Source organism: Chionomys nivalis, chromosome 7 (assembly GCF_950005125.1).
Source record: "Chionomys nivalis chromosome 7, mChiNiv1.1, whole genome shotgun sequence".
NCBI classification, from domain to species: domain Eukaryota; kingdom Metazoa; phylum Chordata; class Mammalia; order Rodentia; family Cricetidae; genus Chionomys; species Chionomys nivalis.
This window is the reverse complement of record NC_080092.1, coordinates 64513477-64584551: the sequence shown is the minus strand read 5'-3', so window position 1 is coordinate 64584551 and position 71075 is coordinate 64513477. Positions and strand designations below refer to the sequence as shown.

Here is a 71075-nt window from a genome sequence, read left to right as displayed (position 1 = left end):
ATGTTTCCTCTGCATATGTGTGCTGGGGCCCATGGAGACCAGTGGAAGGTGCTGGGTCCCCTAGAACTGGAGTTATAGACAATTCGTGAACCACCATGTGGATGCTGGGTCCTCTGCAAGGGCAGCAAGTCCTCTTAACTACTGAGCCAACTCTCCAGCCTTCTTTTTACTTTTTAAACAATATTAGCTTTTATTAATTCTTTGAGAATTTCATACAGTGTATTTTCATCATATTCGCCCTCCACTTTTCCCTCTAGCTCCTATAGTCACCCCTTCACCTCTCCATCTCCTCCCAATTTCCATATCCTCCTTTGTCTAATCACTCTCTGAGTCCAATTTATGCTGTCTCTGTACTTGTGTTTTTAGGGCTGTATACACTGAGTGTGACTGACCTCATCTTTATGGGCTACACCCTTAAAGAAAAGTGATTCTGCCTCCTTCAGAAGCCATCAATTGTCACTAATTCCTCAGGAGTAGTGGCTGGTGAGCTCTTCCCCCTTCCATACTAGGATGTTGACTGGCTTTATGGGTTTTTTTTCTTGTATTTTATTTCTGTGTGTCTGTGTATGCTCATGTGCATGCATGTAAATGCATGCTTGTACCATAGTCCACATGTGGAGAGGTCAATTCTTTTGAGTTGATTCTCTCCTGACACCGTGTGGGATCTAGAGATTGAACTCATGTCATCAGGCAAGATCAGCAAGTGCTCTTAGCCCCTGAACCATCTCTCCAGCCCCTGTGTTTTAGGTAATATTACTCTTATCATATGTTTTCATATCATAAAGGCAATGTCATCTCCCTCCTTTCCAAAAATTGTCTTTGTAATTCTTTTGGTGTTGTTCAAGACAGAGTCTCACTATGTAACTGGTTGGCCTGAAACTCGTTATGTAGACCAGGCTAGCCTCAAACTCAGAGATCAGACTGCCTCTGCCTCTCTACCTCCCAAATGCTGGGATTAAAGGAAGGGGCCACCTGCCTGGCTTGTCTTTAAAATTCTTGTTCCTTTTTCTATTTCACGTTTTCAGATTAACTTGGAAGTTTCCTATATAATGAAATCTCCAAGCTGAGATCTCTTTAGAACTACATTGAATTTATAAATTAATTTGTTTTTATAATAATGGATTGCTCCTCTTTTAAAGAACTTCTTATTAAATATCCTTCAGTCAAGTTTTATAATTTTCTCAATTTCAGTGACTTCTCTCAGTAGACCCAGTGCTAATAACTTTCAGTCTGTGCATACGGTGACAGAAACTTATAAAGACCACATTTTCTGTTTGTTTTGATTAAGACTCTTAAACCTTGGACAACCATTTTAGTGGCTTTGATAGTCTGCCTCTAACTTTTGGATTCTGAACAGAATCTACAGCATCTAGACCCCAGAGGCTGCCAGTAACTAGGGGTTCCTAGGAAGCACCTGCTTGGCCAGGGGTGCATGAGGCTGGGATTGCTGCCCTGGGGCTGAGTAAACCTCCGTTCTCAGAGCACCGATTCTCTGGGAATTTTTACTGTGGAGTTGAAATTCAATTTCTTCCATGAAGTAATACCAAGTCTCACAATCTTTTCAAACCTTAATTAATGATGGACGAGCCCTAAGAAGAGACCGTAGAAGTCAGAGGGCTATGTTTCCCTCAGCTCAGCTTAAACATTCCTACTTTAGTGGGGTGGCCTTCTACCCTTCTGCTGGGCTAGCACAAATCAACTTCCAGATGCCTTTGTCACCAATTCTAGCTACCCCTATCCTAACGACCCCTGCCCTTCTCACAAGCCACCCTGCAGATCCAGGAACATTCCCCAACTCTGACACCCGTTCTCAACATTAGCCCAATGCAGGTAATTCTGCCTGTGCCCTGCAGTGTTTCTATAGTGGCCTGGGACTCTCTTAGTGCTGTCTTTAGGCACACTGAGGTGAAGGTACAGAGCACAAGGGTCCTTCTTTAGGGAAAGATTACATCATGATAGTCATGTAGCTGAATGCTAAGTCTAGAACTGTTTTACTTCTTTCGTTTTCTTGTGTGTGTGTGTGTGTGTGTGTGAGGGCGCGCATGTGTGTGTGTGTGTGTGTGAGGGCGCGCATGTGTGTGTGTGTGTGAATGTGTGTGTGTGTCTCATGTGCATAAATCCCCTGACCTCATAGGCAGTTGTGAATCATCCAGTGTGGGAGCTGGGAACCAAACAGGTCCTATGGAAGAGAAACAAGAGCTCTTAACTGCTGAGCCATCTCTCCAGCCCCTAGGGCTGCTTTTCAGTCCTTAAAATAAGAGTTCCCGAAAGGGTGTGCTGTTTCATCAGCTGCCCAGAAGTAGCTGGAGGGTAAGTATGGCGCCTGCTTGCCCTAAAACACATTTCTCCATCTCAAACACTGACAGGCATGCCTCTCTCTCTCTCTCTCTCTCTCTCTCTCTCTCTCTCTCTCTCTCTCTCTCTCTCTCTGTCTCTGTCTCTCTCTCTCTCTCTGTCTCTCTGTCTCTCTGTCTCTCTCTGTCTCTCTCTCTCTCTGTCTCTCTGTCTCTCTGTCTTTCTCTCTCCCTGCCCCTTTGAAAGATTTATTGCATGTATAATATGTACTATATGAGTTTATATGTGCCATATGAGCTCAGGGACTGGAGGTACAGGCAGTCGTAAGCCACCTGATGTGGGTGCTGGCAATTGAACCCAGGTGTCCTCTGGAAGAGCAGTAAGTGCCCTTAACCACGGAGCCATCTCTCCAGGACCTATTGTGCCACACCTTTCTCTGGCCTTTGCTTTTTGATCAAGCATTAAGACTTACTTTCAGAACAGAAGAGCCCACTGTTGGCTTCTGGGATGACTGGAATGTTCAGGTTCTCATGCATGCTCACTGATAGAACTCACAGACACCTGGCACACACATTGCCACGTCCTGGGGAGTCCCTGCAAGCGAGGGATCAGCACGTGCATGTTGTGGTCACCATGTCTGGTGTACTGGCAAGATCAGACACACCTTGCTTTGGAGGTAGGAGCAGCCTGTCCTCTCTGTCCTCAGCCCTGACTAGAGCTGTCTTCACTAAGATGTGGAGTCCCATTTCCCGTCAGGCCTGTCTCACACATTCCCCTGTCCTTGGATCAGCAGTGCAGCCTACAGGGAATGTCTACCTCAGAGCAGGATTCCACGCTCAGGTCTGGCCTCCTGGCCAGCACTCCTCCAGCCATGATGCCAGGGATGCTTTCTCGGGTCAAAAGGGAAAGCATTGTGGCCAGGCAAACACATGGCTGGCTTTGAAGTCTCAGGGGGGATTTGCTCAGGCTGGAGTTGGGAATCTGAAGGAGAGGCCTTGCTGTGTTTGTTAACTCCAACAACACGTGAGGCCTAGTGTGTTTGATGTCTCCAAAGAGCAGGAGGAGGGAGGCACACCCTGGGGGTCCTCTTAGAGGACTCTCCCCTTGTGCTGAGCCTGCAGTCGCACCTAGGCCTGGGACACAGAGGAGGCCCAAGTCCAGAAGAGCTAATGGCAGGCCTTTACTAGAAGAAATAATGGTTCTTTTCCTTCAAGTTGGTCCGTGGGAGTGTGGCTCAAGGCAAATGGCTGCTTTCCTTGGACTCTGGAGACATGAAGTGAGGATGAGAACGAAGGAAAGATGGCCTCAGGCAGCTGCTGGGGCGGTCAGGGGACAGACAGGTATCTGCTCTGCCTGGAGCCGCCACGTTCAACCTCCTCTCCCTTCCCACCCTCTACCATTAGCCTCTCTGGCTGCAGTCAGGGTCCTGCTCCCTCTCTGTCATCATGGTTGCAGCATGAGTGGGGAGTTCATTTTCCAGGATCTGTCAGCTGTATTCCTGCCTCAGAAGTCCTAGGTAGCGACCAGAAGCACAGCCAACAGCATTTAAATCAACTGAGCAGGAGCCAGGTCAGGACAATGCTCCCACGCTGGCTCTCAGGGCTTCTCCTAGGATTTCACCAGGTGCCCAAGCCTGTTTACCACCTTTGCTGGTGGGAATGGGGTGAGAAGGAAAGCATTGTTATTAACGAGTTCAATGTCCCATGGAACAATTGAGCCAGGAATATCTCCACCCCACCTCCAGCTCTCCCACCTGTGCATCCTAACAGTACACACACCGCTACCAGAGTCTCCCCCCTTCCCACCCCCATTTCCAGGCTGCTCCGGCCTGCCTACCCCTTTACCCAGATGCTGCAATTGAGAAAGGCTTGTTTACGATAAGGCCTTGAAATCAGGAGTTATAAATCCTGCCCAGGACAGCAGCTGCCCTATCTCTGTACTAAGTTGTACCAAAAGGAGGCTCACCTGCTTGTGACCCATTCCCTGTTACCGTCCCCATCCAACACCCCCAGCTCCCTGCAGCTCCTCTGCAAACACAGGACAATGGGCAAATGGGAGTTACCTGTCTTAACAGGTGTCATCTGAGCCTCACTTTCCTACAGGGTGATGGGAGGGTCATCCTCAGCCCACCCACCGTGGGCATTCCTGTAATTGTGAAGATCTATCTTTGAGCATGACCTTTCTTTATGCTCGGTATCTTTAACTGCAGGAGACTGAGCCCACCTCAAGAGAGTTAAGGACTCTCACTTTGGCTACTTAATCTGAATGAGCAGACAGCTACTGTGCTGTTTGTTTCAGAAGCGCCTCTGCTGTGGCACGTTCACAGGGGGCACTGTGTAGTGCCCACTATGGTGCCCGTGTGTGTGTGTGTGTGTGTGCATGTGTGTGTGTGTTGCTGGGGTCAGTCTTGAGCATGCTAAATAAGTTCTCTACCCCTGAGCCATACCCCCCTCCAGCCTTAGACTATTTCTTATTCATCACTGACTCCCTCTGCCCAGTGGACTGCATAGAATATAATTATATCAATATTTAGGGCCAGGAGAATGCTATTGTCTCGTTACCTGCAAATGCTTGCCAAGGACGTCTTCTGTGTAGTGAGTGATTCCACTGGGCAGTAGGGGCACACAGGTTAAGGAGACCCAGTGGCGCTTTACCTGCCTGAAGAGGAGGGAGCAGCCTGTGGCTGGGGAACCCAGGGAATCTGCTGTGATGGTCAGACCTGGAGACTTGAGAACATTTGCCTTAGAGAGAACTAACTTAGTGATGCCCCCGATCCAGAGACGACATGTCTACTCATCCCCAACCTCAGAACATTCCAGAGTAGAGCTGATTTCAATACCATCGTTCAAAAGTGTGCATAAAAGCCATTTCTAGGGAAAGAAAAATGGCTCAGTGGTAAGAGCACTTTCTCTGCACAGGGAAGCAGAGAGACACAGATCTTGGAGCTCCCCCTAGTTAGTCTGGATGAGCCCCAGGTTTAGTGAGATAGGGTGTTTCAAGGGAATACAGTGGAGGGTGATAGAAGAAGACACTCAACACCCTCCTCTGGCCTCTGCACACACACACACACACACACAAACACACACACAGTCATTTCTAATGTCACTGCTTGGGAAGAAATTGTCCAGTCTTTCCATCTAGGAACCAAAATAAGTGGCAACCTGGTCTATATAGTGAGTTCCAGGCCAGCCAGGCCTATATAGTGGGACCTTGTCTCAAAGATGAGCAGTAACAACAAAAATAACTGGACACTGCCCCCTGCCCCCCCAGATACATACACACAAACAAAAAACCCTAAATAAGTTAAATTTGCTTCCCTGGGCCATGGTTGCCACTGTCCCTGTTATCTGTGTCCATGTTGCTTTGTTTGGCTTTCCTGCCACTTGGAGACCTCAGGAAGAAGGAAGGGGGCAGTGTTTGCCTGGAGCTCAGGCCAAGGCGCACTTACCTGGTATGTCATCCATGTGGAGAATCTCTGTGTCCACTGAGCACAGGGACTAACATAACGGTGTATGTGACGTTGCACCCAAGAAACTGGGAAGAAAAGGAAAGCAACGGTCAGCTCAGATGACGGATGACTGTTGGTGGACCAACGCCCTCACTGCCCTGAGGGGACCTTTACAGTGGGAGGTGAGGCCTAGTGGTAGGTCATGTTCTCTGTGCGACTCCTTTGAGCCAGAGCCTACTTTGAGGATGCCTACTTCTTCATAGACCCAGACTCTAGTCCCTCGAGCTTTGGAAAAACCACAAACGAAATTCCTTTGAAGCTTCGTGATTCATTGTAAAGTGAATTTAAACTTTGTGAAACTTTGTGTCTTCTATCATAATCTATCAGCTTGTTTTACTTAAAAATACAGTAAGTGGTTACTTCACTCTGGATCAAATGGATGCCCCAAGAAGAAAAGCTGCTTTCCCTGTGGCTTCTCTTTTGTTTGTTTAGTTTTTGTTTTATTTTTGAGACAGGGTTTCTCTGTGTTGCCCTGGCTGTCCTGAAACTTGCTCTGTAGACCAGGCTGTCCTCGAACTCAGAGATCCTCCTGCCTCTGCCTCCCTCCTGAGGGATGGGATCAATTCCTGTGGCTTCTTGGGGCCCTTGGCTCACTGCCCTGCACCCTAGCTTGAGAAGCTTGCCGTCAGTGACATTAGGCCAAGCCACATGTACTACATACAGGAGTGGCGCTCTCGCTTGGGCCACTAACAACCTGCACGGTCTGCACCTTTGCCCTCAGACCACTCTGTGGCTTGGCCTGTGCCGTCATGGTCACACACATCCCCAGCTGAAATAGACACGATTGCTTCTCTACCTATGGGCTTATCTTGGTACGTTTAGCAGGGTATAGGAATCACGTGGTCTGGAACTCTATTCTCCAAGTGCCTGGGACAGTCGCTCTAATCCTTTTGGCTGGCTGGGTATGGTGGCACATGCTCATAATCCCATCTATGCAGAAAGCTAAGACAGGAGGATCTCTTGAGCTCAAGAGTTCAGCACCATCTTAGGCAGCATATGAGACCTACCTCAGTACAGAATGAATGAATGAATGAACGAATGAATGAACCTTTTCATGGGGTCCTTTACAGGGAATGAGCAGAGCAGATCAACAACAAGTATGAGATCCAGAGGCGAGTTGCAACAACTAAAGTGGATTCTGAATGAGATAATCATCAAAAATTATCCTTGGGCTAGGGATGGCTGTTGTTGCTGTGTCTTGTGTTGTTCTGAGTTTTGAGAGAGGTTTCTCCGTGTAGCCTCTGCCCCTCCAGTGCCGGGATCAAAGGCACATTGCCACCTTGCCTGGCTCCTCAGTAGGCTTCTTAATGCACCAGTTTGTTTTCCTTGACATGACAGCTTTATATATAGAAGAAAATTAGGAATCCAAGCAGCCTGCTTAAAGTTTGCTATACATTTAGTGTATCAGTGCTTTCAAATATTAAATATACATTCCTTTATTCATTCATACTTTAATGAATATGCCTATCCACTCGACAAGTCTTTGCAGAGAACCTACTTTGCAGCAGGCAGCATGAGGTTGAAGAGATAGTAAAAATAGCATACTGTGGGGCTGGAGAGATGGCTCAGCACTTGTTCCTCTTGCAGAGGACCCAGGTTCAATACCCAGTACCCACATGGTGGCGCACAGCTATCCCTAATTCCAGTTTCAGGGGATCTAATGGCTTCATCTGACTGCAGTAGATACCAGGCGCACATGTGGTACATATCTGTGGGCAAAACACTCATACACATAAAATAAGTAATTCTGAAAAAAGGGTATGGTCTATATTCCTTTATAACTTGCAAGGGAGAGGCAGAATGAAAAGGGGGGTCTCCAGGGAAACAGACAAAGCTTCAGTTGGGACCAGCTCGAGGCCTTCTTCAAGCAACTGCTCCTGCCCCTGGGTATTCAGCTCAATGACAGGAGTGTGCAGAGTGTAGTTCCCAGGCTAAGTCAGCGGCAGTGATAAGTTGTCCATGATTAAGCGTGCAAAGATTTTAAAAAAGGAAAATCTTCCTCCAAGTTGCTCTGCCTCTCCAGCCGTCCCAAAGACCCTCAGTGTGTGTACACCCTTACAAATGAGACTTGTCTTTCCATTTTATTCTCTGTTAGAGCTGGGAAGCACTGCAGTAGTGTGTGTTGTGCCCCCTCCCCCCCCCGTCCCCCCGCCTGCATCGTACATACAGAGAACAGAGCCCGAGAGACCAGAGGCACGGGAGGCACACTGCTGTAGCTCAGAGCCCGGATAGGACAGAGCCAGGGTCTGCAAACAAGGAGAGGACGTGAGTCTTGATTCTCCAGAAGGGTGCTGGGCTTCAGATTGCCGAGGACTTGCCAGACAGACCCCCGTGGTTCTGGAGACTCCAGCCACTGTCCCTTATCTCTCCTTCCTAGAGCGTGTGCAGATTAGACATCTTCAGGTGGTGAAATCTCTGGACTCCAGAACTCAGCTATGGGCTTGCAAGGCCAATGGGACAATGGAAACGGGCTTTGAACCATTTCCAAACAATCCGCACCCCGTCCCCCTTTTCCCGCAACTACCAAGCTGACCAGTGACCTCCAAACCTGGGACTGGTCCGGCTTTTGTATCTGTCTGATGAAGGATTGCCCACTCTGGCAGAGTTTACTCTCCTCTAAGCCCCCGCTGCACTAAAGGGAAATGTGGCTGAATTTGGATTGAGTTTGGTTGTGTGGTTACTTAGGTGGAGAATCACCTTCCTATGACATTAAGGCCTCCAGGAGGGTCACTGCAGTCTGTGCGGTCTGCTAATTCTACTGCAAGCAAGGAATGTGTTTATTCTTCCAAGGGGCAAAGATTCCCCCACTCAAAATGACGCTGCCACATTGTGCAACCAGGAACACTGGCTGTTGCTGATGTAAACAAGTGACCAGGGCAGGCTCACCCGGGGTTGGGTTCTACTTTTCCCAGAGGTGTTTCTTATGAATGGCTGTGCCCAGTGAAGCAATTTCCTGCCTTGTAAACTTCTGCCCAGCAAACCACATCTCCTATCTATCACTGCCTGGCTCAGGGTCATAAAACAATTCCCCTCAAACCAATCAGAGCTTGATCAAGAGTCCTTGAGCAGCAGGAAAATTACCTCTCCCTCTGGACATGCAACGGCACTTTGCAACCAAGTGGCTCTGCAGTTTCTGAATGTAAACATCATGCACCTTACCGTGCGCCCTGCCTCTGCTCATTTGAGATGTGGGGCCCCTGGGCCTGATTCTCAGCCCTTGGGTTCACTCCGCCAAGGCACCGGCTGGCTAGTGACCCATTCGTTACCTTGACCTGAGGACCCCACAGCTGGGACAACACATTTCACTGTGTCAGATCATGATTTACAAGAGAAGTTCATGCAGGGCTACCAGGTCCATGGGGGAAGGTGTCAATATGGACATAAGAAAACAGGTCAAAACAATTTCAGGAGTCCTTTGGTTTGGACATGCACTTTGTAGGCTGTGATTTCTCAACCTGGAATGTCCCTTGTCTTCCTGGGTGGACTGTCACTCATTCCTCATGACCAAGGCGCATTTTCTGCTCCCACCTAGGCAGGGCGTCCTCCACTATGCTGCCACTATACTTTCTGAAGCCGACACCTTTTCTCACTCGTCTGCATCTCCAGCCAGGCTGGGATCTCCTTCAGAGCATCTTGGACTCTGCGGCTTCTACCGCAGTGCCTATCCGGCTCAAAGTGAGTGGGCACCAGAGGGTCACTGAACGAGTGGGTGAATGAGCACTGACTGCACACCTACCTCCCCTCCACACCTAGATCATCTGAGTACTGAAATGGTATAGAGAATATGCTGTAGTCAGGGAATTAAGACCTGGGTTAGGCTCGTCAACAAGGCGTAACAGGGTCTCTGTCTTCAGGAAATCTGAGATCTAGGTGTTGAAGAAGTAGCTCAGTAGTTAGGAGTACTTGTTACTCTCCCAGAGGACCCGAGTTTGGTGGCTCACTTTCTGACGCACATTTAAACAGGCAGGCAAAACACTCATATATACATAAGATAAAATAAATATTTTCAAAAAATATTTTTAAAAGATCCAGTCATCTTTCTGTAAATGACAGTAATATGGGAAGGTGGAACTCAGAGAGTGGATCTGAGAGTAGGTGGGGTCTTCCTCCCCCTCCTCCCACTCCTTCCCCCTTTCCCTTCCTCCTCTGAATTGCTGAACCTCAGGCTTAGAAGCTGATGCGGATCTGAAAGAGCCCATTTTTCGCTTTGGTTCTCTGTGGTTTTGACGTTCACTTTGGGAATGCTCTGAGTGAGTCACAGTTGTTACCATACTACAGTCACCAGCAAGCATCACCCAGAGCCCCCATTCTCCTCTCTCCTGTCTCCTCATCCGCATCTACAGAGGTAACCAGTGACTGGCTCCTCGCTTTGACTCTCAGAAGCCTTCAGAGATTAGGGATGAGGATGGCGGCACATGCGTATTTGAGTCAAACGCCACCACACACACACACACACACAAAAGGTTATTCCTGAGTGTCTACTATGTTCCAGGTGCCAGGTGCGGGTGACAAAACTGAACAAAACACCCCGTCTCTGCCTCACTGAGCTTGTCTTCTAGCAAGGAAAGATACTGGCAGAGGTGGGGGAGGGGCAAGTAGGGCCTTGCTATCACAGTACCTCCCTTGGTCTTCCAACTGCAGCAAGATGCAAGAGCATATTGCAGGGCACTTTGTCCTGTGAGCCTGGAAATGAGTTTTATGCACTTGTATCTCATTTAATCTGCAGCCAACTCCGTTTCCAGATGTTCGGCTGCCATCCAACGAGCCCTCGGCTAAGGAAGGGTAGAGCCCAGATTGAGAAACTCCCTAGTCTAAGATTATATATTTATATCTTTAGAAGTGTTGAAGATCAGACCCAGGGTCTAATGCGCATTGGACCAGCACCAACCACTGGGCTACTCCTGAACGAGACTCAGCTTTATGTGGCGGCGGGAAGTGTTTACTAGAGGAACAAATGAGATGAATGGTTAACCCTAACTCCTGCAGCTGCCTGTTGCTCTGTCTCCATGATGCAAACATGAGCGATGTCCTCTAGTTTCTCATTGACTTACTGATTTGAGCCACTCGAGTATTTTGACTCCTGAAAGTGTTTTATAAAGATTAAGAGACGAGCATTTTTCTTGTTATCAACCATATTTTCTGAGAGAGAGAGAGAGAGAGAGAGAGAGAGAGAGAGAGAGAGAGAGAGAGAGAGAGAAAGGACGAATCCTAAAATGTTGTGCTAAAGAAATGAGCACCTTAGATCCTATTTCTGAGTTTGGAATTAAACTCTTCAAATGTGGCTGAATGGTGACCCCAAATGGTCTTTGCAAATGTGGTCAAGGAAGCTTATCGCAAATAATACTATGGACCCCAAATATACTCAGATAAATGTATTTAAAACATGGAAGGAGGGAGACGACACAGAGAAGAAGGCAAGGCAATCATAGTGGGGTACTGGAGTTTGTGACCACAAGTCAAGGAATGCCAACAAGTCACTATGCAGGCCCTGGAAGAGGGTGGAATGCCAGCTTGCTTCGAGAGCCTCTGGAGGGAGGGGTGCAGTCCCACTGACATCAGCACTGATGGTGGACTTTCTGCCTCCACACGGCTCGCTCATTGAGAGATGTGGGCACCTGGGGCAAGTTTGTAATCCCAGCTGTTCAGGAGGCGGAGGCAGTAAGACCACTAATTCAGGAGACACAGGGAGACTTCATCTCAGCAACAATAACAAAACCCCCAAACTGCAGGGCCTGGGTATATAATTCAGCACAGAGTGCTTGCCTGGAGTGCACAGGGCCCTAGGTTGGAGTCCCCACACAGCATCTCTTCTGCCTAAAATGATCTTCCCCAAAATGTGCAAGCAAAATTCTCTCTCTCTTTCTCCCTCTGTATGTGTGTGTCTATCTTTTCCCCCTCTCCCCCCCCTCTTTTTACTTCCTCCTTTTCTTTTAGTTTTTTCAAGCCATCATTTCACCTTTTGTCTGAAGTCATCATTCTAGCTGCTCAGAGGAGAAAGTGGCAGGGGACACATCTTCAGCTGCCCCTTCAGGTGATCCTTTATTATTATTTAATTTATTAATTATTGCATGGGTATGCATAATGGCCAGAGGAAAACTTTCAAGAGTTGGTTCTATCCTTCAACCACATGGGTTCCAGGGGACTGAACTAAGGTCATCAGACTTGGCGGCAAGCACCCTTACTGGCTAGACCATCTCTCCAGCTATGCAAGTGATTTTGAAATACACCCAGAAATCTCAGTCTGGTTGGATGGCCACTGAAGCCTATGTTGGAAGACAGAGGTAAAGAGAGCCACCTTCAGAAATGGATTACTCTCTTTTCTTTCTCAGCCTCCTTTCTTCTTTCAAGTTGCATTGCTGCTTGGCATGTTCACGTATTTCATATGTATTTATTATGCTGATTATCCAGTTATTGTTGGCTCCATCCCAGTCAGATGGAAGCTCCAGGGAGAAGTGGCCTATGAGTGTGTTTGCACGGACATATGTGCAGGTAACATTCAGTGCTTTCCCCACTCCCACCCCCTTTTTTTGAGTCAGGGTCTCTTTTATAGCCTCGACTCATAGTAACTCACTATGTAGACCAGGGTGGCTTCAAACTCAGAGATCTACCTACCTCTGCCTCCCACATGTTTGGATTAAAGGTGTGCGCCACCAGCTGGGCGGTGGTGGCTCAGGCCTTTAATCCTAGCATTTGGAAAGCAGAGGCAGGCGGATCTCTGAGTTTGCAGCCTGGTTTACAAGAGCTAGTTCCAGGACAGGCTCTAAAGATACAGAGAAACCCTGTCTCGAAAAACCAAACCAAACCAAACCAAAATCCAAAAAACCTGCCCCCCCCCCCAAAAAAAGGTGTGCACCATCACGCTGGGCTCCATTTTTTTTTTTTTAAAGATTATTTCTGGGGCTGGAGAGATGGCTCAGCGGTTAAGAGCATTGTCTGCTCTTCCAAAGGTCCTGAGTTCAATTCCCAGCAACCACATGGTGGCTCACAACCATCTGTAATGAGGTCTGGTGCCCTCTTCTGGCTTGCAGTCATACATGTAGACAGAATAGTGTATACATAATAAATAAATAAATAAAAGATTATTTCTGTTTTATGTATGTGTTTTGCCTGCATATACACTGTGTATTGTGCCATGCCAGCATGGGCCAGAAGAGGGCGTTGTATCCCCTGGAATTGGAGCTACAGAGGGTTGTGAACTGCCACGTGGGCACTGTGAATTGAACTTGGGTCCTCTGGAAGAACAGCTGGTGCTCTTAACTGCAGAGCCATCTCTTTGGCTCCCATTTAGTTTTGAGAAAGAGTCAATCACTGAACCTGGAGCTCATTGATTGGCTAGATTGAGCAAGCTCCAGGAATCCTCTTGTCTCTGTCTCCTTAGAACCTTCATGGCTTTTTACATGGGTGCTGGGAATCCAAATTCAGGGCTTCATGCTTATGTGGCAAGAACTTTACCAGCTGAGCATCTCCCCAGCCCAGGAAATTCCTTTTGAATAAATGAAGGGGGCATTTTAGACAATATGGTTTCAAAAGCAAAGCTTTTGCAGAGTCTTATGCTGACTCAAGAGTCACCCCTGCTTTCCCTGGGTTGGTTTGGTATTTTAAAAAAAATAAATGTAAACTGGGCGTTGGTGGCACATGCCTTTAATCCCAGCACTTGGGAGGCAGAGGCAGGCAGGTCTCTGAGTTTGAGGCCAGCCTAGTCTACAGAGCAAGTTGCATGACACAGAGAAATCTTGCCTCAAAAACCAAAAACAACTACAAAAAGCAAACCAACAACAAAAGACCAACCAACAAACAAAAAACAAAACAAAAACCCCTCTAACTTTGTATCCTTTCATAATAAATCCAGAACAACTTGTATTGTTTTATTACTGCTGTCAAGACAATAGGACACAGGAAAATATATTATATTGGGAATTTAATATATATACACTGAGAAAAGAAAATACAAAAGAAACATCTTCAATTTTCTTCTGTGGTGTGTTGGCATAAATACACACATATAAGCCTTAGTCACCCAGAGTCACTTGGGTGACTCTGCTTTTGACAAAGTCCCCTCTGTCTTTGCTATGCTTGTTTTCCCTTAGAAAGTTCCCTTAGAAAGTGTTTTTGTTTGTTTCTTTTTTTCTTTCTTTCTTTCTTTCTTTCTTTCTTTCTTTCTTTCTTTTTCTTTTCTTTTCTTTTTTTTTTTGCTTTTTCGAGACAGAGTTTCTCTGTGGTTTTACTAGCTCTTGTAGACCAGGCTGGTCTCGAACTCACAGAGATCCGCCTGCCTCTGCCTCCCAAGTGCTGGGATTAAAGGTGTGCGCCACCACCGCCCGGCCTTCTTTCTTTCTTTCTTTCTTTCTTTCTTTCTTTCTTTCTTTCTTTCTTTCTTTCTTTTTTTTTTTTTAAATCTCTCTCTCCACCCAGGGAAGAGTTCATCCAGGTGTGTGTGAAGTCCTGCACACGCCAAGGATCCAGCTATAAAGCAGTTCTTCTGTAAGTCTCAGCAGACAATTCAGTATTTGCACAGTAGAACGACCCCTGCACGGAGGAGGAAGAGGAGGGAAAGAGAGAGGGAGAGACAGAGAGGGGGAGGGAGGAGACAGAGAGGTAGTTAGTTCAGCTGATTGCTATTTGTTCTGAATGGTGGCCTGTGATGGGTTGGGAGAAACTGTGTCTCTGCTGTACTCCCTGCTAGTCTGCTGTTGACAATTTTCCAGAGGTTTTGATGAACTTAATCCCTGATTCAAAGGGCGCTATCAGCCAGCTTTACCTCCAGCACAGCTGGCTCCTGTCTCCTCCTGACTTTGCCCTTTCCTGGCTCCCAGAGTCTTCCTGGGACCCCTGTTCCCTGCCCCCAACCCCCTGGGGCTCTCCATAGCCTCCCTCAGGTCCCATTTTATCTTCTTTCCCTGTGGGAGATGAAGCCTCCCCAGTCAAGCCCTCCCTCCTTAGATTTGCTCTTTCTAAGCCTCAGTTTACCACTCCATTTGCCTTATACCATAGGAACAAAAGCATTCTAGCCAAATACCCAGCACCACACAGGTGATAAGGAAATCTTAATTGACATGCGGAAGCATCAGCCCAGCCCAGGAAACTCTATGAAGAAAGAACGCATACCAACACAGTGGGCGCAGGTTTCAGAGTTTCAAGCCCTTGACGTTAACCTCAAAGGACCTTGGAAATCAGGTACGATTACTACCATAGCAGTTTTATATATCACTGCGGTGCTGATCCTAATCAAGTTATCCGGACTCCAAGAAGTCTACCAAAGGCTTGCCCCCAACCGTGAGTGGAGGGCTCAGACTCTCAACTACATTGTATTCTTATCCATCCGAATTCCGCAGCAAACAGGACAAGCTATCTGTACCTTGGGAGGGGAGACGCCACCACCGCTGGGCTCAGAACAGTTTAGTGCACTTTGAGGCAGGTTTCACTAAGGATTTCATTTTCTGCCCATGGATGTTAAAATGAAGAGGGTCTAACCCAGCATGCTCCCTAGAACATGAGTGGGTCCTGGGAGAAAAAGAACCATCTGTTAGTTTGTGCTTGGAGAATGTTGGTACGTAAGGGAGGAACGGGTGAGGCTTCTTCAAATCTTCAGAATGAACAGTTTCCACCTGGAGTCCCATACAGTGGGTGCCTTTCTCCCTTCTTCAGTTGGTGAAGGGATGTTAGGAAGGGCCTGCTAGTGTTGGGGGAACTGTCAGTTTCCTGCCTATATATCTTGGTTCAAACAGGCTTTTGTTAAGAAAAGTTTAAGACTGTACCTAACTAAACTCCCTCCCTCTCCTTGTACAGATGACCTCCTGAGTCACTAGGACTCAAGGTTCTCAGGGTTACTGCAACCATGCCAAACAATCTAAACTGCCAAATGCAGACATTTGCTGGCCCCTAAACAGTGTGATCTGGCTATAGGGCTCTATCCAAGGTTGAGGCTTCATGCCTTTACTCCCTGGCTCTTTCTGGAACTGGGCATGCCCTCTAAAAACTTTTTAACAAGCTTTTATCTATGTGTGCATGCCTGCTTGTCTGTATGTACATAACCACGCCTCTGAGACAAGAAGAAGGTGTGGGGGCCCCTGGAGTTGTAGTTACAGATGGTTATGAGCAGCTTGATGTGGGTGCTAGGAACTAAAGCTGGGCCCTCTGCATGAGCAACAAGTGCTCTTAACAGCTGAGCCATCTCTTCGGACCCTGGACATGTCCTTTTAGGTTACCTCGAGTAGTGCAAGGGGATCGATCATTGCTATCTGTGTGTGTATAGGGCTTGCCCTTGTCCTGGCTTCATCTCAACATAACTATGAACTTCCTCTTAACTTCATCAACCCCAAATCACAGTCCTGGCAACCCGGAAACCAGTAAGGGGCCAGTATTTTATATCTGCCCCTGCTACGAGCACACAGTAGGTCCTCAGCAAGTTGTCCCAGTTCTCTGAGAATGGCCATCTCCCACTATATTGGGGTATATGAAAACCCTGCCACCCAGGGACTTGTTTTCTTGCCTATACTTTTTCTGGGAAATACTTCGTTGGAAAGTAGAAAAAGCACAGGCCAGCAGGACTTGCTATAGAAGAGATGGCAGAACCGAGGCCAGGCCAGGGTCCTTCCTCCCATGTCAGCATTGAGTTCATTAGCATCCTCAACAAGCAAGTGTTGGCATCCACAGAAGCCCCTTCTCTGAGCCCAGACAGTCCTATGAGAGGCCAAGAAGGCAGGAAGAAGCCTGGAATTAATGCTTAAAATGAGATTTTAGAAATTTTCCTACCACATTTTTCTCCCTTATACTTTTTGTCTTTAGGACCACGGGTGACCCAGACTTGGCTCTATGACCTTGTCCCTGTGATGTCTGATGGTGCAATAACTGTTTCCCACATGGATGTATGAGAAAGCTAACACTAACACTTGAGGAAGACGACCCGAGTGCAGGCCAGTCCAGCGGACCCACAGTGTATTCAGTGGGCTCACTGGGGAATCTCAGAGACCAGGCCGGGGGGTTTTGGTGAAACCATAGCAGGGGAAGAGGTATGAGAAACATGAGACTCTGCACAGTGACAAAATAAATTGCTTTAATGGGAGGCTTCCTGAGATGGCTGTCAGCCAGACGGCGTCCCTGTCCTGGGATTTCTTGGAGGATCCACTGGCCGAGCCCCAGGCCCGCAGGAAGCTAGGGCATCAGGCTGCCACTAATGTCTCACTCCCTAGAGATCCAGAGGTGTGTCTTAACATCAGCAGAAGCAGAGCAAGCTGGCAGTCTATCCACAGTATGCCATCCCGTGGCCAGAGGGGTGGTGAAGAGATTCATTTCCCACTGCGGGTGTTTTTCCATGGGGAGGGGGAAGGGAACAAGTTACTCTTGGAATTCCAATTCTGACCTTTACAAAGAAAAGTGATAGACACTTTAGTATTATATACAGGGTGGGGGAGATACCTGGAAGGGAAATTGCACTTAATTACAATAGTTTATAGTTTACACGCATTGGACAAATTTACTTCTTTAGAAGAAATCTCGAGATCATCTGGGATGGGGGAGGGAATCTGTCAGTATTTACAGGGTCTGGCTCAGTTCAATAGCACACATCCTCCTCGGTCCTCCTCGTCATTTCAGTAACAGATTCAAGTTTTTGCATCAGTTTGTTCGACGGACTGCAGCGTAGACTCCACGGCTTTCTCGCTTCCTGTTGCACCGTGGTGCACCAGCTGACTCTGGGAGAAACGAGCACTCGGGAGGTGGCAAGACAATACTGCGGAGAAGGGAAGCAGGGCTTCAGGCTGCACCCCGAGAGAGCAGGTTGTTCAAGGTGTCTGTAGGGTGTCAGGTAAGCGGGAACCTCTCCTGGGCTCCCGGGTGCTTGTCGGGTCACTGAGCTTTTCTATGACAGCTGCCCAGCGAGACTTGATGGTGTGGAAAATGGCATCCTTGCCGCTGCACACGAAGTGGGTGGTTACATAGACATCACCAGGCTTGCAGTGGACACTGCAGAGGGAGAGAGAGGGGAGAAAGGGTTTAGCCGTGTGCACGCAGGCCATCGGTTTAGCTTCTCCAAGGGAGCAGACACGCAACTCAGCCAGCAAAGGACCTGGAGGTGGGGGGCTGGAATGGGGTTGCTGAAACACACTCCCTGTGGGAAAGCTTTTCCCTGGCACTTCTGAGGAAAGAAGCGCATTGCTGGAGACCCTGAAATAGTCCTGATTTGCTGACCTTACCCCTGAAGTGGGGTTTTCTGACAATGACATTTACACAGTGCTCAGGGAGATCACACAACAGCAGGGTTGGGAGTTCTAGGCCTCTTGTGAAAGTGCAAACTCTCAGGCCTAATCCAGGCCTAAGAATTGGAAGTGGATCAATGTTTTCACAGGATCCTTGTCCTGGTTGTTCCATCCAGCGCCCTAAACCACTGTTTCCCAAACTTGGATGGAACAACCAGGAAAATCCTAAGAACTTTCAAGGATGGGGCTAGAGAGAGGGTTGAGCAGTTAAGAGCACTGGCTGTTCTTCCAGAGAACTTGGGTTCAACTCCCAGCACCCACGTGGCAGCTCATAACTGCCTGTAGCTCCAGGTTCAGGTGATCTGAAACTTCACACAGACATACAGGCAGGCAAATGAGGCCATGTGAAATAAAAATAAATTAATTAAAATAGAAAGAACTTTTAAGGGCTGTTACCATTAGGAAAAGAAGTCGAGGGCTGATGGTGTTTGATGCCACACATCTGGAAGGGCCAGGGAAGGAGACCTCAGAGTGTCTGGAACCACCCTCTGGGAGGGGCCACAGGACCCATGTGAGGCAGCCTCCCCTTCCGGAGCCAGGGCTCCCCTGTGATTATTTCAGAAAGGCAGGGCTCCTCTTTCAGACTCATGTTCCCCTCCCTTTCCTTCCCACCCTTTTACTTTTGTTAGCATTGAAGGTTTCCTTTCAGCCTAGTGGCTTGTTCTTGCGAGATGCTCCCTTCAAATATATATGCATAACACCCGTGAACCCATATAAATACAGCCCTATTATTCCTTTATTTTCTTACTATCAGGGCTCTCAACTACAACCCCATGAGGTCATCGCAACGTCATGACAGATTTAGAAAAATCAAGGTTCAGTGTAAGCTGGACTGGCCCGATGGTTCAGAACCGGGAAGACTGGAACCGAGCCTCAGGTTGGTTTTGGGTGACCTCCAGCATGTGTCAGGGGCTAAGAGCATTCTTTCTGCTTAGTCTTTGTTCTCAGTCACATTAGTCTTTGTGCTTCAGTTTCTTCCTCTATAGGAGGGAAGCTACAGTGGGCTTGACGCACTAGGATAGGTGATGTTGCCTCCATGGTGTTTGTGTGATCATTATTAATAACGTCCAGGATGGGCCCCTTCCTCTGTTCTTGCTGCTCTTGATGGCCCCTAAGAGTGGGCCTGAGCTATGTATTTGCGTCAGGAGCCGGGTTTCTGCTCCTCTTACATTCTTGGGGCCTCGGTCAGGATCCCCCGATACCCTTCGCCTCCTCTGCTTGCCTCTGCCCACCCCCACTCTCGAGTCTCTTTACTTCCCAATATCAGCCCCTCCCCTTTTCATTCTAATTTTCAGATTTCAGGTGGAAGAGAGAGAAAATGGCTTGTGACCTCGCAGGTTTCAGCAGAAGCGCAAACAAGAAGGGCAGATAAGGAGACGCCAGGGAGACCCTATGGCCTGTCATTAGGGGTGGACTTCCCAGCTATCAGATGTTTGCTCACATAATAAAATGGTGGCAGAGCCCTAAATGTTGTCAAGGGAACTGGAATTATTTGCTCCCCTCGGAGTCTAAACATAAACATCTGATAAGGTGTGTGCTGGGGTCCTAGCACACCCAGTTCCATGGGGGGCCCAGCTCTGAGGAGCACCCTGTGACCTGTCTGAAAGGTATGGTGGCTGAGGCCTTCATCCCCCGAGGATTTGTTACATAATGGTGGTAGCTAAAGCGTGCTGCGGTTCCACGGCGTGCAGTCACTGCTCAGGCTTTGCTTACACAGCCTTCTATCTTGCATCAGTTTTTAGCATTCATTTACGGCAAGGGCACAGGCTTGCACATGCCACCGCTTGTGTGTGGAGGTCAGAGGATGCCTTGCAAAAGTCAGTTCTCCTTGTCCACTGCACGGGTGCTGGGGATCTACTCAGGTCACTTGTCTTTACCTGCTGAGCCATCCTGCTGGCCTCTGTCTACGCTCTGAGGTGGGCGGCTGTTATTTATCCATTCAGGCCATTGCTGACTGCCTGCTGTGTGTCCAGAGCATGCAACTGCGAACAGGACTGGCCTGGCATCTCATACAGGTTACATTCTAGTGAGTTTGAACAATATGCCACTAAACATCACATCTTAAGTCACCAGCTCTTAGGTGGAGAGGAATACTCTTCCGAAAACAAGCCTGGTAAGTTAGGCTGACTTGAGGAAAAGGGGGACTCATTGAGGGAGGCGGTGACACGTGAATTGAATTAAATGAAGGAACAAGCATGTCAAGTCCCACAAACTGTGTTCCAGGCAGACGAGGCCAAATGCACAATACTGAGTGTGATCACTTGTCGGCTGTTGTTGAGTCCCTTGTTCCAGTGAACAAAGGAGGAGCAGAAAGAAGTACGGAGATGATAGCAGCAACAGCAGGAGAAGTAGCAGCAGCAGCAACAGCAGCAGCAGCAGCAGTAACAGTAGCAGAAGTAGTAGCAGCAGCAACAGTAGCAGAAGTAGCAGCAGCAGCAACAGTAGCAGAAGTAGTAGCAGCAGCAACAGTAGTAGCAGCAGCAGCAGCCTGATCACCCAGAGCTTGCACCTCTCCTCTTCATTTGGTTGCTATGGAAAGCTATTGGGGAGCTTTGACAGGGGAGGCACAGGCTTGATTTTTCTCTTGAAGAGACCACTCTGGCTGCTGCAATCGGACCACAGTGTTGTGTGGAAGAACAGAAGTGGGAGTCAAGGGTCGTTGAAAGAGATCAGCTAGAGACAAGAGAAGCCTGAGCTTGGGCTAAGTTGGTACCCACGGGAGTGGGGCAGAGCATCAGCTTCAGAGGTTAGGAGCACTTGCTGCTCTTACAAAGGACTGGAGTTCAGTTCCCAGCACCCATATGGCACCTAGGGCTCCAGTCCCAGGGAACTCAACACCTGTTTCTGGCGTCCTTGGGCACTACATGTACATGGTGCAGAGATACACATAGGCAAAACACTAACACATAAAACAAAAATGATACAGCTTTATAAAGAGATCTGAGTGAGACTATAGGGGTAAATAATTCTTGGTCATTTGTAAACCTCTTTCTGATGCTCTGGATCAGAAAGATTCCATGGACTGGATGTTCCCTTGGGTCAAACACAGAGGGATATATTCTACTGGGGACTTCTTGCAATCAGTCCTTGCAATGATCCCATGAAAGAGATTTCATTGTATATAGAAGGAAACTGAGGCTTGACATATTCCCCAAGGGCATATGGAGTAGAATTTTGAGTCTTGATCTGGCCAACTCCCAGGCTTAGCACTGCTAGTCATCATCCATCTTGCTTTCCTCACCCCAATGATGAAAATGACTGACAAGAAGGGCCGGCTTTAGAGGACCCAACAGGAAGCAGCCCACCTTCTCTTGTCAGCACCTCCGGGGCTTCTCTTGACTTCTCTGTAAACTAGGAAGTGAAAGGATGGGTGGAGAGAGCTATGGGAGCAGGAGTCAGCTCACAGCCTGCACACTCTGGTTGTGACTAAAGTCATTTCTTGTGTAGTCTCTGCTATACAGGAGCCCAGACACAAACCTCTCAGTCAGGAAGATTCTAGCCTACGTCCATCCTGGGTCAGAGCTTCATCGCGTCTGCCCTGGAGAGCAGCGGCATGGCGTCTGAGCTCACTTCCTCTTCCTCCCAGCATTCTGTTCTGTTTTCTCCACCCACCTATGTTCTAACCTATCAGGCCAAGCAGTTTCTTTATTAATTAACCAATGACCTTCCTCCATCAGTAGAGTGTCCTCCATTTATAAAGCAAGCAACAGTTTTAGTAGTCTTAATGGGGAAAAGCTGCCCAAGTTCACACAGCAGGGGCTGGTGGAGTCTGAATTAACTCAGGTATCCTGGCTTTTCCAGCCACCGTACAATGCCTATAAAATAGCACGGTCCAGGGTGCATCTCCATGGCCCAGCAACGACAGGCACTAGTTGCTGGTTCCACACACACACACCAGCACATGGACTGTTCTGAGAAGCAGGCTCTGTTTAAACTAGCGTACCTGGAACATCCTTGACCCAGGACCCATTTTCTCCCATATATCTCACGTGCTCTAAGACTTAGGAGTGGTTTTGAAACCATCTCTCTCTTTCTACATTCCTTCTTTCTGTCTGCGCTCCCTTATGAGAACGCTGTCTGCTCATGGAGAAGGATACTTTAAAACGAAGAAAGAACAAAAGCTGCTCATGTCCCAGGTGCCTCAGGAAGAGGGGTGTGGCTTCAGTCTACCCTCTTCTGATCTTCCTGCTGTTTTGGTTCCAAGGAAGTTTTCTGTTTGGAACTGAGCACACATGCTTCGTTTCCCCCCTGGTTCTAAGCCACTTACAACAACAAAAGCATTGGCGATTGCTATGGGCCCTTCAGGAGGGAGTGTAGGTGTTTAAATGGAAAGAGTCCAGGATTTGGGATCAAAACCTGAAGTCTGGGGCCTAAGTGACCTTGGGTAGGTCACTTTCCACTCTGGGTTTCAGCATATGTCTTTGAACTTAGAAGACCACAATTGGATGAAAATGATGATATTCACCAGAGAGGGGTATAAACTATAAAGCATTACATTTTTCTTGTGAGACAATGCTCTTCTTGCCTCAGTCTTCTGTGTCCTACTATTACAAGCATGTACCATCATGGCCACCTGAGAATTTTTAAATAATTCTTATTAGTATTATAAGAATCTTCAGTGTTGCAGAGCTGAGGGTGTGGCCCCTTGTGAGACATTCTGGACTACAGAGACAACTTCATAACAGATCAAGGAAGCTGCTCAGGCAGCTTCAAGGTTGACTAGCCACGCTGCCCAGTGGAGGGCAGAAGTCACGTGGGGGTGATGGCAGCATCTCTGGGAGCTTCTTGAGGCAGGTTAAGAGACTATTTCCTGAATCCAGAGGACTCGTTTCAACAAGCAAGCATCAAAGTCAATGTGGGAAAGACAGGGATAATTAATTACCACCCTGTCTGGGGCTGCCCAAGCGGTAGATGGATGGATAACCCTTTAAAAGAGGAAGGCATTCCCAAGGAGGGCTGCTGCGCCTGGCTGCCCCCCGATGGGATTGGTGAGCACAGATAAATGTTCTCCCTGATGGCTACAAAGAGTGGGAAATGGCACGGGAGTCAAGAGTCGAAGGGCAAAGGGCAACCGAGGGTTGTCTTTTAATCGTCTATTGGGTGAGAGAAGAGTGGTAGAGGGGGTCCCACACACCTCTCCTTCTAATTCCAGTTTTGGAGCCCAGCAACCCAAACCATGTGTTTGGCATCCAAGATATGCCAGGCACTTAATATACACGACCTCTCCAAATCCTCGAAACAAGTAGAAGGTACAATTGTCATTTTCAAGACGAAGAAATAAAAGCTCAAATAAAGGAGTAGAGCCCTCCCTACTTCACTCCAGGGCAGTGGTTCCCAACTTTCCTAATGCCGTGACCCTTTATACAGCTCCTCATATTATAGTGACCCCAACCATAAAACTATTTCATTACTACTTCGTAACTAACTTTGCTACTGTTAGGAACCGTCATGTAAATATATGAGGTGTGGGATATCTGATAAGCATTCCCTGCGTAAAGGATCCTTAGCCTCCAGAGGGGTCGTGACCCACAGGTTGAGAACCATTGCTCTAGGGCCAGAAGATGAGTCAAGGCTCATGAAAGAATCTGATTGGAAGCTTGTAGCAGTGGGTGAGGTGTGACTTACGGGGCTCAGGAGTGGGGGGAGCCGGGCAACAAGATCAAACCTCGATGGGTGCTTCTGACATGAAGTTCAAGGTTGTCGCCTCCTTATCTAGCAATCGATAGAGGTCACACAGTTCCCACAGTACAGAGATCCCGGCTGCTAAAAGGTCTTATTGTGTTACTCTGGAATCCACCACTGTGTTCAGACATCTTGTCCTGTTTTCTGGTTCTCAGTGTCCTGTCCAGTTGTCTGAGCGACAGCCCTCCCTGTTGGCTCGTTGTTTGTATGACTCCGTCCCCTCTTTGGGAGGTGGGGATTACTCATCCCCTGAGGCAGTGACTAAGCTGCCAGATCCCCCCCACACTCTGTGCACCAGGAAGTTGAATTTGAGTTTCTTAATAAACCATGGAATGGACACAGACCTCTGAAAAAGTCATACTGTCTAATGAGGAGTCCTCAAAGGGTTAGCACAATTAGGTTAGTCCTGGAGCTTAAAGCCTAGGGGTAGTATGGGTCCTAGACCAAGAGAATCAGCCCCAAGGCCCCATCCACCTTTCTCTTTCCCCACTGACCACCTCTGCAAAGCTGGCAACTCAACAGACATCCTGACCTTCCCATCCCCTCCTGGAAAAACCCTTTCTATGGATCATCAACCATCCCAGTCAGGAATGCTCAATTCCAGTGTCTAACAGCGCTGTGTCATCCGGGTTCCACGGACTCCTCCCACTCCAGTCTTCCTTTAATACTCTTGCTGGGGAGCAATGAGTCTTTTTGGCCTGGAGCCCATCTGTTTTGCCCTCTGACCTCAGGGGTTCTCTTTAGCAGGTGACTGAAGAAGAGTTTCACAAGAATGAAACCGTGGCTGAGTATATACTTACTCCGTTGGTACCTCAACAGTCGTAGTCATCATATGAACACACACACACACACACACACACACACACACACACACACACACCCTGGCGCCATTCTGTTGGCATTACCTGTTTACTGGAAGACATGCTGGTGAGGGTATTGATGCTACTCGTATCTGTGACCACCATTGCAGATGGAAACCGTGAGGTGTGGGAATACTGAGGGGGTTCCTGTTTATGGGCGTACACTGGAGAGACAGAGAGAAGACAAGTTCAATGTATCCACAGTTACAATACCACCATAAGCCATACGGTACCTCCTGTTTCTCCTACGGAGAAATCCTGGTTCTTTACTCAAGGTACTTAATCTCGGCTTGGTCTCCTCCCTTATAAGATAAGGATGACATCTATTGTAGGAAAACAATCATATTTAAGCTGCTTTGAGCTAAATACATACCTTATGCACACTTCTGTTTCCCTGACTTTGGGTAAACTATTCGGCACCTAAGCATCAACAGGCGACCTTGGGCATATGGAGTACACCTCCTGGATAACATGAAGCAACTGCCCAGGTATGCACTTACTGTTTCTGCCCGAGTCGAAGACTGATTAACAACAGTAATTAGATGCACGCGTGGTTAACGGTCTCCTTCTGAGCTATTCCTGTTTCATTGCAAGGATATCAAAGCCTTATGACATCACAGAAATATGAAGGGTAAATAAAAGGAGACTTGACTCAAATAAGACCTCCAGGAGCATGTGATTCAACATTTAGTTGTTTTAGTACTGACCTACCACATGTGGAACCTTGTGATGCATGCTAGCTATCCATAAGAATCATGTAGCTCCTAGGTCACCTGATTAACTAATGAAAGCATGTGGGTGCTTGGGCACGAGGGAGGGACTAGCATGTTCCCAAAACACAAACCCTACCAAGGAGGCCTCCAGAGTGAAACGGAGGTGAAGGTCACTGTCTTCTGGTTATTTCCTGCTCTAGCCCCCCTGAGCTCGTCTGATGGCTAGTCAGGTCTGCTGGTTCTGAGCGACCCCATGGGTCACGGTGACCACCGGGATACCGTGGTGCCACCCAGGCCTATGTGGGGAGTCGGGAACATAGTGCCAGACTCTAGAGGAAGGCAAGTGAGGCACACCTGAGTCCCAGACTCCACTGCAGGCTGCGGCAGAGTTCTAAAAGTCAAAGATACGTGATTGGAATGTGAGGTGCTGTTTAAAAACCAGCTCTGCAGGCCTGAGTCAGGACTAAGCCCCAAGGAGAGAAGGCTGAACCACGTCGTTCATTCAACTTCAGACCTGCCGTGTGATCACAGCAGCTGGAGGAACGACTCTGATCCCCTTTGCCCTCCTTGCCTCTTAAGAGTGACTTAGTAAACACGTGTTTCCGCAACACTTTATGCTTATGAAAGGTGGGTCACCCACATTTTTATTTCATGTTCATAATTACTCCCTAACCACTCTATTCCTTTATTTTTTATTTATTTATTTTGTTTTTCGAGACAGGCTTTTTCTGTAGCTTTGGATCCTGTCCTGGAACTAGGTCTTGTAGACCAGGCTGGCCTCAAATTCACAGAGACTGCCTGCCTCTGCCTCCTGAGTGCTGGGATTAAAAGCATGGGCCACCACTGACCGGCCACTATTCCTGTTTTATGCACAAAGAAAATGAGACTCAGAGTAGCCGGTGGCTACACAGCTGTTTAAGACTAGTCTAGTCTAGATACTTCTTGAAACAGGCAAGATGTCCACCCCTTCTTTAATGCCCTCCTTAACTTAAAATTGGTGCTATAGCCATACTTGGCCAGAATAGTGGAAGGCCTGGGGTCAGGATGGAAGGCAGGGATAGGTAAATATAGGAAGGTATAAAAGCTGAATGTGGGGACCCCCACGCAAAGGACAGAAACTCTGGTGCTCCTTGATTTGGTAAAGGACAGGTGATATTTTCTATGTCGGTTGATGGCAATTTATTTGGTTTTTATGTTCATGTATGTGTGGGTGCACATGAATGTATGGGTGTGTGTGCCTGCATGCATGCATGTATATGTAGGTCAGAGGTGATCTTAGTTGTTGCTCCTGTGGTGTGATCTGTGTTGTTTTTTTGGGACAGGATCTTCCACTGGCCTGGATTCACCAAGTATGCTAAACTGTTGGCCCGTGAGCCCCAGAGATCTACCTGTCCCCACTCCCTGGAGCTAGGATTGTAGGCCCATGTCAACACGTGCAGATTTTTGATGTGGGTCCCAGAGATCCAAGCTCAGATTCTCATGCTCGTTCAACAAGCACTTTACTGACTGCACTATCTCTCTAGCCCTTGTCTGTTTTGTCCTCAGTGCCAGGGATTGAACTGAGGGCTCCGTGCCTGTTAGGTGCATGTTCTGGCACTGAACTGCATCTCCACTCCAAGCTTCATGGCTTTCCATTAGAGATTTCCAGAGTTTGTAGGCTATGGGCACTTAAGACTCCAGAAAATGCATCTGTTTCAGAGACGCAAATAGATCACAAGTTGCAGGCCGACTGTGACTATCAGGGGCTGGGAGGGGAAACTGTTCTGTGTGTTCCATGCACTTTGCCAACGCCCCTTTGATGATTTCCCTCTGCAAACTTCCCTACTTGGAGTCTTGGGGCCAGGAAAGAGGACAGAAAAGCAAGAATGACACCCCAAGAGCTGAGCCAGTAATCTTCCAAGAAACTTCCAACCCCGGCACACTTGTGTCCTTACTGTGTGAGTTCTGTAGCTGAGTCACTGCAGCCATGAAGGGCTGCTGGGCCATGTGGCTGCCTGGGCTCTGCTGCATGAGGGGCTGCTGGTGAGGGCTGTGCAGCTGTTGGGAGAACTGAACAGGTTGGAGGGCTGCCAGGCTGCTGGCCACACTGTTGATGACGGGAACACTCTGGGCTTGGGAGGTGTTGAGGCCTGTAGGAGCAAGGGAGAAGAGTCAGAATGGTACACCAGGGATGAACAGATGTGACGGGCAGCATCAGTCATAGATGGGGCCTCGCCCCGCTCGGTGTGCATGTCACTAGGCGGAGCCTGCGATAGAAGAGATTGCACGGAAAATGACTTTACAAACAAGGGAACCGAGACCCGAAAGATAAAAGTTTTGAAAACCTGAAGGTCTCTTCAAATCATCCGATGACCTCCCAAATTCAGCTCCTTTGAGGTCACCAGAATCCTGGGAAAACTGACTTTGTTTGCCGGCTCCACCCATGCTGGACTATGAGAAGTCTGCCCTGGTGTCCTCTGACACAGTTAAAGATGTCCACTTTTGGGTTATGGCTTATCACCCAGACCTGTCTTTCCAATAGGGGGCATCAGTATGCAGCAGCCCCTTCTACCTCCACGGATCCCCCCTTCCCATTCCCCTCCTCCACTCCCGCAACCTCAGGTTTCTACAGGCCCAGAAGGACTGAGTCTGAGGGTGCACAACAGAGCCCGCAAGGCCCCTGGAAGAGGTTGAACTGGCTCTGTTGACAGTCGCAGAGAGAGGAAGAACACATGAGAACTCAGCCTGTCTGTGAAGTAGACATATGCTAGAGCTTTTGGTACCCAAAGAACTAGGCTGGAGAAGGAAGCAGTAAGTCAAAGATGTGACAGTAGGGCGGGCCTTCTTTCTGTTCTGGGGATATGGGGACCACCTCTGTGTTCTGGTATCAGGCCTGCATCCCGAGACTTCCTTTGAACCCCAGCCACCACTGCAAGGCCTGGGTCTCCTGTCTCCATGCTCTAGTTGCTACCTGGTATGACCCTGGGGAAGAGGAGATAAGATCAGAGTAGAGGCCAGAGGATGAGCAGAGAGGATCCCCCAGTCTCTGTCCCTGAGCTGCCAATGCCCCTTAGTCCTTGCTTTCTGGGAAGTCAGGGGTGGGGGATGTGATGAAGAGGGCCGGTTGTAGGTAAGTGCGGAGGGGAGATCTGGAGAGCCTTCCTGCAAGGGAGAACACTTTGAGAGCTGTAAGCAGTATTGTGGGAAGCCTTCCAGGGAGACAGCACAAAGTCTTCAACAATTGCCCACTTGGAGCTCTAGCAGATACTGTTATCAGAAAGTTAAAAGGCGAGACCCTTGAGCAGAAAGGAAGAACAGATAATCTTCTTCCTGGCCCCCCTGGGTGGGACTTGATGGGTGTGAGGGGGGGGGGGCTTCTGATCACCCTCAGACTATCATTAGAATATTACCTTCTTGGGGGACTCAGCTTCTCCCCAAGTGTGCATCTTGCCTGACATCCCAATACTCTATTTCAATTTTCCTCCTCTTATTGTTGGCCTATGGCTCCCAGGAAATCCTATGAATTCTCTGTTTATCCAGGATCCCGTGCCCACTACTCTCGTAGGGAAATCTCTGCCCAGAAAAGAATATTAACCCATCTAGACTGAATGAGATTGGAGAGCAAAGTTCAGAAACAAGCCTGAGCCTTAGACCCACCCAGGAGACCTCTTTAAGAAACATACATTCTTGAGCCCCACCCAAGACTCAATGAGTCAAAACCTGCAGAGGTGGGGCCCAAGTATCTCATTTTCGACAGTCTGAGATCCCAGTGTGCTTCTGGTCCAGGTCCGAGAACCTCTGTGTCATCCTAGCTCCCCCATTGTGCATGACGCGTGGCTTCTTTCATCCGGAAGGAGCAAAGATAATGAGGATTTGTCAATGACAAGCCACTTGTCCAGAGTCCCGAAGTGCTAAGAGAGCCTCCGCCACTACCCGTACACACGAGAAAACAAGAAACTTCTTTTCTAACTGACTGGGTCTCAGCCAAACTTCCTGGCAATCCTCACCCTTCTTTATGCTCTGTCTACCCCAGTGCACATGCGCACCTGTACCTGAGGTCAGTGTGCACCCTGTCCGCATGCTGCAGGAGACACTGTGAGGAGGTTGAGATGCATGGGTGCACAGGACGGGGAGAACAAATGTGGAAAATTCAGCATGGCCCTAGGCAAAGCTGTAGTTCAGACAGCACCTACGTTAATACAGTAGAGGGTGTGTCTTAGTCAGTGCTTGGTATGGGAAGAAAGAAAGAGGGGCAATTTGTGTGTTATTTTGTTTGAAGAAATACGGAAAAGGGTAGCTCACCCACAAGCCTTTTTCTTTTTGTTGTGTGTGTGTGTGTGTGTGTGTGTGCACGCGCACGTGAGGACAACTTGCAGGAGTCGGTTCTCTCTTTCCACCTTTAGGTGGGTTCTGGGGATTAAACTCAGGTCATCAGACTTGGTGGCATACAAGCACTCTTAGCTGCTGAGTTATCTCCCCCAACCCCACGAACTCTTTAGGAAGGTAAGCAAGCTGGTTTTAGGCATCTCATTCCCACCCCAACCCTCCCCACCCCACCCCCAACCCCCGCTGAGACAGGGTTTCTCTGTGTAGCTTTGGTGCCTGTCCTGGAACTAGCTCTTGTAGACCAGGCTGACCTGGAACTCACAGAGATCCACCTGCCTGCCTCTGCCTCCGAGTGCTGGGATTAAAGACATGCGCCATCACCGCCCGGCCAGCATCTCATTCTTCATCCCAGTCCTGGTGTTTGTTAGTCTGGTTGCTGCAGGAGCCCGTGTACCAGAGGGTCAGCGAAATGGAAGTGATTCTGAAGTGACTTTTAACTTCGTAAATCTCCTAAAGATCTCTTTATTTCCATTTCCCTTCTGCAAAAGGAAATGCTGAGTGTGGTTCCATCCCAGCAGCTAAGGACAGGGCGAGAGCCCCACAAAGTCATTCAATAAATTCCCATGCTTTTAACGGTCCCTGCCGTCTCTGCCCTCAGAGGAGGCCTAAGCCATTCTTCTATACGATTCCAGTTCTTAGGAGACAGGAAGGGAGGGAAGCAAAAAGCAGGAACAAGACAAGGAAGCAATTCGCATGGGGCCCTGGACCATGGGGCAGTGCAAAGTTGAAGAATTAACCAACATGCCACCTTTAGGAATCTCTGGATCCATCTGAGAAAGATCTCAGGTCACAAAGATGATTCTGAGAAACAATGGCTTTGTCTGAGTGGTTACAACGAAGCAGAAAAATGTTTAAACCTTCAGCTATTCAGTGACAGTGAAGGTAAAAAACGTCCAAAACCTCTAAGACGCCTGCCTTCCCACAGCCGGCAATGGTGCACCTCTGAGGAAGCAAGGCTGGCTGCAGAACAGAGCCTCCTGGGGCTAAAGGGACCTCACCCACCACCAACCTTCAGGCGTGTGTTAAACAATCTACTTCTCTTTAAAATTTAGAAAGCTCAGTCAGTGACCCTTTTTGGGTCCTCTGTATTTATACAGGACTTGTCTATGACATGATAAGACTTCTTCAGAAACCCATCAAAGCCTTGCTCCATCTTCACCAACCCCACATGACAATACACAGGGTTAGGAATGAACAGGAAACAAACGTACAAGCCAAAGTCATGAGAGGCCTTGCTTTCTAGATTTACAAGTGTGTCTATATTCCTTATCACTGCATAGCGCTAACAACTCATTTTATAGATGAGGAACTCCAACCCCAGAAAGTATAGCAATTTGAACTAACTGCACAACTAGTAAAATGTGACCTGGATTCAAAGCCATTAGGAAAATATCTCTTGTAGGATAAATGTACGATAGATAAGGTAGAGGAGAGAAAAAGGAATCAAAAAGTAAAATCCAATCTACAAGTGTGCTGAGCACAACTGAGCATGTCTGTGACCCCAGTCGTGAGGCAAAGGCAGGAAGATGGCCTCAGGTTCAAGGCCAGCTTGATAGGGATGCCCTGTCTCAGCCACCCTACCCTGAAAAATCCTCTAGGTGCGGTGGGGGAGGGGGTGGGGCCTCACAGGAGTCTTTGTGCCTGTTTCTGTTGTTCTGATTTGCTTTTCATTTTTTCTCCCTGCCCGCAGGTTTACTGACAAAGAGAGGAACTTACTCTGTGCAATGGCCATGACTCCAGACAAAGGGGTCATGATGAGGTTCTGAGATTGCTGGGGATTGTGATGGGAGAGGCTGTGGATATTCGTCAAGGTGCTGACGGGGGGCAGTCCTCCTCCTGAGACAGTGATCTGCTGGAGAGGAAAAAGAAAGGCAGCGTGAGTGGGGTTAAACCACCGAGGGGAGGGCTGTTTCCAGAATGCTACCACTCAGCAACTGATCCATTTACCTAACAACCAAAGTTAAACAGCGGGGCAGACTCCATTCTAGAAGCGGAGGGGAGGATAGTGACAGTCAGGGCTCTGTCCTCATGGCCATGGTATCTGTCCATTCTTTGACGTGCCAGCTTGATTGACAAGTCCTTCTGTTCATGTGTTACATGACTGCCACCTGCTCACTATTCAGGTGCCCTCTGCCCTGATTTCCTACCTTTTATGTGATGGATGCTAGAGATAGGGGACTGCTAAAAATAAAACCAAGGCAATGCCCTAGGACTCCCCAGTGAGGGTAGACCCGGAGCCGGGAAGGAGTGCAGAATGCTCCCTGCTCATGCGTCAGCTCACTGCAGTCCCAAGAGTTCTGACATGCCCATTTTCCAGGTGAAAACTGAGACCAAGAGTAGATATGCATCCTGCCTGAGACCCTGAAGCTCGGAAATGGTACACCCAACTGTTCTTCAAGTAGGGTCAGTCTGCCCTGGGACCCATTTTTAACCTATTTTATATGACAATCTCCTTCTGCCTCTCCCCACACTGATTAATTACTAAGAGTATGGGGAGTTAAGATTTTTCTTGTTCCCCCAAATCTTCACCATACTTTAAAAGTGCTCCCCCTCCTCCCTCCCTTCTCCTCTGTCTTCAGTCAAAGCGCCGACGCAACTAGGGACAACTAAACCCGTTTCTACTGTGTTTCACCATCGCATTTTAACAGCAGATCCATAGGTGAAGCGGACCAGTTCTTACATGTATATTATCTATAACTGCTGTATTTAATTCTTTTATTTGTCCCGACTAATCTCTTTTCCTATTTTTCATCTTTCCTGGTGTATAGTTGTAAAAAAGTATCAAATCCTACCTGGGGCTCACCCTTGCTTTAACGAAGGTGTCTATTAGCCCACTGGCTGGAACTTTCTCAATAGTACTAAATAAAAACCACTGTGAAAATGTGTCGTTTTGATCCCAATATTAATCAAAAACTATTTCTAATGTCCTCTTATAACCATATATAAAAATCAGCTTGATATGCAGACTTGATATGCAGACTTTTTCAAAGTAATTTATCATTCATAGTTTTGAAATAATTTCTAATTTTTGTGTTTTTGAGACAAGGTTTTTCTGCATAGTTCTGGTGTCCTGGAACTCACTCTGTAGACCAGGCTGGCTCTTGAACTCACAGAGATCTGCCTGCCTCGGCCTTCAGAGTGCTGGGATTAAAAGTGTGAGCCACCACCACCCAGCTCTATTTTTTTCTTAAGAAAAAGAGTTTCTCTCATTGTAAGCAGACCCAGGTATCACTGAGAGCACCAGGAAGCCTGAAGAGGGTCCATCACACATGCAGCTCCCTCACTGACATCTTCCTGTTCCCTAGAGTCCTTCAGATTCTCATCTCACTCTAGTACCTGGAAAGAGGAGAGCTCCCACCAGGTCCTTCTGGTCGACCCGACACTTTCCAAGGTTAACTTGGAAAAGGGAGGTAGGGGGTGGGTGGGATCTTAAATAGGTTTGTTTGTGTTTTTAAAATGAACATCAAGAAATGGGTTAGAGGTCACATGACCAATAAGGAATTTTGACCACATCAAACAAGAGAGAACCAGCCTGCTTGCTGGACTTGTTTTTCAAAATGTCAAGAGTCATAAAAAAAAAAGAAAGAAAGAAAGAGAAATTGTGACCTGCCCTCAGCCCAAATCCCTTGTGTAATATGGTCTTGAGGGGAAAGCCAGCGGAAGAGTCCAGGCCACCCCGCTCAGCACTTCAGTTTGAGGGTACCACAGAAATGTGGGTGTCAATGACAAAAATGATTATGTGTGGCTTTACTATTTGTAAGCTACTTTCCCAAAAGTCCTCAGTCCATAATGGCACGAATAGGGCAAGCATTATGACTTTTGTCCCTGGGTCACATATTAAGAAGCTGACCCTCAGAAGAGACATATAGATGAGCTGTATATCACTGGACAGTAAGCAAGGGAACCCAAGTTCAAGTTAAGTTTTGCTAGATCTTCAATATCATCTGCTTACTGTGCTTGGCAACCTTGGTCAGGTGACTTCCCACTCTAAGAAATAACCACTACTTTCTGCTTGCTTCCAAGATGGAAGGAAGCCAGAGAATTGCCAAACATACCATGATAACCCTTAACACAACAATTTGGAGAGCCTGGATTATATTATACCTTTGATATGGTAATTTCTTTATGTGCCCACAACATGTGAGGTTAGGGCTATTAGCCCTATCTTGCAGAAAAAGAAGGTGAAATTTAGCAAGTTTAAGAAATGTCTCTAAACTTTTTTTCAATAAAAAGAAAGAAAGGAAGGAAGGAAGCAAGAAAGAAAAAAAGAAAGAAAGAAAGAAAGAAAGAAAGAAAGAAAGAAAGAAAGAAAGAAAGGTCTCAATTGGTAACCCCATAGTTGAACACAAGTGATCTACCTCCAAGGTCTGACTTAATATTGCCAAAGTATCACATGGGAAAAATAAAAAATAAAAATAAATAAAAAAAACCCATCATATACAAATTACAGCCTTAACTAGCTCTGCTCTTTTGGCATGGGGAAGGGCCTGCTCTCAAACAGAGCTATAAGTAATCTTCACACCAACTCTAGCACACGGTATTCTTTCTCCCATTTTGCAAATGAAAACACTGAAGCTACAATTCTTTGACTCTATTTTGGTATATGTCAGAGCCAAAACTGCACGTTTGGATCCCCTTGCCCATGTGCCTGTTTTATTTTTTAAATCTCTCTCTGTCTCTCTCTCTCTCCCTCTCTCTCTCTCTGTGTGTGTGTGTGTGTTGCCACCTGGTATTACTTCAAGCACACGCTCATCAGTGTAGGGTGTATTCCTCATGCTTATCAGCGTGTGTGTTACCGCTGAGCTCTCTCTCCAACCCGTCATGCTCTTTTTGAGCCGTGTTCCACTCTTGCGTTGGTGGGACTTGGTCTGGGATGCACTTGTTATACATTAACAGAACAGATTCGAGTTTGTGCACCCTGCAAGAGTGACATAACATATGAACCAGGGTGTTGGAGACAAGTGAGAAGCTGGTTCCTGCAAACAAACTTGGAGATATTTGTTAACATTGAGGTGTGCTGTCTTGGTCAATCATCAATCCGGTCCACAGTGCCCAGTGAGGGCTGTGCTGAGAAAAGCACAAGAGCGTGTCTGCAGGCTGCTTATGGAGCAGCCTGGACCTGGCCAGTGTCGCTTGTGCCTTAAGGAAGAGCAAGAGAGCACAAAGAGAGACTCCAAGGGCCTTTAAGCAATAAGAGATAAGGCAAAGAATTGTATTTTATTTCACTTTTCCAGTGCTTAGGGCTTCATTCTTCTAGGCAAAGAACCTCTACCACTGAGATATCCCTAACTCAGAACCTGGGAGATCATCATCATCATCATCATCATCTCTGTGTATGAATGCTTTGCCTGCATGTATGTCTATTCATCACATGAACACCTAGTGCTCATGGAGTCCAGAAGATGGCATCAAGTTCTATAGAACTGGGTTACAGACAGTTGTGAGCCATTGTGTAGGTACTGGGAATTAAACTCCAGTGCTCTGAAGGGACAGCCAGTTCTCTTGACCACTGAATCACCTCTCCAGCCCCACGTAGGAGTTCTTAGTCCACTGACCTCTTCTGCAAACCTCTTCTTCTGGGGGAAGCCTGCGCAATGCTTTAACTCTAACTTGTTTGCATTTTTACATTGACTGTTAAGAAAAGACTAAGGGCTGGAAAGATGGCTCAGGGGTTAAAATCACTGGCTGCTCTTCCAGAGGACCTGGGTTCAATTTCAGCACCAATATGGCAGCTCACAACCATCAGTAACTCCAGTCCCAGGGGATCCAACACACACACAGTACACAGAAGTGTGTAGGCAGAATATCCATTCACATAAAATAAAAGTGAAGGTTAAAAAACATTAAAAGAGAAAAGAGACTATAAAGACTTACATATGAGACTTATATATGCCTCTTACAAGGTAGCGGCACCGATTGTTGGCAGGGAGGTAAGGGTCTCTCTTAGGGGGTGAGCTGAAAAATGCTTCCTGCCGGGTTGCCCATGATTTTTGTTTACAAAGACTCCCACTAGAGGCCAGCTCAGGTCTCCTGAAACTGGAGTTGTCCAGATCAGTCCCCCCTCCCCCAGGACCTTCAAGTTGTTTTTCTTCCAAGGAACTGGAGACTTGATCAGCTGTGACTCACTCCTCCTGTGTTGCCTACACAGCACACACGCCAAGGACTAAAATGGCAAGTGTTCCCTGCCACCCTCCAGCCCCCACCGGCCATGGCCACGCGGTGGGAGGGGGGCAGACACCTTTCGGGAATGTGTGCAGCTCCACCTTCAGCGTGGAAGTCAGGAACCCTCGCTCCTCCCTCCCATGAAACAGAGCGTGACCCAGAGAATAAAGTTTTCCATTTCCTATCCTCACGGTTGGTGCTGTAATCCTCTTGTTGTCTCAAGAGCCCTCTTCCGTGCCCCTGTGTTGCCAGACATGAATTGGGGAATGGGTCTAGGATGGTGGTGCTCGGGTATAAAGAGGGGTTCAGAGAGGACGGGGGTGACAAATCAGAATGCACTATATAGATGTACAAAATTGTCAAAGAACAAACTCAATAAAAGTTAACTGCATATTAAAAAAAATTAGGCCGCACAGTGGTGGCGCGCGCCTTTAATCCCCAGCACTCGGGAGGCAGAGGCAGGTGGATCTCTGTGAGTTCAAGGTCAGCCTGGTCTACAAGAGCTAGTACCAGGACAGGCTCCAAAGCTACATAGAAACCGTGTCTAAGAAAAAATAAAAAAAGAATTAGAACCCTTGGAAATTCAAGTAAGCCTTACTGAGCAGGATAAGGGTTCATCTGGGTGTGGGGCTGTGGCCAGAGGTCTAGAAAACGTCATAGGAAATGGTACGGCCACAGAAGTAACAGCACTGCCATTCATGAAATATTTACGATGCTGAGTGTTTTCACGTGTGTTACCACACTTCCTCCACAACACTATTGCTGTTACCTTCACTTTATAGGCGAGGAAAAGGGAACCAAAGCAGTTCCTTAATTCACCCAAGGCTGCGCCATGACGAAGTGCCAGAGCTGAGATTTCAAAATAGGTCATTGTACCTTCAGAGCCACCACCCACCCCCCGCACCTGCCATCATGTCCTTCCTCTTGCTCGGTTCAGGAAATTTCTCCCATCTCTTGCCATCCACTACAACCCGATTCTGCCCTCATCAGAACCAAAGGAGTTGCGGAAGGAGTCTGGGGGCTTGTTTCAAAGTGAGGTGCTCTCGGGGTTTAAAAAAGAAGTCTGGTTTTGGAGGCCTTGGAGGGAAGGATGAATGAACATTTTATCAACACAAATGTCATTGGCAGCCCCAAAATAAACAGTGTCCCACCCGGCTCGCTCCTTTATGAGGCATTCAATCAATAAAATGAGAGCAGAGCTCTGTCAGATTTATTGGCTGGGTTCAAACTGAACACCTCTTATACCCGCCAAAGGCTGGGTCGCCAGTCTACCTTTCCGTTCCTCCTCTGGACAGCCCCCGTTTTCCCCTGTGGGGCTACAATGGTTCATTGTTTAAGGCAGGCCTTGTGAGAAGTTGTATTTGTTTTGCCTCTTATCTTATCGGCTCTGGCACTACAATGGCCCAGGTGTACTCACCATTTTACCATCAGGTGAGAGGAGACTGTGGCCTGGGTCCAGGCTGCCGGGGGAGACTTGCTGTAAAACCGACTGGCTGGTCACCATGGCACTGTTGCCATGGTGACTGATGGTTGAAGAGGAAGTGACCTCATTGTTTCCCTGCTGGCTGTAGCGCACTCCTGCAAAAAACAACGTAAACCCAACAGGAAACATTAGTGTGTGTGTGTGTGTGTGTGTGTGGCCTTCAACACTGACTTGGTGCTCTTTGTTTCCAATGGTGGGCGACAAGGAAACAAAATTGATTTCTTCTCCCCGACCACTCACAAGAACAATCAGCTATCTTCCTCTGTGGTAAGGTGGTATGGCCTCTGCTTTGACTGTGGAATGTTAGATCTCCGAAGGGAGGATGGTTTGTCATTTTGGTCATGAGCCTTAGCCTGCAATGTCTGAGCCATCTCTCCAGCCCAGGAGAGGTCACTTTGACCCATTTGTTTTCGTTCTTTGTTATAGTCCCTGTGTTTTAGCACTTGGTGGGTCATTCAGTCAACTTCTGTTGGAGGAGGGAGGGATGAAAAGCAGGAGAGAGCGAGTTGAACCTCCTGAGGCATCAGTCTCTCTGAAGGTGGAGGCAGATCAACCAGTGAGGGTGGGACAGAGTCCCAGTCAATACAAGGATGTTTTCTAGCAAGAAGGGGCAGCGGGAAAACTTCAGGGTTTATAAACAGACACGTGGAGGTTTAATTCCTGGCTGGGCCCTGCACCTCTGCCTCCTCTCATGAAACAGAGAGAATGTGTCTTCACCAGGGCTATTGGAGGATTGAAGACAACCTCTCTCCAGTTGCCAGCATGATGCCAAACACCTTAAAACTGAGGTTGAAGATGCCTGGTGGGGTGAGCTGGTAGTCGGATAGTTGAATTCTAGGACTCCTAAGGTCAGATTCCAAGCACGGATGGAATGTTCTGGTAGAGAGCAGCTTCTAGCGGCTCCTGCTTTGGCAGACTGATTAATGCATTGCCCAGGAAGCTGCTTGGCAGGAGGCCTGGCTGCCGCTCTGCAGACTCTTTCCTCCTGAAACATCTGGACTGCACTCCTGTCTCACCTGTATGTTTTGACTCCCTGACCAGCTATTTACCTCCCCAAGATGCCCTGCTCCCGAGAGAGCAGCGATAACGCTGGGAGTCGGGTGTGTGCTCACCTCCCAGCTTGTCCCCATCATCGATTGGGTCTCAAGTCAAACAGTCCCTGGACTTAGCCTATTTAATTTGGCTGAAGGAAAAGGGCCAGCCCTCTGATGATCAAATATGGGTCACAGGGAGGCTTCTCCCCTACCACAGGCTGCCCAATTATTTATTTAAAAATAATTAACTAAGGATATCCATGGGAAGCAAAAGCCTTGACAAGGGGTCATACTAAGAGCCCAGAGCCTCTTCTTAGAGGCTAGACAGCACAGACCAGGGTGACTGCAGCTCACAGGCTTTTACCTTCCCCAAAGAACTTTATTGTGTTGTAGCCGCTGTTCTAAGCACAGATGCGTCTCCCCTTTAAGATCTCTAGCTCTCCAAACTTCCCCTTTAAGATTTTTGGCTGGGAGTTAGATCACAGCTTTACCATCTCTCTACTGGTAGAAGCGGGTGGTGGTGGGCTATGGAAGGGGACTGTTGTCAGTGCAGCATGGAGGGGATCAGGCAGGAGGCTTGTCAGCTCTGGGGCCATCTGTATCCCTTTCCCACTGATGCTCCTCTCATAGACATGACAGTCACTGGAGTTAACTCCCGGGGGAAGGGCCAGGGATGGACAGATATCATACAATGGTACATAGACCACATACCAGGAAGAGATGTTCTTATCAGAGGAAAAGAAAAGAGTCCTAGTCTTCATCTATTTCATAAATTTGGAAGGACGCTTGAACGCAAAGTGTATAGGTACCGGGCGGCGGTGGCGCACGCCTTTAATCCCAGCACTCGGGAGGCAGAGGCAGGCGGATCTCTGTGAGTTCGAGGCCAGCCTGGTCTACAAGAGCTAGTTCCAGGACAGCTAGGACTGTGACACAGAGAAGCCCTGTCTTAAAAAAACAAAAACAAAAAACCAAACCAAACCAAACAAACAAGCAAGCAAGCAAACAAACAAACAAACAAAAAACCCAAAGTGTATAGGCTCTGGAGCTAGGTGGCCTGGGCTTAAATCCTGATTTAACCAGGCCATAGCCATGTAAATAAGGGAGGTTGTGTGCTTTCCCTGGGCTCCATTTCCATACTGTTAACAATGTCCTCCGTTAGGTCCCTGGCAAAGAACGCAGTGAATTCATGGATGTACTAGACAAAGCCTCTGGGTTAACTTTGATTTACTGAAGACACCTGGTTAACTGTCACAAAAAACCCATAGGAGAAATGGCTGTGGCAGATCATGGCCACATATCCTCCATCACTAATTAGTCCTGTCCCCATCATGGACCCTATGAGCCACAGACAGTCGATCCAACAGCCAAGGTATCTTAGTGCAATCTAGAGACCTCCCCAGGGTCCTGGATGCCACTGTTCCCTTGGGTTATTGCTGAATTCCCAACAACCTAGGAAACAGACAGGTTTCGACTCAGCAAGACTGACTAGAAGTGTCAAATCATGAAGATGTATATGCCTCTTCATCCAGCTGTACCTTGAGATGTTTTTCCTGTACACGTGCCATGCGCAAGCAGGTGGAAGCCAGAGGACAACCTTGAGTAACCTTGAGTATTTGCTCTCAGGTATCACTGTGTTATCTTTGTTTTGAGAAGGTCTCTCTCTAGCCTGGATCCCATCAGGAATGCTGGGACAGTCAGCCAGCAAACCCCAGGAATCTGGGTGTCTCTGCTTCCCTAGCACTGGGATTATAAGCCTGTATCGCCATGCTCAGCTTTTGCACAGGGTCAGGGAATGTAACTGGGGATCCAACTCAGGTCCTCATGCTTGCATGGCAAGTTCTTCATGGACCAAGTTGCCTCTCTAGCCTCTCTGCTCAGAAACTTCTGATGACCCCTTGATGCTTTCTGAGGGGGGCCTTGCATCTGCGTTCTGCCTTATCTGAAATACATCATTCCTCACCGCACTCCATGTGGTCCCCTCTGGGCCTTGCCTATGCTGTTCCCTCTGTTTGGATGGTTCTTTTTCCTGTAGCATCTCTGGGAAGATGTTCTTCCAAGGCTCGAGGGCAGTGGTTCTCAACCTTCCTAATGCTGTGACCCTTTAATAGATTTCTTCATGTTGGGGTGAGTCCTCCCAGCCATGAAATTATTTTTGTTGCTACTTCATAACTGTAATTTTGCTACTGTTATAAATCACAATAATATGCAGGATATCTGATACGCGACCTTTGTGAAAGCGTCATTTGGCCCCCAAAGGGGTCATGACCCAGAACTGATGATCTAGAGGTTTGACATCAGTACTCCAATCTGTTTCCTTTTCTCTCCCTCTTGAAGGAAGAGATGCCGTACTCATTGTTGCTTCTCTGGGCTAGCAGAGTACCTGGCATTGTGCCTATTTACAGAATGAAGGAACGAGACCTCAGCTGCTTTAAGGACCCATGCCCCAGATCAAGGGACAAGCGGAAAGAGAAAGTAGGGTGAGTTCTATATTGATAGTGTAAATCTGTTCCACGTCTATTGCTAGGTGATCGCTGGAAAGGCACACAAATTTCACAGCTGAGAGGCACCAGACGAATTCAGGAATTGGTACAAAGCTAAATGGGGCCACGCGGAATATAATAAGCAGCCCTGTGCATGCACACATGCCCCCTTGAACAGCTGCCAGCCACCTTGGTCACTCAAGTGCTATAAGCCACATCTATGCCCATCAGGAACCATAGTTTCTCCCACCTGCGGACAGTCCTCTGTCCACCACTTCATGACAATGACCTGCAACCCTTCCGACAGCTGCTTCCTTAGACAAACTTCAGGACCCTTCCAAGCTCAAGTGCCACATTTATTCTTGGACGGCATTCGTGTTCCGTTAACCATCTAGCAGCTGTAAAACTGCTAATGTTTTGATGGAAGGCTTATCTTTTTAAATGTGCCACCGACGGTGTGATTTTTCCCATTCGTCCTGTAATGGTTCTTGTGCAACCTAGCTTCGTGTGTTGTTTTTAGACACCTGTGTTGGTTTATACAGGGCCAGCTGTGCGTTGTGTGTTCAGAGAGCTGTTCAGGGTGTGCCTAACTACAGAGGTGTGTCTGAAATCTGTTTCAGAGCTCCCACCTATAGCTTGTAGATCCCTGGCTATGTAGCCCACCTCTTCGAGACCCTCAAAAAACAGCAAAGATTTCAATTCTGGAAATGAATAAAATACTAGTCTCTAGACATTGAGAACTCTGTCTTTCTCCCCTTTAGCTCCATTATGTTTTGAATCAATCAACTTTTTAGGCTTTTTTTCTTTTTTAAATTTTTTCCTTTGTAAAATGGACATATAGATTTCCTTCCTCTGGTGACAGATGGCGGATTAATAAAATAATTTAAGAGAAGCACTGGGCTTCACTGGGAGACAAAACAAACCAAAGAGCAATGTCAACCAGGAAGTCATGTCTGGAATTGCTCATGTATCAGGAGATAGAGAGTGGGGACTCTTGGGTAATAGGGGCTCAGATTGTCCCTCACATGGCCCTTGGCACTGGAGCCTGGGGGCTCCCTTTGCTGTAAGCTGTCCCCAGCACCTGGTGGGATGCCTTCACCCTTGACACTTCGTTTTGAAGCCAGCTCCTATTCCTGATAATGCAGGAATGTTCCTCCAGTTGGTGGCCCTGTGCCAGCTCGAGTGAGTGCCCCAGCCACCAACAGAGTAAACATTACTCAACTGGCCAGGGCTCTGTCACACACATTCTTCCTCTGTGTTCCTAACCTCATGCAGAGCACAGCCCAAACCCATTGGGTCTGAAAACTAGATATTTACACTGGGGTAGGAGGGAACATGGGAGGAAGCAAGTTCTCCCCAAATGAAGCCATTATACCTGCAAATCATGCACAGACCAAACTGTGTTTCTTATGAAGCCCCAGCCTTGTACTGGGAAGGGGGAAAGGAAGTGCTATACTAGTCTTCCGTGGCCCAGTCCTGTGTCCTCATACCCGCCCCCACCTGACACCATTCATTTTCCTTGAGGACAGAGGCAGAGAGGCGGGCAGTCTGGTGAATTTCTCAGATACTCTTTTGTCATTAAAAGAATGGGAACAACTCCTTGGCTTGAAGTGGGGAGGGGGGGAACTCCAGACACCAAAGCTTTCAAATGAATTAGCATTGCTATCTCAGTTTCTCCACAGACAGCACCGATCTTTTGCTGTTCTGAATACTTTTTCTCCCTAATAAAGACCTGGGTTTGTACAGAGTTTAGGAGATTGAAAATTTGAAAGCCTACGAAGAGAAAACTCACGGAAAATGAATTCAATTCAGACCCTAGGGTGGGCTCTGTTCTAGACCCTAAAGGCCTCAAGTAGGAGCCCCGTTCATGGCATGAAAAACACAGGCCTGTGAGGATGGCAAACATTCTTGACTCAAGGGTAAAACATTGAATGATACTTCAGGGAAGCCCACAAAGTAGTTTTCTTATTTAAAAAAAAAAATCAAAGTAAATGCAAGCGGGGAAAGAAAGAAAGAAAGAAAGAAAGAAAGGAAGGAAGGAAGGAAGGAAGGAAGGAAGGAAGGAAGGAAGAAAGAAAGAAAGAAAGAAAGAAAAGTAGCCAAGAATGTGCATGGTGCCTTCAGACGTAACCTACAGGCGAGGTGAGAGGAGGGTCAGGCAGCCTATGTCCTTCCTTCCATGGGGCTGGCCTTAGCAGGTGCGTCCTCATGTCCTTGCCAGAGAGCTGGTTTCTGCAAGCAAACATCAGGTGCTTTGCAAGATGACTTCAGCCTGGAGTCCAAGGCCACAGCCGAAAGAGCCTCCTTGACGCTGGAGAACTGCCACAGGCCTCACCCAGGAGACGGTTTTATTCCAGGCTTCTCAGTGGGCCACAGATGTACATGGGACTCAGTGGGCCACAGAAGTTCTGAGGTGGTCACCCAGCTAGTCTCCCGTTCTGCAGCTAACCCCCTTTCCTCTTCCTTCGAATCCCCAAATAGGTCCCCAATACTGAGCCACTTTATCATGACCCACAAGGAGTTCGTGTTTCTCGGTTGCATCTCTCATGAGAATGTATGTACCCTGAGGGTAGGCTGTCGGCATTTGGTCTGTCCATGTCATCCATCTGTCCTGCCCCTCCCCACCCGGTCTCCTCAGTAACTTCTATATGGCACCTGGCCTGGGCCAGGATTTGTGGAATGAGTCAATAAGAAAGAACGACCTGACAGAGGGCTCCATGAGAAGCCACCGCAGTATATGTGTATCAACTGAGTCTCCTACTTTTCTTTGTGAGGAGAGAAATATTGATAAAGGACAGAAAAGGAAAGGGAAGAAGAAACTAAGACACAATTAAAATAGAGGAAACATTACTGAGAGATTTGAGCAATTTCATATCAGAAGGCATCAGAGAGGGGTGTGGAGGGGTATGTGGGATGCGGCAGGCTGCCTTCTGTGCCTGAGATCTCACCTTGTGCTTTATTTTGGGCTGAAATGGATGCTGTGTGTGTGTGGGGGGGTGTGTGTGTCATTCTCTAGTCTTGCAGCCCAGGGATAACATCTGTTCTAAGGGGACGAGAGCAAGTGCTCATGTTAATATAGTGGGCTTTAAACGTGATAACTCATACCCAGGTCATCTTATTGCTTGGCAAGGAAGATTCATTCGCAGGCCTTGCAGAGTTGTGAGATGCCTAAATTTATACTTACCAAGTTAGAAACCCATTTGTGGTGCCCTGGGTTTGTTTTTGTGGTTAGGAAAAGGATCGGTTAATGGGCACTTACTGTGGCAAAGTGAGTAATTTAAACACCCTTTTAAAAAAAAGAAACGAAGGTAAAAACCTACGAAGGGTTAATGATGGGCATCTTTAGTCTAATGCCCTTGGGGGCAGACAGTGTCCTGCTGCAGTCTGGCTCCTGGGGTCACTGTCTTTTCTGAGAAGCTGCCTTTGCAGGCAGGGGTGATATGGCTGCAACAAAGGCTCCCAGGTTTGACTGACAGGGAGAATGGTGATGCTCCTAGCGGGCTGGGCAACGTGAGGAAGGCTATAAAGTCATCAGAGGACTGAGCCACTGGGTGTCCACACAAAGTAAGGACCTATAAATGGACATCTGTATTGTGACTGAAGGGCTAATAAAGTTGCCTTAGAAAAGGGAGGTTTTTCCACTGTGACCTCTTCATAAGCAGTTCCCCCCACTGGGAGGGAATATCCAGGGACAAGATCCTTTAAGGCCTGACAAGTGTTAGAGCTGCCTCCTTAGTGGAGGTTTGCCTGGTCAAACCCCAGCCTCTTCATCACTATCACTTGGACAGCTCCATCAGCATCATCACCATCATCATCATCACTATTATCAGCAGCAGCAGCATGGCAGATCGATGCTGATCACCCAGCAAGCACCAGGTATCAGACACTGAGACTTTGGAGGAGGAAGATGACTGGCTTCTAGCCTGCTAGAAGAGGAGCACCAGGTGAGCCCTTGGGGAGCATCATCAGAGAACTGGCAGCTGCTCAGAGCCTGGCAGACTTTCTTCTGTCTCTTGAGGCAGCTCAGATGTACAGAGTCTAGGTCTCAGGCTACCCAGTGGAAACTCAGAAAGACCCAGTCTCACACTTTCCTTGTCCAAGGAATATTGGTTAGTAAAAGATGATTAAAAGGTCTAAGTCAGTAGACCAGGAAACTAACTAGTACAACTAAACTAAGTGAGTGGTCTAAAACAGTAGAAACCAAGCTCGGAGAACGTTAGAGAGAAAGCCAGGCTGTGCTCTTTGAGAAGTTTCTGGGAGCACTGAATGTTGGCACTATTTTGTGAACTGTAAACTTTAGATAAGAGATGGTGCATTAGGACAATTTTTTTTCCTGAAAAGGGAAGAAGCTCACTTTAAATAATATTTACAGTTGCCATAGAAAAATGAATGTTATGGTCAGTTTAACTATAAACTGGACTTAACTAACTTACAATGTGGAACATTTATGCGTTAAGCATTTGTTCAGGAATCTCTGAATAACAGATACATTTATCCCACCATTAAGTAGAGTGGCTACCATGGTGCCAGACCTAGCAGGAGAGACACTGAAGAATCCAACAGGGGCTTAGGGAGGGCTCAGCTCAGGGCTGGCTCTACCCCTCAGGCCTCCCCTCACTATAGGAACAAGGAAAAGCCTTTTGTGTTTTTCTATGACAGGAAGGGATGTTGAGCCATGGAGTAGAATTCTACATAACAAAGAAGATAGGCTGCACAGTTCTGTTTCAATCCATAAAACACCTAGAGCTCAGCAAAACCCACTGTGCAAACTGCAGGGGTTGTTTGGAGAGGTGTCAGGGCATCAGAGTCCAACAGAGGTGGACCAAGAAGAGGCATCCATGGACCAGGTTCCAAGGCACGGGCATACAGTCTGCCACTCAAAGGCCCCGGAAGTGTTAACCTCTGGCAGTTATAGGTGTCCTGTTTATACCCAGTATAAATCTGTTTATTGTGACTGGCCCCACCCAATCTGCTGATGTCGTAAAGCCCTAATGGTCCCTAATAAAGGTGGAAGGCTTCTAGCAGCACAGAGTTCCTGACACAGGGATGGAGTGAGGGAGAGGAAAAAAAGAGGGAGGCAGACAGATGATGAAAAGAAAGCTCCACTATGGCAAGCCTCTCTGCACCTCAGACAGCAGAATCCGGGGCCTCAAGGCTGGACGCAGCACACAGTCTCCAAGCAAACACAGGTCAGAATCCTCAATAAGTTTAGTGATTTTTTTTTTCTCAACCTCACTCCTGTTTGTTAGCGCTTCCTAAATCTAAGTAGAGGGCTCCTGACCCAGCTGCCTCTCCTCTTCCAGCTGAGCAAAGAACCACTGTATCATTGCCAATCCTTCAGAAAGCTCCTGTTCTGCCTGGTCAAGTTATGGCCAACCCCTGGCGGTGTATCCAAGTGTCCTGGGACATGTCACAATGCTCTACACCCAAGTACTACTGCACCCAAGCAAATTTGATCCTATAGGGGTGTGGGCAACCTACCGTGTCTACGTTTCGTGAGCTCCCCAGATTACTCTGATGTGCTCTAGGAAGGAGATCTGAGAACCCCAGATTTTGCCAGTGTTTCAGTTTCATGGTTCTGGATGTCTCAAATGATGACCAAAGTTCTTAGAAACTGCAAAGCCACGGCCTTATTAAGAACCCTAGAGACCTAGAGCCCTTCCTTGGTCAGCTGAGGAGCTCTACAAGAGCCCCGATCTTCCCCATCCAGCAGTAAGATGACCTGGAGTATGTGTTATCACTTTGAAGCCTCACGACAGCCCTATGCAGGTATTAGGGTCCCGACTGGGCCAAAGAAGCCCAAGGAACTTCTTTGAAAAGACACTGCCAGGTCATGACAGGACAGCAGGCTGCTCAGTGGCGGCCTCCCTCAGGAAAGCACCATCCTCCCGCTAGTTGGCAGCTTTCACAGTCTAATTACATACTAGTAATGCATACAAGTAGGGTACTCACACCTTCTTTCATTAAAGGAGAAAAATGCCCTACTAGGTACAGGAAACGTGTGGTCATCTGCCGCCCCTGACCTAGTGTGTGGTCCTGAGTCCCATCATCAGTCCATGCTTATCACGATTGCTTCTCACTGGCACTAAATGACACTGAATAGATGTCCCCAAGCAGTCCTAGGGAAGATGAGAAATTGCCCTACATCCACTATGTGACAGGAAGCCAGCCTGAGTCTAGTTTAGACACCAAGATGAGATTCTAGTTGGAAATACTCCAATTCTCTAAAAATCAGGATTGAACAAGACTCCATTAGAGATAGGGAAATAAGGGGACCCCTCCCAAATAGTAACAGCAAACAACCCCTCTTCCAAATAACAAACAACAGAAGTGAGCTTCTGTGGGGAAGAACAACAGCCACCATTTATGAGAGCCTGCCACGTCCGGATGCTTTCCCTATATACACAAGCATTGTACCATTTCCCCCTCCAGCTTCTGTGGGTGGTGTGCCTACTGTACACTGAGAAGCTGAGGCTCAGATTCCAGGAGCCTGCCCAGGGTCACACAGAAATCAATGACTACAACAAGGTTGGAGTTTAGCTCTCTTCCACGACCCATGGCTCTGTTGTCATGCCCACTGAATTTAGAAGAACGGGTAAAGCCTTATTAAACAGGATTGGCAGTGGTCAGTCAAAGGAAGGCTGGGGGACAGAGGGACATCAGCTGCTATAGGAGCTGCTCCAAGATGTTCACTGCTGACAGTGAGCTCCCTGAGCCATCCCCTTTGCCAGCACCAAAATACAGAAACACAGGTTCCCCCCTTCTATCCCCGACCCCTAATCAAAATATGCATTTGACACGTCCCAGGTAATGGACATGCTCTTTAATACAGAGACGCTTTAGAGTCGGGTCTCAACTCTTGGTGGCACATTGGGCTCACCTGGAAAGTTTTAGTAACTACTGAAGCCTGGCTAGTTCCCTAGAGAATCTAACACAACAGGGCTGGGAGGTGTTGGAGAGTTTTGCCGACCCAAGCAGCCTGCTTTCATATGATGTGTGAACCAAGAATGATATGCATGTGTGTGTACACACATATGTGTATGTATGTATATATGCATATATGTATGTATATGTATGTGTATACATATATTTTTTAAAATTATGTGTGTGAGTTTGTGAACCTGCCCACAGAGGCCAGAACTGTTGGATGCCCCTGGATCTGGGACTACAAGTGGCCACGAGCTGCCTGACATGAGTACTGGGAACTTAACTGAGGTCCTCACTCTTAACCACTGAGCCAACTCCCCGGCCCTGGTTTTTATATTTTTAAAAAGTTGGAAAAAATCCAAAGGAGAATATGCCATGATATGTAAAAATAACATTAATCCAAACTTCAGGTCCCATAAGGCTGTGTTGGAGGGACAACCACACACTTACACACAGCCTATGGCTGCTTTTGTGCTCCACAGGTAGGGTTCAATGGCTGTGACTATGACCATATAGCTTGAGAAGCCAAAACTATTTACTTTGGATCTTTACTGAAAAAGTTGCCTGACTGTGTTCTAGAGGACCTATAACAGTCCAGGGTAATTAAGAATGAATGCTTCATTTGACTTTATTTTAAAGATAGATTATATTATACTAATAAATGACATAAATATTATATGTAAAATAAACACATATATGTTCACATGTATGTATGCATATTATGGGTGTGGATTAGTGTGCATGCACACGCGCACACACACACATGCTTCCCCCTGGCTTCCGCATTTGTGTTTTCACTTCCTGTTGAAAAGTGGGTAGAGGCATCAGGCCAGCTCTTGCGCCTTCTATTAAGTGGGTGGCTTCAAAGGCCCTTGCCCAGATCTCTGCCTTTCACTGTGCCTCTAATACTTCACCCTCTCCAAGTTTCTGCTACTTCCCATCAAACATTTTACAAACAGATTCCAAGAGCACTTCTCCCATAAGCGGCAGGCTGGACTCCATGCTTCCTGGCAGCTTCCTTCCTCTTTAGAAGGGATGGGGTGGAAGGGGGGAGGGGAGGGTGGTAGCAAGGAGTCCTCGAATCCTCTAAAGATCCTTCAGAGGGATTAGACATAGCCAATGGGCTGCCTCAGGTGATAGTTCATTGTCAGCTGTGGGTCTCTTTGTACTGAGGCCAGAGCCCACCAGGGCCCTGCCCTGTGTCTTTGTATGCAGACCAGAACTGGCCCCCTAAGGTGCTGACAGCAGAAGGCCTTTAAGACTAGGCCTCTTAATCTCATTAATATCCTAATTGTCTTCCCCAATCTAGTGGGAGTTGATAGGGTGTTACCCACAAGATAAAACGACCTTTAAATTCAGGAGATAAAATGACCTTCAAATTCAGGAGATCAAATGACAGTCAGATTAAGTCTCCAAGTAGTAGAACTTTAGAGCCCTGTACACCTCAGAACCGCTAGAGCAAGCCAGGATTCCAGGCGATTCTGTCTCTCCCACTAAGGGACAATAGGGCTGGCTCATTCACTCTGGGAACCTTTGCTGCTGAGATGAATAGTTTTTACAGCTGCTCTCATAAACCCCCTCCTCTTGTCTGCTGCCCAGGGAGGGGGGTGGAATTCCCAGAGGTGAGCTGAGGTGCCTACCCTGTCTCACAGGCCCCCATTAAGTTGTTAAAGTTTTTAGTGCCCCAGACAGGGCCGAATGCAAGGGCAGTTCAAATCCCCATACAGAGAGGGATGGGCTTGAGAAAGAGAGGTCTTTGTTTCTTTCCACAGAATTCACCTTGTTCAGGGGCAGCAGCTGGGGGAGAAACAGTGAACTAGCGAGGCTCTGAGTCTTCTTACCTCACCTCAGTCATTCAGACGGGAACCACAGAAGTATAGAAGAGGCTCTCCCTTTCTCTCTGTTTCTGTTTCTCTCTGCATGTGCACATACATGCACACATACGTGTGTGTTTGTGTTGGTGTGTGTGCGCGTGCACAGAAGTATAGAAGAGGCTCTCCCTTTCTCTCTGTTTCTCTCTGCATGTGCACATACATGCACACATACATGTGTGTTGGTGTGTGTGTGCACGCGCACAGAAGTATAGAAGAGGCTCTCCCTTTCTCTCTGCACGTGCACATACATGCACACACACGTGTGTGTGTTTGTGTGTGTGTGTGTGTGCAGAAGTATAGAAGAAGGGACTCTCTCTCCTCTGTGTGTGTGTTATCTTTCATGTTTAAAGGATTTTAGTGTGTGCATAGAACAAATAAAGACAGATGGACAGGGTATTACAGGTCGAAACCTGTTCCTGTCCCACTGCTGACTAACTCTATGAACTTGGGCAAATTGCATTCTAAACATTTTACCTTTGCTTAGTTGACAATGTGGATATCAATAGACAGCACAAATCTTCCTAGGTTTGGAGGAAGGTTAAATGACATGAAGCACACAGGTGCCAGTCCAGGGCTTGGTACCAAACAAGTGCTGAACCAGCACAGAATGTTCATCATTTCTCATCTTCAGTCTGTCTTGTTCCTGGGTATGTCTGCAGTCTCCCTGGGTACAGTATAGTTTTGTGCCATGGAAAAGTGTAGCTATCCCTGGATAGCTTGACCAGGAATGGATCTGCTTTGTTCAAGCTTGGGGTTGGATTCCAGGAGCCACTGAGGAAGTTGCCATGGGAAGCTAAGTGGGGAGCAAGGGGCAGGACTCTGTGTTTTCAAGTTCTGACACCTGCCAGGGAAGTCTGGTCTGCTGGGCTGGGGAAGAACTGGGTAGAGGTCAAAGACAAGAGAAGACAGCAGCCATGGAAACAATATGTCCTTTTAGGCTGTGGCCCAGAGGCCCAACACTTATCCTAGGGAGGCGTCTTCTCCCTTCTCTGACTCACTGACTTTGCTGAAGAACAAGCACTCATTTCCTCCTGAAAAGATCATTTAAGAGAGAGGACGTGTGTGGGAGAGCCAAGGCTGACGGGGACTGTGTGTCCCTCCCTTGCCTCCTTGGGGGAGGCAGCCAGGGGACTTAGACTAGAGCAAGGTGTCCAATGAACAGAACCACCCAGATCAGGCTACCGATACCAGTCCTGGGCCAAGGCTAGCCCAGCTCCTATCCCACAACTTCCTCCTCTGAGCCAATCAATACAAGCACCAGTCTCCAACCAGTTCCTTTCTCTTGCCACAGCCCTGCCCTCTGACCTTTTGGGGGCCTTTTCCTTGATTCAGCTCCAGAATGGAGGTAGAGGCCATCACTCCGGCTCCGCTCAATGGCCCCAGAATAGGTTGTCACGGGGCCCTATAACCAGGGACAGCTCCTGCTGGCCAGAGCTGGAATGGGGAGGGTGACAGATAAAGGCCTTCCAGTCTGAAGATAAATAGCTGCCTGCAGCCTGCTACAGTAACTTTAGGCCCCCAAGAAGAAGAGACAAAGGTTGCCCCTGTGACACCCACTGGAAAGATGAAGGCCCGGCAGCAGCAGCCAGGCTGGTTCAAAGCCCCAGCTTAATTGTCGATTAAGCATGCATAAGGGAGACAAAGCCATGACAACCCCTGGCTGCATGCTGGTGTGTGATTGTAAAGGCAGAGAGGGGCAAGGCTGAAAACAGCTGATTCTGCTGACTGTGTTTGTAGGGTACCTTGTAACCAACCGGCCGCTGACAGAGGCAAAGTGCTCCTCCTGTCGTCCCTATTGTGTGGGACATTCCAGGACCAGGGTCACATTGTGGTCATCGTGGGCAAGTGGGGCTCGTGTTATATATATAAGCATTACTGGGAGGGAAGGGGCTTGCATAGGAAAAGGAGCCTCAACTCTCCAAGAAGAGGATTCTGGGAAGTTCCTCTCGTTGGTGCTGTCAGACCTCCTGGCTCAGGTGCTGGGGTTCAGAGAAGACACCGTGCAGAACAGGGGGCTTAGATGTTGATGTCTTATCCCTCCCCAGCTCAGCCTCGGAGACTCCCAGTGTTAGGAGCTGGGGAGATGGCTCAGTGGGTAAAAGTGCTTGCTAAGCAAGCAAAAGGACCAGAGTTCAGAGCTCTAGCACCCATGGAAATGCTGGGCGGGCACAGGCTTTGTCTACCATTTTGCATATTGGGAGATGAATATAGGGGTTCCTCAGAGGAAGAAGGCTGCCTAGAGTAAATCTAGCATAATCCCACAAGTAAATCTAGTGAGCTCTGTGTTCAAATAAGAGACCCTGCCTTAATGCATAAGGTAGAGAGCCATCAAGACAGACACTGGGCAGCAACCTCCTACTTCTCTCTTAGCCTCCTTTGCACTGCATCTCCAGTGGCTTAGAGATTCCTAACCCCATGGCTTAGAGCACACACACACACACACACACACACACACACACACACACACAGTGTGTGCTCATACATGAGTGTGCATACACACATGGATGCACACACCATAAACATACATGCCCATGGAGAGCAAGAGTAAGTGAACAATATAGAGATAGATAGATAGATAGATAGATAGATAGATAGATAGATAGATAGATAGATAGATAGATGGTAGACAGATAGACAGATGATATATGAATGATGAATGGGTAGATAGATAGATAGATAGATAGATAGATAGATAGATAGATAGATGACTGATGATAAATAGACAGATAGATAACCAGTGCTGATACCGGGTGTTGGCTCCAAGTTTTAGGTTCCAGTCAGCTATGTTTACTATGGAAAGGGTACAGCAAGGCTCCACAGTACAAATTTGAGCACTCCTTTCTCACCAGCCCTGGGGGAAGTCCTAAGAGCCATCTTGACAGCCTCAGAAGGGCATCCAGGGTTCTAATTCCAGTGTTGCAGAGCGCAGTGGTCACTTCTCTGCCAGTCGGAGAGAACGTGTCTGACTGCTTCTTAGGATTAATGTCCATGTGTGAAATTAAGAAGAAAATAGGCTCCTTTTGCCTGCCCTTATTGCCACTGCCTCGTTTATACCCAGGTGACAGGAGCAATCTCTCTGTGGTTTGCTGGGAAAGGTGGTTATTTACAGGTTCACCCATTTAATCCTCACACACACCCAGCACCCATGTGACACACAGGAAATTCGGAGCTCATGGGAATTCCTCACATGCGTCACCTGCCAACTTAGAACCGTTTTAAAATGACACCCAGAGAGTCCAGTCCCTGGGTGGTCAAGGACCACCCTGATATACCATGAGGTAAAATGAAGGCCTAAACAGCCGCTGAAAATACCCAGTGTCCTGTAAGAACCCAACCCCCATAACAGCTATAGGATCTTTCTCTCCCTACAAAAGCCCATGTTGCCCCCAGAGATAATCTTGAATCCAAGCTGATACTGGAGGCTCCATGTTGGTGAGAGGTCCTCCCTACAGGGTATAAATTCTGAGGCTGCAGGGCCCTGTGTCCCGGCTTCTTCCTTTTCCTCCCTATTTAAACATACTGGCTAGTCACAAACTCCACCACCGAACTATGGCCCCAGTTACACTGTCAGGACCCGGTTAGCACTTAATGCATATTTATGTTGCAAGAATCAGCAGATTCAACGTCTAATCACCATCATATGAGTTTAGACAAATTATCTCTTTCTGGGCCTCTGTTTCTTTCTTTGAAGTCCTTCTGGGTTCTATGCTTCTCATAATATTCATTAAGGTCTGGAATTTGGGGCAACCCAAGAGACTCCATTTTCAGTGGCCCATACCCTTCTCAGATGCCCATTTGAGGCTGTCTCCCTGCCTTTGTCCCCACCTCTGCACTGCTTCTAATACCTGGCCCAGCTGCCCTAGCTCTCCAGCCAGCATACAGAGGGAGCCTAAGCTAGCGACCCTGTGGTGACCTCAGCACAACCCCAGCTTGTCAGAAAGCTGCTGAGCCTTTGTTTGGCTTGCCGGCTCCCTGACTTTGGTGTGGAGATCACAGGTCCCAGCACAATGGCCATTGTCTTCTCAACAATGATCCTTGCCCCAACCACGCCCCACACAGCTTCCAGATTTAGCTCCATGGATCACTGCGGTGGGCAAAAGCTCCAGCCCTGCTCAGTAGATACGGCCCTAAGCCATCCACCACCTACCCGCTGAATCTTGCTTTGTATTGATGTAAGGGGGTTAAGTGACTCCATGGTCAGGCCAAAACTTGCTCCTCTCCCTGCCCTTAGCTTTTTTGCCTCTCTTGAATAAGCCAACTTTCTTTTGGGGTACCTGAGCCCTTCCTGGTGCTCAGAGCAGGGCCTAGAGAAACTCCAGCTAGTCTTATGCTGGTCAATTTCAGGTCTCAGGCTGTATCTCCTGTAAGTGGTAGGCTTGGAACAAGTGTCTGAATATCACCCAGCTGTTAACTCAGACCTTGTCCTGTTGATTTGGATTACCCAATATATAGGTCAGCTCCCAGCTCTTGAGCAGGTGCAGGGAGGAAGGGACTTCAGAGGACAGTAGATTGGGACAAGGGCTGGCTTTCCTTTCTCAAGCCTTTCCTCAGATCAGGAAGCAGTGCTGTTGGGTATATATGGGTACCAAACAACCATCTATAAGCACCTCCTCATTTCTGGTTAACTTTCTTAAGAGAAATAAAGCACAGAAGAAGAAGACACGGCTGGCATAGTGCTTGGCATATAGGGGTCTCTTTCCACATGAGGATATAGGTTTGTGTTTTGACACATTCGAACCCCATGGCAGAGACATTCTGATCCGGGCCAACATGGTACAAACTCTTTAGCCAGCTCATCACTGAAATTCTCAAGGGATGGACCCCATCTTAATCCTGGCTCAGCACAGCAGAGACTGCCACCCGAGTGACCTTTCCCTAAGCCACTTGACTTCTCCTGTTGAAACCAGAGAATGCCAGATAGGATATAGCCCAGCATGGCAGAGGGTGGCCAGAATGCCATTCTCCATCATACTGACCAGTGATACAACACTATCATCCCCCTGCCTGCAGCTCGGACCTGGCACCCCAAAAGGCAGGCTTCTCCCGGGACAATCTGTGTGGCTGAGTCAGCAGCCACCCAGGGGGAATGAAGACAGAGAAGAAAAGGGCAAAGGGCTCCTTGAGGGCCAAGTGGCTGAGCAAGAAGTGGGAGGAAACCTGACCAAAGGCACGTACTCTCTCATGAGAATGTTCTAGCAATGGGAGGAAAGCAGATCTGTGGTCATCTCAGAGTATCTGCCCCTCCAGCGAGGACAGCGACAGTCAGTTCCGAGACAGTGAGAAGCACAGGTCTCTACTCACCTGACAGCTTGTTGGGAGGAGAGGAGCTGGGCTGGTGGTGAGGGGAGCTGTGAGTGAGCAGGGGGTTCAGGTTGTGCGTCTGGTTGGAACTATAGGCGTCCATGGCCAGCTTCTGCCGGAATGCTTCTTCCTTCCGGCGGTTTGCAAACCAGTTGTAGACACGGACCTCTGTGACCAAGTTGGAGCCTAGGCCATGGGCTTTGGACGGGGAGACCCCTCGTTGCAAACATTCTGCCCTGCAAAGAACGGGGCCGGGGGATGGTGAGTGAGGGTGGCTGGAATAATTGCATGTGCTGGGTGGGCCCCAAATACACAGTCACAGTAGAGGCTGAAGGTCAGTGGGGGCTAGTGGTCTGTCCTGAGAAAGGCCATCCTCACAGTATCTAAGAGGGCTGGAGGGAAGCTTTAGAGCAGGTCTTGAGTAAGCTATGCTACCTAGAAGGCCAAGCATAGGACCCTATGTGGTTCCAATTACGTGAGGGCAAGCCAAAGATCAGCAATTTCAACAGATGGCCTGGTGATCAGCCTCCTGACACCTCCCTTACTGCCTCAGTAAGGCTGACTCTGAGTCTCTTCCAGGCACTGTAAGAGGCATCTGGGCTCTGGGGATTTGGATACTCCCCCAAAGGGTGCAGGGAATCCGGATTCCACATCCATACTCTGGGGCAAAGAGAAGCGGAGAGGGGCAGGGTCATTAAGGAGGTAACCAGAGAGGGCAGGTCTCTGCTTGTGAGCACCAACGAAACCCCCAGCCCACTGTGGGCTTTGCTCTTGGACACCACTCAGTGGAAGACCTTATGTCAAACCCAGGCTGCTTCCCCATTCGGCTTCCCTGGCTCTGTGTTTTTACTGCCAAGGCTGCTCGGCTAAGAGGCATAGCCAAAGCTCCCCAGGCCTCTGCCAGAGCAGGGAGCAAATGTTCTAGAGAGTCAAAATGGGAATGAAAGAGAACAGAGAAAGGAGGAAGCCAAAAGTGTTCTCCGAGGATTTCTAGTGTTTGCTTTAAAAAAAAAAATGATACACAGTTAAGACACAGAAAGGAGTCTGTCCAGTCAGTGTAGACAGAACCAACCAAAGAGATCCAACCAATTCTTTCTCTCCCGCTAAATTTCCTTAACTGGTTGCTTGAGACAGGGTCTCACTTGAAGTTCAGAGGGGCCTCAGACTCTCCAACCTCCTCCCTTAGCCTCCTGAGTGCTGGGATTCCAGGGGTGGGCCATTTTTTTGCCAATCATTTTCGTAAAAACTGTGCCAGGCCCCGGGTTTTTTTCCAGTCATATGGGGCTATAGTTAGTGGAGGCCAGAGCTAAGGGACAGTTTGGTGTTGCCTGTATGGAGTGGAAACTCATCTCTCCAGCAGAAATTTTAGAATATCTGCCCTAAAATAATCACTTGTGGGAATAATAATTTAGTATTTCACAGAAGTGAGACTTCATGATTGACAAGCAACAATGCTGTGCAGGCTCCGTAAATGCAGGGCATCTTGGATCTTTCTTTCTTTTTTAAATATTCATTTGTGTGTGTGTGTGTGCACATGCGTGTGCAGGGTGGGGGTTTAGGGACAATTTGCAAGATTTGGTTCTCTCTCCACCATGTGGATTCATTAAACTCAGGCAGTCAGGTTTGGCAGCAAATGCCTTAACCCTCTGAGCCATCTTGCCAATCCTCCTCAGAGATTTTTGGGGGGAGGGGCGTTCGAGACAGGGTTTCTCTGTAGCTTTGGAGTCTGTCCTGGAACTAACTCTTGTAGACCAGGCCTGCCTCTGCCTCCCGAGTGCTGGGCTCCTCAGAGCTAGTAATATAGTAAAATAAGCCGTGGCTCCTGAAGAAATACTCCTGTGATGTGTCTCAAACCTACTTACTGAATTTGGGATTCTGTAGAACACACTTGGGGAGACCCTGATTTAGCCACACTTAGCTGGATAACCAGTGTCTCAACGGTTGTCACAGGACCAAGGGAGATGAACCTTCCCAATTGCTCAAGAGGGAGCCTAATATTACCTGTTACATTCCTCCACTAAGGCCTCCCTCTCCTCCTTGCTGGGATTCTTTTGCCGGTCGTAGGCCTGGTACAAAATTTGCTGGGATGCGGGCCCCCATTTGAACCGGTTACGGCGCATCTTCTTGTTGGCGGGCTCAGAGCAGGCGTCCTCGGACTGCCCAGGCCCCTGGTTCTGTTGACTGAACTCTGGAAAGAGAAACAGCAGCTGATCCTGACTGCTTTTGTCTGTCATATTTCCAGAGCTCTGGACTGTCTGGTTGAACTCTGAAAAGAGAAAGGAGTAGATTTGATAGAGCCTGTAGCCTTCACTCCACAGACAGGTAGACAGACAGACACAGACACGGATGAACCAATGGACCCTTGATTCCTCTCCCTTAAGCTTCACGATCTGCTCTAATTTCATGTGGGGATAGAAAGGGGACGCCTTGTGGCAGGCTCCTCTGGGCACATCCTGTGTCCCCAGCAAAGTCACCCTTTCCTTTCTTGGACAGAGCTTAGATACCACCAAGTCAGTATTTTGAGAAAATTAATTATTTTCCTTTGACTCATTGACCTTCTGACATTAAGATACTCTGAGTCCTGAATGCTTGTATTTTTATTGGTTGATTGATTGATCAATTGATTCTTTTTTTTTTTTTTTTTGAGAGAGAGACTTTCTCTGTGTATCCCTGGCTGTCCTGGTACTTACTCTGTAGATTTGGCTAACCTCGAATTCAGAGATCTGCCTGCCTCTGCTTCCCAAGTGCTGGGATTGAAAATGTGTATAATAACCATTGCCTGGTTCTGAATGCTTGTGTTTTGATGTCAAGGGGATAAGCCCAATCAAGTCTCAGCCCAGAGGAAATTGTTCAAAGGTGTAATTTACACTTATCTACCATGTTTAGAGGCAATGTGTAGCCCTCCTGCCCTTTACCCTTCCTCTCTCCTGGGCACCTGAATTCTAACGTTAGGCTCCTCTTTCCTGGGCACCTGCATTCCAATGTTAGGTTCTTTGAAAATCATGCTTTGAAATAAAAATGGAGCTTTGTATTTGCAAGAGAATATGTTTCTTAGACTTCTAGTATGGTTGCAAAGGCAATAGTGTGTGCATATGTGTTTTATGAGGTATATATTCTATATGTGTGCGTGTGTGTATGTATGTGGTATGCATGTGATATGTGTGTCATGTATGTGTGTGTCCCAGGAAACCTTTAATGAGGGAGATGGCTTGAGATCAGCCCACATAATTTGAAAGATGAAAGTGCAGAGTCCGGAACAGAGGAGCTTTGTACGGGTGATGCTGACGGGGCTGGAGAAGGGTGAAGGAAATACCTAGCTGCTACTTTCCAGGCCCCGGCAGAGCAACCTTCAATCCGTCTTCACAGAATGAATGAGCAGTGGAGGAGAGCCTGGCCTATAGGTTTGATATCCACTTTATTAAGAAGGGAACTATGTTGTCTTCTACCTCCTATTTGCATGAAGCAGGGTTCGCAGAAGCACTGGATATATAACAAAATCATTTCCCAGTCCCTGCATGCTGTTTACATTTGGAGGTCATTGTCCTCATTTACTGCACAGTTGTTTATTATCTTAGTCTTTAAGTTATATAAATATTAAGAATTACAGATCAATAGTCATCTATGTTTGTCATACTTATAGTTAGACTAATCAGGTTCTTTAGATACATAGAGATTATATTCTGCATAGATAATCTTCAACCACTTCAAAGAGCTGTACAAAATGGCATTTAAATAACTTAGAGTTCTGTTGAAGTGAGACACAATTGCTCCTGGCAGCACTGATCTATTCCAGAGAGAATGTTGAACACTGAAGACACTCGGAGCTTGTTTTCCTCTTGGAAAAAACTTGCCTTTGGGCAAAGAAATAATCATGCCTCAACCACTGACAAGATATATAGTATCCGGAAATGGATAAGCAAGACTGTCAAATCTTGCCAACACAGGTAAGATGATTTTGAAAGATTTCTTGCCTTTGAAAATGGTCCGTCAGTTATTCTAGGCCTTAGCCAAAGTTGGTTGCTTCAACATTGCAAATGAGACTTTGGGTGATTGCCCAGGTAGCCAGTTGTCTCTGTCAATTGTTGCACATTTTGGAAGTTGCTTGATTACACTTCCTGCTTACTCAAGTAATATTGTTTCCCTTCTTGGATCTTCAATGAGGTTGAAGACTAGATAATTGTAGTTACTTTCCTTTCATGGCTTGGCCAAGTTATTTATTATACAAGAATTAAGTTAGTTAGAATAGGATATCTATTTTTATTGTATATAATTTTGTATTAGGCATAGTACTCTCTTATTTAAACAAAAGGGGGAGATGCTGTAGGAAGACCTGAAGCTTGTAATTACCTGCCTACTGGGGCGTGGCCTCTTATACTATACAGCAGACGCAGAACCTGTGTCCCTCCCTTTTTCTCCTTCCCCTTGCTCCTTTTCGCCCATTGCTTGTTCAGATTGTTTGGATTCGATCTCCATCCACCGTTCAAGCAGAGAATCCTGATTTGTGAGTTTACCCCTAAATAAATAACTATCTCTCAGTTCTGAGCTAGTGTGGGATTTCTTTTAAGCATCCATTCACTGCTTCACCTGGCCGGTTCACCGCGACACTTGTACCCCATGCTCTGGACCTGGGTGTTTCCTTTCTCAGTTCCCAGAGTCACTCATAATTCCGAGCGTCCAGCCACAACCTCCAGAGCTTCTGGGTGTGCCATAATCTCAGAAAACGGGCTCACAGATCTGTGCTACTTGCTATGCTGCTCGAGCCTCCACGAGCCTCACTAGTGTCCTCAGTCTGCTACCTGCGGTTTCATGACCTGTCGTGGGCTATCCTCCTATTTTGGCCCTTTTCAAGGAAGTGATGGGCTTCTTCCCAGCCTGAACTTAGGATCCCTGCTGCAGGTGGGGATGCGTTTATTTAGCCAGTGGCCAATTCAAAAGCAGCCTCCTAGGTGAATGGATGGCCTTTGTCACTCACTGGAGACTTTGATTTGAGATGGTCCTTGAGTCACCTTAGGGCTCTGTTTGCACTGATGCCCACTGTGTTTTTTTTTTTTTCTTTTTTTCTTTTTCTTTTTGGTTTTTCTTTTTCTTTTTTTTTTTAAACCATGTCCATCTGGGCAGATTTTTTTTTTACATTTATTTATTTATTATGTATACAATATTCTGTCTGTGTGTATGCCTGCAGGCCAGAAGAGGGCACCAGACCTCATTACAGATGGTTGTGAGCCACCATGTGGTTGCTGGGAATTGAACTCAGAACCTTTGGAAGAGCAGGCAACGCTCTTAACCTCTGAGCCATCTCTCCAGCCCCCTCTTTTTGGTTTTTCAAGACAGGGTTTCTCTGTAGTTTTGGAGCCTGTCCTGGAACTAGTTCTTGTAGACCAGGTTGGCCTCGAACTCACAGAGATCCGCCTGCCTCTGCCTCCTGAGTGCTGCGGTTAAAGGCATGCGCCACCACCACCTGGCACCCACTGTGTTTTTAGAAACCAGAAGCAGCCTCTGCTAAATGTAAAAGTAGAATGTTATCAGCTTCCCTGGGATGATGTGGGAGAATGGTAACTCCTCCCACAGCCAGTTTACAGGTGTTTTCGTCACTTTGTCTTCACAGCAGCTCTCTCTGTGCTGTCACTTGAGAGTGAAGGTGGACACAGAAGTCCCCTGTGAAGCCGGGGAGGGGACCAGTTAATGTCTCCCCTGCTCCCCATGGCCCCACACCACATCTGTAGAGTCCCCTGTGAGGAATGGCCAAGGCCAGTGAGGAAACCCCAAGTGTCTGGGAATCACTTGAGATTTCTTTCATCTGAAATGAACAGATGTCACTACAGTTCACAGGAAGTGGGCTGTCTCTGCGGTTCAACACCCTGTACGTATAACCCTTCACCTAATTCTCGTAGCCTTGCTATGGGGGAAGTGTCATTATTTCCAACAGCAGATAAAAAAAACTCAAGTTCAGAGTGGTTAAGTCACACGAGCCTAGGGTGCTCTCCTGTTCCTAGCTACTAGCTTGTGAATCACCCAAATAGCAATATCCCGAGCTCCCTAAATCTCACTTAGGCGGAGGAGGCTTTTGTTGCACACAGCCTGCAGTATGAGGCTGCTCTTTTGGGAGACAGCAGCTTACACAGGGTCTGAACCCAGAACATCTGTGAGCCAGTCAGGGCCTCCAGGCCTCAGGGACCTGGCCGCACTCAGTGTTTGAAGAGCTAGACCCTCACAGGCACCTCCAGCTACCATCAATGCCTCTCTGCTTCATTTCAAATGAAATGGAATAGAAAACGTTTGATGCCCATTAAAACGACACTGGAACGGTTGCTCTGGCAGACTCATCCTAGACTGGGGAGCTAGTCCAGAAAGTTCTCCACGTATAGAGAAAGCCCGTGAACGACACCGTCTATTAGTCTGGCTCTTCATGAAATGTTCATGCATCGTCTTAGTTCCATCTCCTCTTTCTCTTTCCACTCAGTCCATTCATTTGGTCTTTATTTTATTTATCTCTTCAATTTTTGACCCATGCTGGTGTGTCTTTTTATCCTTTAAGACGTGAGACAAATGCTGCCTCCTCCAGTAAGTCCTCTGGGATTTCTCCAGGTGATCTTGCAGTCACTCTGCAGCCCAGCGCATGCCGTTTAAAGAGCACTTGGAGAGAAGCTGCCACTAATTGCTCAAGCTTCTCAACTCCTTCAGGGAAGTATGAGTCCCTGGAGACAAGGACCTGTATACCCTAGAGCCTAGCATAGTGCTCGGGACATGACAAGGTGTGCGTATGATAATTGAGGAATAAGCCCTTAAGTCCTATCTCCTGTAACTTTAAACCCCAAAACAACAATAACACTGAATAAAAATGTCCCTTGCTGGCAGCCATCCTCTTGGTCAGTGTCCTCTTCTTGAGCATCCTGAGACTCTTCCTGGAATTTCCGTCTTGTTAGATGGTTCAGTGTCTTCTATGTCAACCTGTCTATCCTGGGGGAGATTAGTGAATACCATCCTGACTGCTAAACCAGTACCAGGGCTGTGTGGCCTTTGGCGACCATGGCTCCTGAAAACGGGGCCATGCAGGAACTGAAGAGCTGCTTCATGTCAGGAGGTCAATTCCTTAAATAACACCCATACAGAGAGGGGTCAACCTGCACTTTAAAGGACTGGGTCCTCTGTGCAGCAGGCAGCTTCACAGCCACCTCTACTCTGTCCATACAACGTTAACCTCAGTCGGAGAGGAGACAAGTGCCCCAAACCTTTCCTCCCACCGATGGCCCTTCTGCCCACAGATACTAGCACAATAAACACAGACATGATCATTTTGGAGCAGTTTCTAGGAAAAAAAACAAAACAAAAACAAATCCAAGAGCAATTTGAAAAGCAACTGTGCAGCAACAGGGGAAAAAATTCTTACCCAGAAAATGATGGTGAGGAACATGTTGGCAAAGACACAGAGGCTCATAGCCTGGGGGGGAGGGGGCGGGGCATAGCCCAGGGAGGGTGGGGGGAGAGTGAGATGGGGATGGCAGTGGTGGTGGTTGGGCAGTGATAGGGAAAGAATGAGTTGCTGGGTGGCACTGGCAGCTGAAACTCTTCTATAGAATGGACTGGCTTCTAAGCATACAATGTACTGCTGTCAAGGAAGGCACCAGGTCTCATTACAGATGGTTGTGAGCCACCATGTGGTTGCTGGGAATTGAACTCGGGACTTCTGGAAGAGCAGCCAGCGCTCTTACCCTCTGAGCCATCTCTCAAGCCCCCTGGACTGGCTTCTAATAATTCAAGTAGAATGGCTATATATGATCTCCCCAAATAAAAAATAGCTCAAGGTTTAAACTCCCTCAACTGAAAGACCCAAGATTCTCAGCATTCTTAGGTAGAAGGGCTTTGGGATAGAAAGGGAATTTTGGGTTAGTAACTGAAATAAATATGGCATAGTAGTGTACGCCTTTGATCCCAGCACTCGGGAGCAAAGGCAGGTGGATTTCTGAGTTCAAGGCCAGCCTAATCTACAGAGTAAGTTCCAGGACAGCCAGGGCTACACAGAAAAACCCTGCTTAAAAACACAAAAACAAACAAACAAACAAAAACCTAAAACAAAATGCCAAGCAAAAACAAAACCCCTGAAGTGATGAGAATTGGATCAGCAAACCACCATGAGCCACTCTGCACCAGATAATCTCTATAAACATTATTATTGGGGTAACTGATGATATCTGAACAAAATCTGAGTTTTAGGGGGTAGTAGCATTTCAGAGATAATCTGGAAAATTTGGTAGTTGCATGGAGTGTAAGTGGGATAACCTGTTGGTACAACACACAAAATATAGTGTGGGTGTGGATTATGTGGGCAATTTGCTACAAAATGAGAATCGCTTTTTTATTTTTCTTTAATAATTTCTTCCCAACTAAAAATATTTAATTAAAATTAACTATGTAAAAAAAAAAAAAAAACCCTGGTGGGTCAGAATTTCAAGTGCAGACACGTAAACTGTGTTCTGCTTCACACAGAAAGGCTGTCTTCACCAGATGGAGTCCCTCACAGCTGAGCCCAAATTCCAATCTTGGTAAAAGTGGGTACGTACTTTAGATTGTTTCTGGACTTAGCGCTCCACTTCCGCCACCCCACCCCCACTTCCTAGGATCAGGATCAGGTTCTGATTATCTATACAAATCTTTAGTTGTTTATCCTTTTTCCAGAGGGGAGGAAAACAATAGTAATGGTGATCAATATTGTTGACCACTATGTAATGTCTTCTTTGGTAACTCAGACCAGTGGTCATATGCCAACCAGAGACAAAGAAATGGATGCTGGAAAGAACTAAAAACATTCAGGGTCCACTGCCTACACTTAAGGGATTTTCAGTGCAATGAGCTGTGTAGCAAGGGGCTGTGTGGGAAAGAAACGATGCAAGATAACCCACTGTGCAGATGTTACTGTAAGGTCACATCTGCCTTTCAGCTTCTTCTATTTGTCAACTACTTTTAAAGGCCTTCTTGATGGAGGGGAAACTGAGGCAGCCCACGGGGTCAGAGTGAGGACAACAGTCACTGCAGGTTGAGGCAGAGTTAGGTTTAAATCACTTACGTCGAAGGATCTCCCGTTGCTTTCTGACGTACCAGGTGTATAGGGCAGCTCGCTTCTGGGTCTTCATGGGGGTGCCCTTGTTGAGGTGCTGCGAGAGGTGGGATTGGTTCAGGCCTGTGACATCAACCACCTCCCTCTGGGGGATGTTGTGTTGCTGCATGTAGCCCTTGATCATCTTGGCAGCTCTCCAAGGGTCCTCACTAGACAGATACACAGACGATTAGGGTGCTGATGGGAAATGCTCAGGGAAAAATATTCACCTGCTAGGTACAAAACTCATCCTAACATCTCTCTCCACCTGTCCAAACTCCAACCTTGAGAGAGGTGTATGGCTAAAACAAAACAAAACGGGAGAGAAGACATAGCTTTTCCTTCTGAGAGAGGCACAGAAGAAGACTCATCTTGAAGGTCACCCCCACGCCATGACACTCCCCACCCTCCATGCCCTGGAAGAAAAGGCTCTGACTTTATTCTGCTTTCTTTGGCTTTTTCAAGAGACTTAAAAAACAAGAGTCCTACAGGAAAGAAGAGGTGCCTAGGGCCCGAGTTGGCTAAGCTGGTTCTACACGGAGCCAAATCAGTTTTTCAATCCACTACCCCTACTTCAGTCTAAACCTCTCCAGTGCTTTTCCCCCCTCCTTCTCCAAAGGAAACCCATTCTGTCAAAAGAGGGGTGGGCTTGTATGTCCATCTCCTGGGATGCAAAGAGTCTTTTAAAGAGTGACTGGATGTTAAAAAAAATTTTTTTTTGTTTGATGTGTTTAGAAACCTCCCTCAAACCTCAAACTGAGATAAACATTTGTATAGTTGTAATTCCTTTTGTAGTCAAATATTATATTGCTTTTGGAGCTTTTTAAAAAAACATGTTCTCAAAAATAATGACCACGCTCCCTCTGGCTGAAGAATCAGGGCACCTGCAAAGCGGGTAGTTTGTTGCTGTTGTTTTTGTTTTGTTTTGTTGTTTTGTTTTTTTAGTTATCCACAGTCCTGCCTCCCAAATAAATCCTACTAAGGAAGAATAATTTTAGTTTGAGAGTAAGACATTAATGCTCCATTTGCCTGGGTGATTGCACCTCTCTGATATGGAAAGGCCACCAGGGAGGTGACAGTTCTGGGGATTTCAAGTTTGCACTGAGAATGTAGTCAGGCTTCTCATGTCTCATATCCACAGGCACAGTTTGTCATAAACAAGGCCAGGGATGTCTTCTAGGCTTTTTAATTTACAATGTTTCCAACTTCATTGTTCCTTTTTCTGGCTTGTTAGATGGAATACTCAGAACCAGAACTGTCATTTAAAGTAAGAGACTAAGCAAAACAGAGGTTACAGATCGAAAGTATTAAAGGAACAATACAAGCATTTGTATAATTTATTTAATGCAGTTACAAAAACAATCCTGCACTGCTGATATAAATACATATATATGTTAGCTTAATAGGACCTGAAAAAAAAAAGAGAAAATTGGGTTCAAATGAAACAATAAAAGGTGGTATTAAAACTGAGACCAAATTAGGCACCTGTGCTAAAAACAATGATTTTTCAATAGTTCCTGTAAAATCAATTAATTTATTTAATATATTAAAAAATCTCCAGCAACCAAGGGAGATATTTTACAGGCATTTGAATGGTGATATTTTAGCGAGTCTTGACTATTGGATTCGTGACAAGTCAGGCTTTAAAAGAGATGTTTTTGAGAAATGTGAACTTCCATATTAATTATACGTAAGTTAAGAAATTTCTCAAGCATTTATAAAGGCACATAAAGTAAAACAACATAGTGAAGTAACAAGAACGAAAGAAGAGGAAATACGTCCGTTCCAGTGTCATACCTGGAGAATTCACCGCGAGCCAGAGAAAAACACGGCAATCAACATTTTAGACATAACCACGTAAATACCAGCGATCGTCTAAACGCTCGTTGCTGGGGAACATTTCCGAAAATATTTTTAGAGTGGAAAAACATTTCTAACAGGTACGAACAATAGCTTTAAAAATTATAGAAAACAGTATTTGGGTTTAAAAGTTAATAGTGTATCGCTTTAACAGATCATTTGGGCTGTTTTCCTTTGTTTAACCGCATTACCTGTTATTCTGCGCGCCTATGAAACCTAGCGAACGAGTGTTATGTTCTATGTGTGATCGGTTCTTTGAAAAGAGGGGCATTAACTCAACAATGAGACGATTAGGAAAGAAACAAAACAAAACCAACACAAAAACCATTGAGACAAAACCTTCAGGCCCGGAATTAAAAGATTTGAATTGAGGGTAAGATGGCGTAGTTACACCTTTTTTTTTTTTTTTTTTTTTTTTAACCTCTCAGACCCCTTAATGTTTGCCCCGCGTGTTCGCTGAGGGAGAGAGAGCTCTGAAGCTCCAGTAAGAGTTATTGGGAAATACAGTTTCCTCACCGGGATAAACTTGGGTCGCGATTTGAGGTTGGCTTTTTTTGGAGCCAGCGCAGGTGTCAAACGCCAGTCCGCGGTGGCCACACTGTCCTCCCTGCTGGCTCCTTCCTCAACAATGACTTTGCTGTCCCACCCAGAGCAGAGAAGCCCTGGGCCGCAGCTGCACGGGCCAGGAGCCTCGGTTCCAGCTTCCTAGGTGGTGGCGGGTTCTCCTAAGTGCCAGGGACGCACCAGCCTCCGGGCCCGCAGCCCGGGGACCGCAGGACTCTGCAGTTTGTAACCGTCCTCTCTGGCTTAACTCCGAAGGCGTCCAAGCGCACCACCGAGTGACCCTCCTCCCCCCGCACACCTTTCTTTTCTTTCTGACTTACAGGGGAACAAGTAGGATGGGGGTGGGGGTGGGGGCTAGAGAATGCCTGGTACCCTGAAGTCGGCTATGCAGTGACCTGGAAGCCGCTAACAATTTCTTGAAAAATTACTTTAATAAAGTCGGAAGCTCCAGGAGGCCCAGGGGAGGGAAGGCGGCACCAGCTTGTGAAAGGGACAAAAACCTCCCGGTGTGTCCTGGGTCCTCACCCCAGTTAGAGTCTGGGCTCCCCTCTGTCTGCTCCCTACCAGCTTGGGGGAGGGAAGAAGGCCCAGGTCCTAAGACCTCCGACCTGCACGGGCCTTGCGGGTATTGGCTTCCCGGAGTAGCACAGGGACCTGGGGGCGCGCCCCGCGGTGCAGTGCGTGTGCCGTGCCAGCGCCCCGCGAGCACCCCCTCCTGCGTTTTGATTTTCTTCCTTTTCTAAGCCGAGTTTACAACTTCACCAATGAATAACCCGCCTCTCTTTTCAACCTAATCACGGTCTTTGTGTACTTTCTGTTGATGATTTATAGGAATAAATTAATAACACCCCAACTCCACGTGCTGCAGTTTATGTTACATCTCCGCTGTGTCCAGCACAGCGTGGGGACCACAGTACAGAGGCTCACTAGGCCTCTCCTGCTTCCCTAGGTCGGCTCCGAGGCAAACTAGACTGCGGCCCTGGGCCTCCAGGAGGCCAGGAGGAAGGGCCTAGGCCCCAGGGGGGCGGGCGACGGGATGCTGGTTAGGTGAGCCAGGCCCTGGACAACTTCCCTGGCACCCTACCGCCCCAGACGCTCGGGGGTACCCTCTACACCGGATACCATCCAGGCCCCTAAATCCGACCGGAGAGAAATCACCGCCACATGTTTCCCAAGCTTGTGAATTAGAGCAAAAAACATTTTAGGGGATTAAAAAACAAAACAAAACTACAAGTCCTCCAGATTGCCTTGGCTAGAGGGCAAGTGGTCAGGTACCCAAAGCGCAAATTCAAATGCAAGGTCACCACTCCAACCTGCTCTGCGGGAGAGGGAGCCCAGCCGCTAATGGTCGCATTCACTCGGGACTCCCTCTGAAATTTCGAAGCCGAGGGGTTTAAGAGTCAGGGGCCACCACGCGAGGGGCTCCTTTCTGAAGCCAAGTGGCTCCCAAACAACGTGTGGCCTAAGGGAATCACTCGGCTCCTTAGATAATTAGTAACTAGCTGTCAAAGTGTAGGACAGGGCGAGAGGACCGGCAAGTGATCCCAGCCACCGGAGAGACAGCAGCCAGTCCCCGGATCCCCCCCCGCCAGGATAGCCGGGGTGCTATACGTACACACCCACCTTTCTCAGATTGGGACAAGGTTCTCTACAAAGTGGGGCAGGGGTGTCTTAGGACCACGTATCCCACACATTCGCTCTCTTCCTTTCATTATTCGTGGTTTCTTTTGGCCCGCAAGGGTCAATCGTGACCCTACAGCAAACTTTCCCCTTTACAATTCTAAAGCTGCAGCTCGCACTGGCGCTGCAGAAGCAGGGACTCAAAGAACTTGCCTCCGAGGCCTCAGCCGCCAGTGCTGCCAGATCGTCTCTGCAGAGAGCTTTAAGTCTCTGGGAGAAATGTGTGGCTCGAAGTTTTGGAAGTGCGTGGGGGTGCAAGTCTGAGGTCCTAGGAGAATCACAGCTGTCTTTAGTCCTGTGAGGTTTAAGATTCTGCACCTTCGGTTCTCGCACTTGGGTACCACCAACAAGGTGCTTGAGTTCCGGGCGCCCAACTAGGTGGAGGCAGATGAAGCCTCCATCGGATTGCAGGTCAGCCGGTTGAGGAACTAGTTCAATTGTTCTCAGAGAAGCGAAGCACCCCCGGGGGATTTTTTTCCCATGGGAAAGGGGCTTGCGGGAGAACAGTCTGCACCACACGCCTCCGCCTCCAGTGCGGGGCAGGGGACTGACCCCATGGACCCACAGGGTTAGGGGTGGTCCGGGCGTACCCAGCACCTCGCTTGCTGCCTACCTGAGCATCCGGTCCACCTCGGCCCGCTGCTCCGCGGCCTCTTCGGTGTTGAGTGCCTGCAGTTCCTTGAGGATGGGAGGAGTGTCATAGTCGTCCCCGTCCTCCGAGCACTCGTCCCCAGACAAGCGGCCCTTGGCGTGGCCATTGGTGAGAGTATGGAAAACCGGTTTGGTGTCGAGATCCGTCCCGCTCCCGGGGGACAGAGGCAGCGTCTCCAGTTTCACCCCGAAGTTCGGGGACGGCAGTAACTCCTCTAAGGCCTGGACCAGTACTTCCTTGGTGACTCCAGAGCTCAGCAATGCGCTCAAGAGTTCTTGTTGGAGCGACGTGAGCTTGGACACCATTTTCCAAGGACGGAAAAAGAAGGGGGTGAGGGGATGGGTGGGTGTGAGAGAGGAGGGTGGAGGGGAGTTTTACAAGAGAACTCTAAGTCCTGGAACCCCTCCACCCTTTAGCCTCCAGACACCTGTTACTCCCCAGGGTCCCGGAGTCTCCTCCGAGAGGAGTCAGAAAACTTCTAACTTGCCATGATCGCCACCATTAGGCCATATAAGATATGCAAATGAGTGGGAAGGGCTCGGCTTTCGGCAAGATGCAAATGGTGGTGGGGAGGGGGAAAAACCGAGAGAGTGGGAGAGCCTAAGGGACAGTCCAACGGAGCCAGAGACTTGGGCCAGGATCGGGACTTGCCAGGGCCCATTGTACTCATCCTTGGGGGGGCTCCAAATCTTTTCTACCGGTTCTGTTTATCAGCCAAACTTTAGCTGACCTTTGGACTTGTTAAGCAAGTGGCTTGCAGCCTAGGCTGGGTGGGGGTGGGGGGCTGCTTTTCCACAGGCGGCGGGTTCAACTTTAGTGGAGAAAGAAGAAACCGCGCTTCGGGGGTTCAGGTGAGAGAGCTGGAGAAAGTTGGGGTGCCTTGGAAGACGGGAGTGGGGGGAGGATGAAGAGAGCAGAAAGTCTCGAAGGTGACCACGGGTAGCAAACCTGGGGATGCAGCGGGGTGATGGTGGAGAGCCCGATCCTTTGGGAATGGGCACCAGGAAGAAGAGAGTGGTTCCAGGCACCGGTAGAACGAATTGGAGGGGCCTCACTTTTACCTCGTTTACTGCCCTCCAGGCCCTCCTCAGCCAGGCTTGGTAGTTTGGATTTGAAGGACCGCCGGCCCAGACCGCGTAGTTAGGGTGCTAGAGGCCTTTAGAACCCTTGAAAGGAGGCGCCCACAGACCACTTTATGGCCGCAGGGAGTAGCGAAAGCGGAGCTGCGCTGCCGCAGGGCTGCCCTAGCCCGGCCACGCCAGGGGAGAGCAACACCTGGGGCGCGCTCTCTGGCCTAAACCCGGAACATAAATGCGCCTAGGCTTTCCAGGCAAAACTAGGACTGCGGGGACCCGGATGAATGCTTAGCTTGGCCTGTGGCTGGACCGACTGTTGCAGCTGCGGGTTACCCAGGCCCTCTTTTTCTGGTTTCTTAGTTGTAGGACGTCGGCGGTTCCGGTGCCGGGAGTTAGAGACCTGTTCTAGTAAACACAAGTTCACTGAGGCGGTGGTCTTGGATGCCACCTAAAGTAAGCACCCCAAAGCCATTGAAGAAATTTTTCCCCCACCCAGGTCTGGCCCGGAAGGAAACCATGAGCCTTTTGGCGCGGCAGGAGTTTCTGCCACAGCTCCCCTGGGACCCAGAGAGGAAGAAAGGAGGCGCAGGCCGCACCCGGACCTCCAGGCTGGGACCTGACCTGAGGGGTAGAGACTGCTTCAATCCATACACAGTAATAGCTCTCCGGGGCGGAAGCCTCTTTGAACCTTGGTTCCTTCCTTTGTGAAATACATTCCTAATAACCAGGAGGCAGGGAAGGTGTAGACACTGAGGGAGACCACCTGTGCAAAACTGGCTAATACTTGTGTTCACACTTTCCAGTCCGTGAAGGTGGGAGGCCAGTTCCCAGTGGTAAAATCTAGCCCTTTAGAAGCTTGGGGTTCTCAGAATCAGGGACACTGAGGTTGGGAGAACTGGGCAAAGAAGGACAAAAGTTCAGAACTCTCGGGAGAGCAAAGAAACTTCTAAGCACATCCTCTTAACTGCCTGCACTTTCAAAAGCGGTGGATTAGGAGGAAATTGCAGTTGGGTCAGAGGTAGAGATGAATTTTCACAAGAGAGAAGAGAGTGACCCGCAGTCCTCCTCTGCTAGGCGCAGGGTCAGACCTCCGGTGAGCCAACTCTGGTGAGTCACTCTGCAAGGGTGAAGATTCTGTGAAAGGCGGAGCAGTAACTGGTACCTGGATCACCTGTTCTTGGAGTCTGGGAGAAGGAAGGGGTGGGTGCTGGTGC

At 47.9% G+C, this 71075-nt stretch overlaps 1 protein-coding gene across 4 annotated transcripts; it reads right to left on the bottom strand.

Moving 5' to 3' along the window:
* Window positions 1-16840: 16840 nt before the first annotated feature.
* On the bottom strand, window positions 16841-69255 carry Hnf1b (HNF1 homeobox B). 4 transcript variants are annotated; one of them, XM_057774931.1, is made up of 9 exons: window positions 68747-69255; window positions 64000-64199; window positions 56940-57204; window positions 54939-55174; window positions 37257-37417; window positions 31394-31529; window positions 27247-27441; window positions 24645-24763; window positions 16841-17764 (listed from the first exon to the last, which is right to left on the bottom strand). In XM_057774931.1, exons 1-9 carry the CDS (start codon window positions 69088-69090, stop codon window positions 17744-17746), a joined length of 1677 nt encoding a protein of 558 aa, XP_057630914.1. In that variant the 5' UTR covers window positions 69091-69255; the 3' UTR covers window positions 16841-17743. The 4 variants fall into 4 exon arrangements, with proteins under 4 accessions (XP_057630914.1, XP_057630915.1, XP_057630916.1 ...); XM_057774932.1 differs by having other exon boundaries at window positions 31394-31526; XM_057774933.1 differs by having other exon boundaries at window positions 56940-57126.
* Between the last annotated feature and the right edge of the window lie 1820 nt (window positions 69256-71075).

Bases quoted from the DNA above. Each gene is read 5' to 3' on its own strand.
- Hnf1b (XM_057774931.1), bottom strand. From the start codon at position 69,090: ATGGTGTCCAAGCTCACGTCGCTCCAACAAGAACTCTTGAGCGCATTG. The intron at 57,205-63,999 runs GTAAGTGATTTA...TTCTCTTTTCAG, and splicing joins GCAACGGGAGATCCTTCGAC to AGTTCAACCAGACAGTCCAG. The intron at 31,530-37,256 runs GTGAGTACACCT...TTTCCTCTCCAG, and splicing joins TCTCACCTGATGGTAAAATG to CAGATCACTGTCTCAGGAGG.